The sequence below is a fragment of the Leptodactylus fuscus genome, chromosome 6 (assembly GCF_031893055.1).
Source record: "Leptodactylus fuscus isolate aLepFus1 chromosome 6, aLepFus1.hap2, whole genome shotgun sequence".
In the NCBI taxonomy this organism is placed as follows: domain Eukaryota; kingdom Metazoa; phylum Chordata; class Amphibia; order Anura; family Leptodactylidae; genus Leptodactylus; species Leptodactylus fuscus.
In genome coordinates this window covers 71961983-72034071 of record NC_134270.1, presented here as the reverse complement: position 1 = coordinate 72034071, position 72089 = coordinate 71961983, and the positions used below count along the sequence as shown (strand labels likewise).

At 44.1% G+C, this 72089-nt stretch overlaps 3 protein-coding genes across 3 annotated transcripts in view; 2 read left to right on the top strand and 1 right to left on the bottom strand.

Moving 5' to 3' along the window:
* Positions 1-13726: 13726 nt before the first annotated feature.
* Positions 13727-21201, bottom strand: LOC142209569 (ferritin, lower subunit). The gene is made up of 4 exons (XM_075278579.1): positions 21048-21201; positions 18561-18707; positions 17300-17425; positions 13727-14068 (listed from the first exon to the last, which is right to left on the bottom strand). Exons 1-4 carry the CDS (start codon positions 21147-21149, stop codon positions 13922-13924), a joined length of 522 nt encoding a protein of 173 aa, XP_075134680.1. The 5' UTR covers positions 21150-21201; the 3' UTR covers positions 13727-13921.
* Positions 21202-30301: 9100 nt separating this feature from the next.
* LOC142210815 (ferritin, middle subunit-like) lies at positions 30302-38444 on the top strand. Its single transcript, XM_075280254.1, has 4 exons — positions 30302-30555; positions 33567-33713; positions 36118-36243; positions 38167-38444. The coding sequence occupies exons 1-4, from the start codon at positions 30454-30456 to the stop codon at positions 38311-38313; spliced, it is 522 nt and encodes a 173-aa protein (XP_075136355.1). The 5' UTR covers positions 30302-30453; the 3' UTR covers positions 38314-38444.
* A 32311-nt stretch (positions 38445-70755) lies between these two features.
* LOC142210789 (uncharacterized) overlaps positions 70756-72089 on the top strand; it is a 4879-nt gene continuing 3545 nt past the window's right edge. The window contains exon 1 of the mRNA XM_075280211.1: positions 70756-71012. The gene's annotated coding sequence lies outside the window, so the exon portion shown is untranslated. The remainder of the gene's footprint in view (positions 71013-72089) is intronic.

The window sequence follows — 72089 nt, the reverse complement described above, 5'->3', positions numbered from 1 at the left end:
AGTGCGCATTCAGACATACGGCTGCCCATCTGGGCTTGTGGACCTTGCTGCAGTGTTCTGCAGTTTAGTGGTTCTGTTTGTGTTAATTATTATTTTTATATATATACACGGAACCGTAACACTAGTATAGATGCCGGCACAGGGCCTGGGGACAGCGGGCAGGAGATAGAAGTTTCTCCTGCCCACTGTCACTATGCAAGTGCTGGGAGGCAGCAGGGGCCCGGACAGCAGGCGGCCCCTGCTTGGGTGCATTAGTAAAGGCAGCTATTGCTGACTTTACTACTGTTAAAAGATGGACTGTGGAGGAGGCAGCTCCTCTCCATCTTCAGGCAGCCCCCGGCACTGCAGTAAATAGGGCCCGTTACGTGCTGGAGTTACACCAGCAGGTAACGGCCTATTTAAAAAAAAATAAATAAAAAATCTGCTGCGGTAGCAGCTGTCACCGGGCCCCCTAGTATCCCGGGCCCTGTGGCAGCTGCCTCTGCTGCTACCACGGTAGTTACGCCCCTGGGAGCAGTAGTGATGGTGGTGATGTAACAGAGAAGGCAGAGTACATTCAACCAAACTCCACGTCCCAGGCTGGACGAAGGGGGCCTACGTTATACCTGATGGTGAGGATAGTTGTTCCCCCCCGGGGTGCTTTGATTTGGAGAGCGGTCTTTTCTCTCCCTGAACCATGTGATGGTGTTCAAAAGGGCCCTGATGATGTGCAGGAACAACTCAGGAGGCAGTGGTGCAGTTTAAACAAAGTTGAACTTTACTGTGAGAAACAGGCAACTCTCAGCTGTAAACTTGTACAGCTTCCCAATAGAGGTAGTAGTCTCTAAGCTGTTGTGTACACTCAGGTTCGGGATGAGGGATGCCCAAACTATGATGGTGAGAAGGTGCTTTGTACTCCAGTAAGTAAAAAATAAACCTAGCTAAACACAGTGTATGATTCTGGAGGCCGGATGTGAGGAAGTCCCTCAAAGGTAAAGGGGTAACCAACAATAGGGACAAACCAAAGGGGAAAACACAATAGGGAAAAACACAAACATACAAAATACACATATTTACAACCAAAGGCACCAAATACAAAACAGACTGTGTCACACTGGGATGCGGTAAGTTCCCATCAAGTAAAATGCTGTGACTTCACTACTGTTTCTGTCAAGCATGCTACTGTGACATTACAAGTGTGTTTCTGTCTAGTGAGCTGTTCTGACATCACAAGTGAAATTTTGTGACTCTAGCTACTGCGAGAATTCAAGTGGGTTTCACTAAGGTTAGATATTTTGACATTACAGTGTGTTTTAGTCAGGTAAGCCTCAGCAACATCACAGTATGTTTGAGTCAGGGAAGTTGTAGTGACATCACAGTGTTTTAGTCAGGTAAGCTTATGTGACATCACAGTGTGTTTGAGTCGGGTAAGTTGTTATAACATCACTGTGTTTTAGGTAAGCTGCTGTGACATCACTATGGGGCAGATGTACTAAGCCCCTAGGCCACTTTTGTGGCTTAACAAATTAACAAAAATTGACAAAAATTCAGTTTTTACACCACCCGCACCATTCTCCAAAAAGGGTGCGAAAAAGGCATGTTGTGGGCATGGCACACCATATTCATCAACATTTACGCCAGTCTTTTAGCGTAAATGATGCATGAGAACTATGCCAGCTGGTGTACATGTTAGGTCCATGGACCAGTGGAGGATGCTCCTTATGTATATTGAAGCCTTTGCCTTGTTATAAATTAGGCTGATTTTTTTGGTACCAAAAGCTCATCAAGACCAATGCATTACACACTAGTCTGGGTGAATTCCCGCCAGCGTGTTTTAGTCAGGTAAGCTGCTGTGACATCATAGTGCATTTTGGCAAGGTGAGCCAATGTGACATCAGTCAGCCAGGTAAGCCCAGGAGCAGATATAACATACAGTATCTGCCATCAAATTAGCAGGAGAAGGAGATCATATACTGTTCTTTGTTTTTGGTATCTACTGTATGCAGAAATTACAGAACAGTTCAATAAAATATTTGCTATATCAGCATGCGGAAACAAGCTGACTCTGGAAAAAGTCACAGTGAAATAACCAGCTTTTGCTCTGGATTCTGCTAGTTGTGCAGTAATGTATGTCTATTTATCACTGAATGATAACACAGCATGAACCCTCACTTACTGGGTGTGGAGCAGGGCAGATAGAACAGCATTCATATCAATATGTTTTATCAGGTTTCTCAATATTCTACAGTTTCTGCACACAGCGTTGGGATCAGGAATTTTTTTTTTGAACTTTATTTTTATTTTCTAGTTTTTCAAAAACACGAAAAAAGGTTTGTAATACACTTAATGTCAAAGTTTATAGCTGGTCTCCGTTTCTCCAGGTTTTAGTGTTATTAGGCCAAAGAAATGATGTTTTTTTTTTTTTTTTAATGTAGATTGTGAGGCCCATATAGAGCTCACAATGTACATTTTTTCCTATCAGTATGTCTTTGGAGTATGGGAGGAAATCCACACAAACACAGGAAGAACATACAAACTCCTTGCAGATGTTTGTCCTTGGCAGGATCCGAAACCCAAGACTCCAGCGCTGCAAGGCTGCAGTGCTAACCACTGAGCCACCGTGTTGCCCCAGAAACACGTTTGTAAAGACCGAGTTTCGATCCAAATTTTTCAAAAGAAAAAAACAAAACTATTGTGATTCATTTTGGATGAATCAGCTAAATGCCTGCTGCACGTGTAAGGTTCACACCTCTGCATGGTCTATTTTCATGGCTTCCGACCCTGAATTAGCATTTTTCAGGCAGAAACCGGGCGGAAAAACCGACGCACCCCATTATAGTTTATAGGCTCTGTTGGTTTCTGTGGGAAACTGCTTTTTAAGCAAAAGCCAAATGCAGTTGTAAACCTATCGTAACATGAACAAGAAAATCATAGAGGAGGAGGATCACAAGATCTGCAGCATTTGTCATCGTCACCTGCCAGACTCTCAGACAATCATGAGTTGTCGGTGGAGAGATCACATTGATGCCCTATGAACTATAATACAGGATTATACACAGAAAAGGGAGTGATTTTTATCCTGTTTTTGAACGTTTACAGTATACTGTATACTGTATATGTCACAGCATTAGTAGCTGATCACTGAGACATGATCAGAACCTGATTGGTCCAGGTCCCGATCATGTATAATCACTGATTGAAAGATTATGAATGATAATCTGTTTTCCCTTAGCTCAAACAGCAGCACAACTGGGGTATTCCTGCCCCTATGAGCTGTTAGGACAGGTGGAATTTTTAATTACCTAACAGCTTTGACCCCTATAAGAGGCCGGAAGACCTGCTCCCCCTTGTGTTAGTAGCAAGTATAACATACAGAGCACAATTTATACAAATAATCCATAATAGTACTACAGCATAGGGAGGGAGCCTTGTGCTACTGTTTGGGCTAAGGGAAAACAGATTATCATTCATAACCTTTCATTCCCCCTACGCCCAACAGCAGCACAACTGGGGATCTAGCAAGTATAGCTATTGCCTAGGGTGGGTGATCTTGACAAGCTGACGCTAAGACAGAGTGTCCAAATGCTGTAGAGTCCGTCGTACGCCAATCCAACCTATAATGCTTGGCAAATGTCAGATGCGAACTCCAGGAAGCAGCGGGACATACCGTATTTTTCGGACTATAAGACGCACCGGACCATAAGACGCACTAAGGTTTTAGAGGAGGAAAATAGGGAAAAAAAAATTTTAAGGAAAAAAAAATTGGTGAAATATTTAATAACCTAATAATATAATATTTCACCAATGTAAATAGAACCGGGGGCTTTCGAACCCAGGGATACCAAATGTGTATGTGTTTCACAGTAATGTTTTTGTTTTACATGTATTCTAGGGATATGGGGGTGATTTGAACATATCTATCTAATCTATCTATCTATCTCTGTCTGTCTGTCTATCTATCTATCTATTCAATCTATCTATCTATTCAATCTATCTATTCAATCTATCTATCTATTCTATCTATCTATTCTATCTATCTATCTATTCTATCTATCTATCTATCTATCTATCTATCTATCTAATCTCATCCATGGATGGAAAGAGACAACGGTACTATTCCGTTATCGGGCCAGCAGCAGCGCAGTTCAGCAGCAGCTTTCGGGACAGCAGTTCAGCAGCGGGAATTACAATGACATCCGAGGACTGCTGGCCCGATGCTTGTGCCCAGTAACCAGTACATCGATGACCCCCCTCCCCCATCCTTCTCCTCCTGCCAGTGCTGCCCCCCAGCTCTCCTTACATCTTCCCCGTACCCTCTCCCCGCCACACGACTAGGCCTCACCTCAGCGCTAGTACCGAGACCGAAAGGAAAGACACCGGGGCTCAATCCAGGCCCTGACAAGAAACACGCCGACTATAGGAACGGTGAGCTACAGCGAGCCGGAGGGACAAACTTTCTGCAGCGTCCGGCGGCTATCTAGTAGCATTCATTGCTCAAGATTTACGGTGAGGCCTATTACAGGGAGAGGGTACGGGGTAGATGTAAGAAGAGCTGGGGGGCAGCACTGGAAGGAAGAGGAGGAGGAGGGCATCGATCGATGTACTGCCTACTACACACAAGCACGGCCTCTATCATCGGGCCAGCATCGGCTTAGTCATGTGGCGGGGAGAGGGTACGGGGTAGATGTAAGGAGAGCTGGGGGGCAGCACTGGAAGGAGGAGGAGATGGAGGGGGGGTCATTGATGTACTGGCTACTGGGCACAAGCATCGGGCCAGCAGTCCTCGGATGTCATTGTAATTCCCGCTGCTGAACTGAACTGCTGTCCCGAAAGCTGGTGCTGAAATGCGCTGCTGCTGGCCCGATAACGGAATAGTACCGAGACAACCTGCAGTGGTGTGAAGGAGGTGTGGTTTTCTAAGCAAACTTGAAACCACGCCTCTTTCACCCGTCTGGCTCGTCCCTCCTTCACTGCCTCTCAGATCTGGCTCCTGCAATGATGCCACACAGGCAGGGAAGTAGGGGCGGGCCAGACGGGTGAAGGAGGCGTGGTTTCAAGCTTGCCGAGAAAACCACGCCTCCTCCTCCCGTTTGGCCCGCCCCTCCTTCCCTGTCTGTGTGGCATCATTGCAGGAGCCAGATCTGAGAGGCAGTGAAGGAGGGGCGGGCCAGACGGGAGAAGGAGGCGTGGTTTTCTCGGCAAGCTTGAAACCACGCTTCCTTCACCTGTCTGGCCCGCCCTTACTTCCCTGCCTCTCATATCTCGCTCCTGCAAACACGCGACACAGACAGGGAAGGAGGGGCAGAGCAGGCAGGCACAGCACCGCTCTCCTTTTGATTCTCATAGACAGGACACAGACGCTGCACACGCTGCATTCGGACTATAAGACGCACACACATTTTCCTCCCATATTGGGAGGAAAAAAAGTGCGTCTTATAGTCCGAAAAATACGGTATCTGCTCTAAAGAAAGGGAACGCCTTTCAGCCCAAGATGTTGCCACTGCTCGAGTGGCATGGGCACGGACAAAGTCTGGTACCGGGAGGTCCTGAGCACATAGGGAGCAGATGATGGCCTCCTTCATCCATCTTGACAAGGTTGGCTTTGATGCTTAGCCAAACACGTTGACTAGTAGATTTTCTGACTTCTGGAAGGGTGCAGTGCGCTCCAAGTAAATACGTAATGCTCTCACCAAGTCCAACTTGTGCATCCTCTCTTCCCACTCAGAGGTGGGAGAGGGAAAAAAGGCCGGTAAGACAATTACCTGGTTGATATTCTGAAGAGTTGGGTACCTTTGGCAAGAATCCTGGGACGAACCTCAGCTGTACTCTGTCTGGAAAGAAGGTTATAAAAGGTTCAGAGGCCACTAGGGCCTGTAGCTCGCCAACCCTCTTGGCGGAGGTTATTGCCAACAGGAAGGTCACCTTGTATGACAGGTACTTCCAATCCACCTCAGATAAGGGTTCGAAGGGAGGAGCGCAGAGCCCCTGTAGAACCGCAGGTAGGGACAGGAGGCTGCACCTGGGGGCGGAGTCTAGTAGCCCCTCTTAGAAATTGTTTGATTAGAGGATCTTGTGATAACCTGATCTCCAGGAGAGCTGACAGAGCTGAAACTTGGACTTTCAGGGTAGCGGGTGCTAGCCCCCTTTCCAAGCCATCTTGTAGGAATTCTAAGACTGAATCTCTGTTAAGGTCGGGCTGATTACTTGTACCCCAATCCTGGAATATCCGGGCGATCCTTTGGTAGCTCTGGTTGGTTGACTCTGCTCTTGAGTGTGCTAAGGTCCTTAGCACTGCCTGGGACAATCCTCTATCTCCACATACGGCATGGTTAACCTCCAGGCAGTGAGGTTGAACCTGTCCAGGCCCTGGCATGGCCGGCTGTTTAGAGTTACCAGGTTTTTAACTGATGGAAGCCTCCAGTATTTCCTACGACTCATAAGGATGAGGTCGGTGAACCATGCCCTTTTTGGCCAGAACGGCATGATCACTATTGCCGAAGTCTGGTCCTGCCTGAGTTTCGCCAATACCTTCGGAATCATCGGAATGGGAGGAAAAACGTATGCCAGTTTGAACCTCCAAAGTATTAACAGGGCATCCACCGCCAAAGGGTTGTCTTCCCGGTACAGGGAGCAAAACTTTTCTACTTTGGCGTTGTATTGGGTGGCCATCAGATCCACCTCGGGGAGACCCCACATCTCGGTGAGATGGTGAAAGATGTCTTGATGTAGAGACCATTCGCCTGAGGCTGTCAGACCTCTGCTGAGTTGATCTGCCAGGACATTCAGACAACCTCCTGATAACTGGGAGAGATTCTGTTCTGCTCAAGCGAAGATTAGGTTGGTGAGAGGGGGAGCCTGGTTCTCCCCTGCTTGTTGATGTGGTGGACTGCCGTCAAGTTGTCCATCCGTATCTTGACTGCTTTCCCCCGCAGAACAGGCGCAATCGTCTGAAGTGCTCGGTGAACTGCCGTAAGCTCGCGCCAATTGGTTGAGCGTGTTCTCTCCAGACGGTTCCATGTACCTTGCGCCGGGGTCTCCCCCAGATGAGCTCCCCATCCTGTAAGGGAGGCATCTGTCGTCAACAGGGTCCAGGTGAACCTGACCAAGGACTTCCCATCACGAAGATGGGACCACCAGACTAGTGATTGCCGGGTGCTGATGGTTAACTGGATAGGCTTCTGTAGTCCCGAAGGACTGATTCCAGACTCTCAAGATCTCGTTCTGTAGAAGGCGCATGTGCCACAGGGCCCAGGGGACTGCTTCTATGGAGGTGGACATCAAGCCTAGGACCTTCATGGCCGTCCTGATAGTGACTTTCCTGGCAACGGAGAGATGATGAACCGCTCGAGCAATCTTTCTCTTGCGAGGAGAGGGCAGAGAGATCATCATATTGAGAGAGTCTAAAATGAAACCCAGGAACTGGATTCGTGTTGATGGAATCACGACTGACTTTTGCCAGTTTATTAGCCAGCCCAGCTGGCTTAGCAAAGCTACTACGCTCTGCACCTGCGTGGTGAGGACCTCCTTTGATTACGCTTTGAGAAGCCAGTCATCCAGATATGGGACTATGAAGAACCCTTGGAGGCGCAGGGCGGCAGCGACCGGAGCTATTACCTTTGTGAAGGTATGGGGAGCTGAGGATATGCCGAATGGGAGGGCGGTGAACTGGAGGTGCAGCAATCTTCCGTCCAGGTATACTGCAATTCTTAGAAATTTTCTGTGTGCAGGAAATATGGGTACATGAAGATATGCATCCCTTAGGTCCAGGGTGACAAAATGATCTCCGGGCTGCAGAAAGGGTAGCACAGACTTGATGGTTTCCAGGCGGAACCGTACCTTGCGGATGAACTGATTCAGATATCTGAGATCGATAATCATACGCCATCCTCCTGACGTCTTGGGTACCAAGAAAACTGGAGAGTAGACCCCTTGGCCTTGTTCTACCTGAGGAACAGGTTCTAGGGCGGCTTTGTCCACGTACTCCTGGACGGACCTTTCTAGATTAAGCTGTCTGGTGCCCTGAAAAGGGCGAGTTGTTACAAACTTGTCTACATGATGGGAGGTGAAGCTTATCCTGTAGCCTTCCTGGATCGTTTGGATGACCCAGGGTTCTTGAGTATGCAGGCGCCAGGCAGCCACATGGTGGGAAAGACGACCGCCTACTTCGGAGGGAACTGCGGAGCGGGTGGGTAAGCAGTCAGAGGGTCCGTTTATGCTCCCGGGAGGTGCCTCGACCTCTACCTCTGGTCTGTGGTCCAGAGCGCCTCTGACCTCTGGAGCCTCTTCTGGAAGACCTGCGCCCCCGAAAGGACGATCTTCTATTTTAGGCGGGTTGAGGGAGATTTTTACCCTTAGAGTCTGCGAGGCCCTCCATAATTCGGTCCAGCTCTCTGCCGAAAAGCCTACCAGGCTCGAAGGGGAGCGAACAGAGGCTGAATTTTGAAGTATTGTCGACCCTCCAGGGCTTCAGCCATAAGGGCTGTCTGGCCGCGGTGGAGAGAGCCATGGCCCTGGAGGCCAGCCTCGCTTGAAATCTCGTGGCCTCCGACAGGTGATCCACCAACAAATCGGACATAGCCGCCAGAAGATCGTCCCGGTGGACCCCTGTATCAATATCCCTGGATAGGGCTGCCAATTCAGACCGCAGGCCTGATCCTTAGACTTGATAGTTTTGAACAGCCTGGGTATTTTTCCCAGCGGAAAGATTTCTTTCTCTGCTTCCTCCGACTCCTCAGAGGACTCCACGTCCCTGATGTGAAGCTTTTCTAGGGGCGGTAGAGAGGGTTCAGATGATTCTAAACAGGGCCTCTTCGCCAGGTGCAAGACTCCTCCACTCTCTTCATAGAATGGGACACAAAATCCTTCACCCAAGAGACCACCTCCCTAATAGGGGTAGCCTCTGAGAGGGGGCTCTGCATCCCTGGCAGAACCTGTATTCACAACCGTCAGATAGTGGAATTCTGCACTTGGCACAGGCCAGATGTTTCCTTTTCGAGGTAGTCTTCCTTCGGGGTGGAAGGACCGAAGAGGATGAAGACGACATTCTAGGGAGAAGAAAAACACAAAATAAATTTCCTTAAGCTAGAAGGGCGAACCACCCTTCTCCCTCCCCCTCCAGCCAGACCTATCCACGGAAATGGAAACACTTGGCGGTGGAGGGGGTTATATATAGGCCCTACAGGAAGGGGAGGGGCGGAGCTTGGGAATCCCCTCCCCTCCCCCGAGACATGCGTCCAAGGCGTTCAGCGGGACCCCCTTCGGCTTATAGGAGACAGGGGGGGACAAAGGAGTATGGTACTCTGCTCCAGGAGGAGCGGGGATTAAAATCCCTAGTAAAAATCGTGACCGCGGCCCAGAAGTTCTATATACTGCTGGAAAGCTGACAGTGCGCTGAATTCAGCGCACTGTCGGCTTTCTCGATCTGTGCCCTGGGTAAAGCGCTATTGGTCCCGGTACCGTAGCGCTTTACAGTCAGAAGGGCGTTTCTGACAGTTAGCCAGGGACACCCTTCTGCCCAGCAGCGCCTATCGCGCTGTGCTGTGTGAGCGGGGAGGGTGTCCCTGGCTAACTGTCAGAAACGCCCTTCTGACTATAAAGCGCTACGGTACCGGGACCGATAGCGCTTTACCCGGGGCACAGATCGGGAAAGCCGACAGTGCGCTGAATTCAGCGCACTGTCAGCTTTCCAGCAGTATATAGAACTGCCTGTGCACAATCTGATGAAAGGTCCTCTTTAAATTGTTGATATCCAACATGGTTTCAGTTGTTCTCTATTTGCAGAACCTTTTATTCCTAAAACTGGGTTTATCATTGGTGATGGGGAGCTGTTGTGGTTAATCTTCAGTGGTCCAAGACAGTAGTGAAATGTGTTAGTGCTCGGGGATCTCTTCTGACAGTTCTAGTTCTGGCTGAATTTTCTCCCGCGCTGTAAAAAGTAACAGAAGCGAACTTCCTCCTGCAGTCTTGGCGGCGACTTTAGTTCCCTTAGCTTGCTAGGTGGCATAGGCAATATGTTCTCCAAAACAATTTTGCAGAGTAACAACAACAATTGCAGGGTAGTGACAGTAAGTTCAGGAAATCATTTTCATAATGCTCTTGGTGCTAGCAAAGTGCCGTTGCAACTGTTTTACAATTGTATTTCAGCCACAACAACATGCACCTGTATTTCTTATTCATAGCTTTATATTTTGCACATTTACGCTAGGTTCACACTAGCATTTAGCATACTGTTCTTCTGGGCTTGGGGACATGAAACCTAATCCGTTTAAAAAAAGGTTACCCACTGAAACTCACGTACCCCATAGACTATAATGGTGCACAGAGACCGAGTGCTTGTGTGAACCTAGTCTTATTCCACAGGGGCTTGTGCTAATGTGATGAGGGGGCCTGCAATGTGGATGTGGTAGCAGATTTATCAAGTCCAAGGCATTCCCTATAGTACATCTTCTGCTTGATGGTGGTTGGAGTGCCTTTGATGTTAGTGCAGGACAGAGAACTTATCTCCCATAAGATAAAGGCACAAGCTTTGATACCGTTTTGCTGGATTTTAGAGTTGAAGATGATGCTCCTTGGGGTCAGTCTGTGTCTCTCTCATTCAGGTTCATCTCCTTTCACAAGTGTGCTCTTTTCTTACATTAGTACACGAATACCTGTAATTGTCCAAGCTGTGGGGTTCACATTCCTAAAAGTGCTAGGCCCGGCCTGAGTCTTTTATGTGTCATAGCTATGAGGTCTGTCCAACATTTCCCCTCACAGTCTTTGTCACAAATACTACTTCCAAAAAGTGAGTAGAGAAAAATGGTTCATCTCCCTCCTGGTTGCAGTAGTGACACTCATCTTGACATAACTACAGGCAAGATCAGTCTAAGGGCCCCTTCACACGGCGTAAGCGCTCGGCTCATTCCGAGCCGTACACGCGAGCGCTTCTAAACACTTCCCATTCACTTCAATGGGAGCGCGAGTAAAGCCGGCTTTACTCGCGCTCCCATTGAAGTGAATGGGAAGTGTTTAGAAGCGCTCGCGTGTACGGCTCGGAATGAGCCGAGCGCTTACGCCGTGTGAAGGGGCCCTAACCAAAACTCTCCAAGCTAACACACTATTGCCTTCTCCCTTGCTCCAGTCAATTGCTTCAGTCCAGTTAAAGTTACATCAAGCAAAAAAAAACACATGACACAGTACATGACCCTTTGATCTACAGACACACAGCATTACTATATGCTCACCCCTTCCCGCTCAGCGCCGCACTATTATGTCATGCCAAGTGTATAGTTAATGTGGGCGCAGGAGCACTTGGCTGTGTTACTAGCTGCTGAAGTCAGAAAATAATCCAGTGAATTCACCCCCTAGATGCCATGAAAAATATCGATCACAACATCCAGAGGCAAGATGCCCCCCACCCCCAAATCCCCTGCAATAAGACTGCGGGGTCCGAGGAGTAGCCATGGCAGCCAGGATGCCGAGCAACTGTCTCCTGTCTATTCACAGTTTCCATAGGGAACCTATGTGCAGTGTGCTGAACTACATAGTATTGCAGCACGTCACTGAGGATCAGAGATCCTAGGTTCAAGACCTCTTGTGGAACAGTAAAAAGTATATTATAAAAGTACAAAAAATAAAAGGCTCTAAAAACCCACCTATACATTTAAAACCACATAACTTAACCAAAAAAATAAACAAGCATGTAAGGTATCTCCAAGTGTGTATAGGTCCCTACTATCCAAAAATAGCGTTATTTATCCCCTATGGTAAATGCTGGTGTAAAAAAACATACAAACTACCCTGCGTAGGGGTTTCAGTGCAAGTACACAGTAAAATACTTGTCTCTCAATGCTGATCCCACTGGGACATTATACCTGCAGCAGCTCGGAGCAGAACGCTTCATGTTGTGACATCACTATGTCACGCCTGCCTACATCCAAGACACTGGCAGTAGTGATAGGAGACAAATAGTGAAAATCATCACTATTCCAGGTATACCTGGCAGAGGTGCAGTGTCACCCAAGGACACCGCTCGTATTTCATTGTTGCATTAATGTCTAACATGTTTTACAATGTTTAAATTATTTACAGCTTTATCCAGGTTCCTGGACTATTAAACAGTCATTCATCTTCTTCTGTGTATACAGGAGTGGCACTTGCTCTTTGGTCTCTAGAAGGTGGGAGGATGTAGCTGTTATTTAGCAAGAAACCCCATTGGTCAGTTTGGACCTGTCACAGTTAGACAGTTCTATGGTAACCTCATGGCATTGCAGACATGTTTGACAGAGCACTTCAGTTCTTTAGGTTAGTAGTTATGTAGTTAGGTGAAGACTGTCAGACACCACTTCCATCTGTGTCTTCAGATTGCCCAATAGTGTGAATGCTGTTTGCTGGAAGTGGATTGTGCCTCCAGGTTATCTGTGACTGGAAGAACCTGTAAACTGTGCTTCGAGCTCTGCCAGATCAACTGCTACTATGTCTCCTTTGTCTTGTATGCACTCAACTCCAAGGCACCCCAGAGCACAAACACACAGGAGACTCACAGCAGAGAATGTCCCACCATCTCTGAAGTGTAGCCCTTCAACACAGTGCAACCCTTAGATTTAGAGCTAAAGCCACCATGACACAAGAAGGAGTGAGGAGCTGCTCTCTCGGGCATCTTCCCTGGTGTCATCTCCATATAAGCGCCGAAGATTTGTGACTGAAGATGTATTCAGAGATTCTCCCAGTATTTGATTCTATGACATAACTTACAAGAAATGATTAAAACCTGATCCTCATCAATTCTAAAATTAAAGTGTAAGTGCTGCCATGCCCTTTAGCAGAACCAAGCTGGATATAAAATATTCTCCTAATATCTTAAAGAGACATTGCATATCAATCACATCTTAGATACAGAGTATATATCACGCACTCATCTGGAGCAATCTGTGAGGATGCTGGATCTTTGACCAAACTTGTGTGTTTAAACATAAGCTCCAGTGTACACTCGGTAGGTAATGGCAGGGGTATAACCAGGATTTGTCAGGTTAACCCCTCTCAAGCAGAAAGCTAACTATACTTGTTGTATGTTCATATACAGTTCAGGCAGATGGGGCATGATAAAACATGGCTACTTAACCCCACTGCACCCCACCGCTCTATTCCAAAACTGACCAATCCCTGCTGCTTCCTGTTTCCTATGTGCAGTCCATACACACAGCAAATTAATAATCATCTTCCAATAATGGGCTGCAGAAATGTCCGACATCAACCAATGTTAGGCTAAGAATCCATTTCCTGCACGTCAGAACACAGGAAACAGACAAAAGTGAGGATTGGGCAATGTTGGAATAGAGTGGTTGGGGATCGGTGGAGGTGATGAGCGATGGTAATTATTTTATTATCCTCTTAATAGTCTCCCTACAAGCACAGTGTTCTCCACCACTTGGACTTCATTACTCAGAAGAGTGACAGCCATAGTCAGGCTTTGTCTCTTAACTTTCCGTTGGGGTTCCTCAGGGCTCGGTCCTAGGCCCTCTGCTTTTCTCTCTCTACACAGCCCCTATTGGACAAACACCACCAGATTTGGTTTCCGGTGCCATCTATCTGCTATGGGGGCTATTCACGAGGACATTTTACACCCATGGGTTGTGTAAATGTAGGCTTTATGCATGTATTGCTGGCTATTCTCTTCAAGCACACTGTATGTGTAACCAGTCACATTCACAAGAACTAAACATCAGTAAAATCTCAGTAGTTCTATAGATGTTAGCTGGGGAGATAAAGGATTTTGGGCTTTTATTATGTTGTCCTGCACCACCAGTCACGCAAGAACTTTGGCACCATTTTTGTTTTTTTTTATTGCCAATACTGTTCTGGAAAAGAGTGGGAATGTTTTTGTCTCTGATAAAAATTGATGTCCTTTTCACTGACTACATAGCAATGCTGGGGAAACAAGAGGTAGGTTATTGCAGAGCACGGTCTAGCCCAGTGTGTGCTGGTTGAACAAATATTCTGCCATGCCAGGGTGACTGCTCCACAGCTTCTTCAGGCTGGTTATGTAATCCCCAACCTTCTTTATAGTTTCTGTACTCTCAGACAAAAATGGAGACTCCAAGAAATCAGTCATCTGCAGAAAAAGAAGAAGAAATCTTCAACATACATTTCCAGTCTGTTTCAGAAGCACACATGACTGGGAGAAACTGACTTGTAGTTATGTGGGCACCCATTGTCCATGCTCTAGTTAGAGCTCGATCTGTCTGGAATGGTACAAAGGGCAGTTTGTTTTTTCTACAATCCGTCAATAACTGATTGGGTTGGTTGAAAGATTCTATAATAAAACCTTGAGTACACAAAATAAATGTCTGCTATGGGTATATGTTCATGTAGCAACTCTGTCCGGGGAAGAACGGAATTTGGAACCATGCTGCTGCATGGGAAAGCACTTCCCTAAAAAGAATCCTCTATGTTCTCTACTGCAGCCATTTCCATTTTTTTTTTTTTTTTTTTTTTTTTTAATGAGTAGGGGAAGAAATTTAAAGGGATTGTCCCATGAAAAGCATCCTATCTATACTGCTAGTTTATGTGGATTTGAAGGGGCTCTATCAGCAAAATTTTGCTGTATGAGCCCCACATATGCGTGAATAGCCTTTAAAAAGGCTATTCAGGCACCGCTAATCTTATTTTAAACCTCCAACCCGTTTTAAAATAAAACAATAAAAACACATATGTAAATTATACCTTTGCATGCACAGGGGGCGGTCATGCACGATACGACATCATCTTCTGGAACGCCTACCTCTTCTTTCGGCGACACCCTCCGTTCCTGGCTCTTCCCGGCTTCATCTTTATCTTCTTCTGGCGGGTCAAATCCGATTGGTTGAAATCTGGCGCGTGTGCAGTAGCGCTCCCTCTAGAGCTACTGCACATACTCCGGCGCCATTTTTCTCAATGGCAGTGCCGCCGGAGTGTGCGCAGTAGCACCAGAGGGAGCGCTACTGTGCATGCGCCGGATTTCAACCGCCAGAAGAAGATGAAGATGGAGCCGGGGAAGAGCCAGGACCGGAGGGTGTCGCCGAAAGAAGAAGTAGGCGTGCCAGAAGATGACGTCGGTGCACGTTCAGGTATGATTTACCTATATGTTTTTATAGTTTTATTTTAAAAACGGGACAGGGGTTTAAAATAAGATTAGTGGTGCCTGAATAGCCTTTTTAGAGGCTATTTACGCATATGTGGGGCTCATACGGCAAAATTTTGCCGATAGAGACCCTTTAAGACTCAAAACTGCTTTGTTTGGCCGCCATCTTAATTTATTCACTTCATTGTTGACACTGCGTTTCTATGGCCACTGGGCTTATCTGCTCATTTCCCAAGTGACATAGCTGCCTGCTCTCAGAGGGGAGGGAGGGGTTGACAAACAACGGAGCTCCTCAGATAGGGGAGGGGGGAGGTGAGAGCTCCGGGATTACTGTGCTGTCTATCTTCAGCTCTTCCACTTATCAGCCAGTTTAATTGAATTTGCCTGATAAGAGCTGAGATAAGGAGTCAGTTACCTCTGTATGTAATGCAAGCTGACTCAAATCCAGCTCTGCTACATCAGTTTCCACATCAGTTTCATACTGTGGTGATGCATAGCAGATAGCAGAGCAAGTGAAACCCCGCCCACCAATGTGCCGAGAAATCCAAGAAGTGAAGAGAGCACAGAGCCTTCAGGCTGCAGAACAAGAGTTATGGGAATACCCCTTTAAGTTTGTTGAATTAAGGAAGGTCAATTTTTATTTATTCATTTATATAAAATAAGCTCTGAAGTTTTTCCTTAAAGGGGTTTTCCGGGCAAATGTTTTTTGTTTTTTTTTGTTTTTTTTTAAAAAAAAAGGTCAGTTAGTGCTATTAATGGGTTAATAAGTGCACCCATATAACTTTAGCAGTGTTTTGAGTAATTTTGGGGTTTCTCTGGGAGCCTCTAGCATCTTCTGCATTTGTTTATAAGGTGTAGCTTCCTGCTGTCTTAGCTGATGCAATGGTAGTAGTACTTACCTCTCACTCCTCCCTAGCTATTCTGCCCACTGATAGTCCTTTCTAACTCACTTAGCCCACCCCATTATATAAGCAAAAGCACTGATGCCCAATATTAAAAACATTTATTTCTTCCTATATAAAATACATTGATCCCTTATAAAATATATCCTTATATAAGGACAACAGATAGTCAAGCATGTGGACTCAAACCATGAGTATTATTCTTTTCTCACCCATGTGGCAGAGCCCAACCGTCTATCAGATGTAATAAATAGAAACGGTCTTACCAGGTCTAGTCGCAGGCAGGAGTGCTATGGATAAAGGGTTAATTCAGGAATACTCCCTATACATAGTCTCACAATGACCCTCAATTCCCCGTAACTCTTGCCCTGACAAAGGGCAGTCCACAGCTGTCCCTTGCAGTTCCCTGGTGTAATATGTATATCCCCATTATACTTACCTGTCTTCTTCCTGTCCAGGATTCCATTTGCAGGGAATGGCTCCTCCTCTTTTGTGACTACCAGCGCACAGAAGTCCTGGCACTGTGCTGTAGCTTTCACTACATCTCTATTGCAGAGGCTCCCACGATTGCGCAATAGAAATAGATTGTCAGCTTCAGCGCCAAGCCAGGACTCCGTAAGAAATGTTAGAATTACAGTAAGTAATAAGACCAAGTATGTCATATACATGAATGTAGCCAGTGACCAGCTGAGAATCCTATCTCTGAATATTAACTGTCAGAAGTATTCAGCTTGTACAGTACATGCTGAAGATGCATTTTGCTTAGCAATGGAGCCTTTTACCTAACAATTTACAAAATTCCATTACAAAAATCATTTCCCCTACATATAAAAATTGAAGTTACAGTAACACTTAAAAACAATGCCACACTTGCATTTGGCACCTAGGAAAACTTCATTTTTTCAATGTGCCCCATTGCAGAGTGGAGTCAAGTACTCTACACTCTATCTCAAGTGATCATATAGCTATGTGGAATGCAAAACCTGCAGGTAAAAAAATGAATAATGTATTGTTAATAGAAGATTAACAATACATTAAAGCTTGGTAGCTTTACAGTATTTTATGGTAAGGGTCAATAAACTAGTAATATATAACATTTCAATATGCAGAAGAGAAACCTGAAGCTCCCAATCCACTGAATGGGAACACTGCCCACTTCCCCTTCTTCCACGTAGTATGATATGCCATTTAAATGCTGCTCAAGGCCCTCAGCCACCAGGAACACCGGGCAACTGAAGCCTCCCCATTTTACATAGTTGAGTCCAACAATGGGATATACTATTAGTGTTAGTGAGGTTAACACAGCGAGAGGGTCACTTACATGAGGGTCATTCTTCTCAGCAGATACACGGTGCAGATCCAACAGAGCTTGGTTTACACTCTTCTCTAGCTTCAGAGCTGTCTGTAGAGCTTCTAGACCATTTGTCCAGTCATCCTTTTCTGGTTTCTAATAAAGAAGTCATAGTCAGAGAGCCACCAATGTTATGGACAGTCATTTCCCATCCCTCCCCCCACCATGCTATTTTGCACGTAAACAAACAAAGAAATTTTATTTGAATATCTGAATGCTCATAGTTCACTTTCAGCTGCCATGTTGTTTGCAGAAATCACTTCTCTAAGAGCAGGTAAGTAATGGCAGGACATGTAACCAGTGGCTGTACAGCTGGATAATGGGTAATAGCATTTGCTGCGTGTATGGACTGTTGTCTTATGTGAAAAGAAACAAACAAGCAACATGACTTCAGGTCTCACAAGCAAAAGTTTCCTTTTAACATACAAGTGTAGACTCTTGTACGGAAGACTACACACTTATCTTTATGCGCAGAGCCTTGTACTGCTCCATGAAATATTCAATACTGCAGAGCTGTAAGCAATCAATCATAAAAATCTATGGGGCCCAACTGTAATTCTGGATGCCTTTAATGTCATGTGGAAATTAAAGTTTTGTGACACAGAAGTGCCTTCAGCTCTGTGCAGAGGAATAAGTAGAAGCTCCTGGGCCTGATGAAAAATCTGCCGGTCACTGCTCTATGGTAGGTAGCTGCAAAGACTCTGTATAGGTTCTGAAATATATAGATAGATATATATTTGATGAACAACGCCATGCCAACCCTTGTGGAGTTCTAGTATCAGTTAGAAACTGGACATATAGAAAGCCTCAAAAAGTCCACAATACTAAGTCCATGGAAGATCGAATCCACATGGGTCTAGCATGAAATACCAGTCTTTAGACTTATTATAATCTCCCTAGTACTAAAGTATTATATGTGAAAATTTGGAAAAGACTGTGCACAATGGAAGAAAGCGCACAAGAAAACAGTGCTCGGGCATGTGCAGTAGTGCTCAGAAGGGATTATTACTGTGCATGCCTGAGCTTTCAAAGCGCAAGATCGAGACTACAAACAATGGAGGTGGTTACACCTACGGAGGAGGAGGGCATCACAGGAGCACAAGCAAAGGAGGGGGCGATACAAAGTTATGACGCAGGGGGGTGCACGGAGAGGTTCATTTGCATATCTATTTTACAGAGATTGACTGGAAGGAAAAAAAAAAAGAAAGTAAGGTATGTGAAGACCACTCACCTCAATGCTCTGGAGGTAAACACGTCCTCCTCTCTGGTTCTGATACTTAATAAGCTTCTCTGCATGTTCCTTCTCCTCCTCAGAACGCTCACGGAAAAACTTGGAAAAATTAGGAAGTGCGACATCATCACGGTCAAAATAGGAGGCCTATAGGAGAATAGAGGGAAAGTCTTCATGATATAGGACTGTTAGTTGTAGTAGAAAAAGTGGTGTATAATGTACATACAAGTAGACGGGTACATACTCATCAAGTCTCACAATTTTGTTACCAATATTCAAATTAGTACAAAGCAAAATTTACAAAGTGGCCCTAAAGTGTCTCTACAGCAATCCACACCATATTACCTCTCTACAGCACTGTATTCCACCACAAGCATTAAATTCCAACAAGACATCTAATAATACAAGCCACAATTTTCCATATGTAAAAAAGACCTGAGTGTGCCTCTACACCAGGGGTCCTCAAACTGTGGCCCGAGGGCCACATGCGGCCCGCCAAGCACTTCTGTCTGGCCCCGCCAACAACGCTGGCAGGCGTGCATTTATAATGAAGTTTCTGGGGAGCTCAGGCCAGGCCATTGAGTGCACTTCACTTTACCTATTGGAGGGCACCGCTCCCGATGTCTGTGCGATTTGCTCTGCCTCCTGCTCACTATTTAAAAAGTTTGAGGACCCCTGCTCTACACACAGAGTACTCATACATAAGACTATGTACAGCAGTACATGAGTGCCATATTACTGGCCTGTAAAAACACACTTGTGCATTTGCCTTTAAGCCAACCATACACAAGATAAAAAGGCTACCAAACCCAACAAACTACAGTATGATGGACAGGCCAAACATCGGTCACAAAGGGCATGTTCCAGGTGACCCAGTCCTTTGTTCATGTGGAATATTCCCAGGAAAGTCTGGCAGCAACTTATCCACATTAAGATAATCAGGCATTAATTTGAGAGGGTGCATATATGATAGATGTCACCCAATTTATCACATAGATGCAATGTCTACTGGTAGACTTGTTACTGGAGAATGTTACAATACTAACCTCTTTTTACCAAGCGACTCAGCAGCTGGCATATAAATTGCCAACATGCAGAAAAGCAACCAAGAGCGCAAAGATCCCAGTATATGAACACTGCTCATATTCTCTCCTGCTAGCAAGTATGACGTGTCCTCTATAATATTGGAGCTTATTTATATGAATCAGGAGACTGCTGGAGAGTCCAGAGCCCCAGTGTAACGGCAGTCTTAGCATGCTAAACAGGGAGCTTCAGTGACTATTCAGACCAAACAGCTATACAGCATAGGTGTGTGTTACTGCAAAAGTGTAGATGTATAAGGGGGCGTTCACACTTGCGCCGCTGTCCGCCTGCCTTGATTCCGCCAAAAAGCCAGGAAAAATAGCTTGGTGACAGCTTGCTAGCAGTCAGTTTAAATACCCATTCAGTCTCCATATGAAGCCTCTCCGCCATAAAACGTTTTTTTGTTGTTATATTTTTTTTTGCAAGGACACAAAGTCGAACATGCAGGACTTTGTGTTGGCGCAAAAAAGAAAAAAAGAAAAAAACAAAAAAAAAAAAACACCACAACACGGTTTCATGGTGGACAGGCCACATACGGACACCAGTGGTTTGCTTTAAAAATTGAAATAAATGGGTTTCTAAACTGACCGCCGGCAAGCAGTCCCGAAGCTGTTATTTTGGCTTTTCGGAGTGCAGACAGTGGCGCAAGTATGAACGCCCCCTAAGAGGGGTGGGTTGATGCAACTGCAGCTTGAGAAAAGAAACTGGCCTCAATAAAGGATTCTAGCTACCATCATAAAGAAGCAAAATGTTGCCTATGAATACAGCCTTATAGGTGTGCTCCAGCAAAACGGAATATCTCAACATGTTATTCAAGTTTGTAACATGCCATTTACTCGGCAGCCTGATATCGAGCAGCTTAGCACCAGCAGGGCTTGTAAGGGTGTGAAGAATAAAGTAATGCACAAACCTGCTTATATAGGACCCCAAAATGTAGCAGATACAGGTTTGTTACTCAGCAAGTTTGAATTGGTAACAAAGCGGCACCCAGAGCAACAGCTCATAACTCCACACAAGACTTGTGATCTATAAAACAGTCTCATGTACAATGTATACCTCACTTATGGAGGGAGATTTCTAGACATATATGTTATATAGAAGAGACATACATGGAGTTAGAGGAGTTTTCCATAACCACCATTTATTAGTTATGTAAGCAAATGTTTCTAGATAAAGCCGTGGGAAGGATCAGGCAGCATATAATCTTACACGTGCATAAACAATGTCATACGTGACAATTTACACGATAAAGGTCACGGAAGGAGACATGACACAATGAACTATGCAGCAGAGAGGACGAGGGGTTAATAAAGGAAGACACAGGAAACACTGACATGGCGCTTTATTCAGACACAGCAAGGACACAATGTGCATGTGTATTAGTCAGGAGCAGACAGGGCTCACCATAGACTGGTAGATGTAGGAGCTGTGGTATTTCAGGTTCACAGTACGGTTGAGGCCTGCCTCACAATCCTGGTGGAAGTTGTGTCTGATCTGGGACTCCATGACTATCTCTTACAAGGCTGGCAGATGAATGAAAGGTATAAGCTGCCCCTCCCCCCTATATAGAGGCTGCAGGGGTAAGAAGTCCCTCCTAAAACACAGCACTCCCCTCCCACCCCCAGCAGCACAGCTCTGATAGTAAACACAGCCGAGGCCTAGTACATGTATTCTCCTGCCATGTCCAGGGGAAATAATGTTACGTGCAATCCTGCTATAACACTTTAGAATTGTACACACTTTAGTTTTGTAATGGTTTTCACGGATGGCGAATTTATAGTTTATTTTATTCCATAAGATTTCAAGGTAGGCGTCTGTGTCGCACCAAATTCCTAATGTTGCATGCATGCCTGCAGCCCGTGATATGTGAATAATTGCCATAGACCTGAACCAAGACAATACGGCAACGCCTCTTTATTTTAGGATTATATGATCACCATAAATCGCAAACGCATTTTGTATATGCCATTGACTTCTGATCGGTGAGGGTACAGCTGGCAGGGAACCTCAACAATCCTGAGAGCAGAATTGGGCTGCAGGTTTCTGAACAGCTAGTGCAGTGGTTCTTAACCGGGATTCGATCAAACCCTAGGACCTATGCACGATTCATTTTGTGTACCAGTAAAAAAACATATACCTATGTCTTGAATTTGGAAAAAAAACATACTTGATTTATCACTAAAGAAGGGTTCGGTGAATGTGCATATGAAACTGGTGGGTTCAGTACCTCAAATAAGCTTAAGAACCACTGAGTTAGTGTCGGGGAGTAAAAAATAAATAAATCAGCAATGTAGCGTCTTAAAGGGGTTGTCCAGATTAAAAACATTTTTATATTAGGCCGCGGAAGGTGAAAAAATAACAATACACACTCACGTGTCCCTAATGCTCTGGGGGAGTTCCCCATGGACTTCAGGTAAGACAAGACAGCAGGACCATACTGTGCTGGGAGACACCGGAGCATAGAGGAAATATCTTCTTTATGTAAATGAGTTTTCTCGCAGCACTGGGGGCGTCCCCTGTACTGTCTGAAAACTCTCCAGCGACGGCCTCTGTCTTCTTCTCCACCTCTGCGTTCTTCTCTCGCGCTCCTCTTCCCGTTCACTACACATGTCTGTCGGCCATTTTCCTGTGGCTGAATGGGAGAGTTATAATTGATACGCTGTGATTTCCAGTAATGCGATGGTTTTGGAAATCATGTTAGTTTGCAATGTGTGCATGGTATTTGCTAGAAGACAGTCCACTTTCAAAGAACTGTAAAACACCACAGTTTATGCCACAGCTTTTCTGCCTGGGGCCCCAAGGATGAGGCCCTTCACTGCAGAATAAGTGAGAGGTTTTTTGTGGGAGGGGTTTTTGGCCAAAGCCAGAAATGGAGTTAGCAGAAGGGAGACGTATAAGAGCTTCCTTTATATTTTTCATTCCCCTTGAAACCACTCTTGGCTTTGGCTCAAACAAATGCAGCAAAATCTGGCCTCTGGTCTGTTTACATGGACATCAGCTGAGTGATGGCTGCTTATATTTCCATTAATGAATCCCTGGGAGATTGATGAGGATAATGTTTCTTCCAGTCCACATACAATGTCACTGGTGTCTAACAACAGCACAATAGTCACATGCAATGTAACAAGGCCTAGTTAAAAGTAAATGTAACTACAAGTAGCATTACAATGTAACACAGTATGCCATACGGAATAGTATCATTTAATCGTTGGTGGCATTTTGTTCTTCCATGTACATTATTAATTGCTGTCATAGCTGAGATGTAGCTGACTCATAGTATGGGTGGTGTCTATGTCAGAGCATGTTCCTGTACCAAATGAAACCCGGCCTCAGAGGCGTAGCTAGTGCGTGTTACCATAGCATGTACCCTGGCCAAGATAATTAGATACCACACTAAGTTTGCAAACTTAAAGGCATTGTCCCAATATGAACACTTATCCCCTATCCTATGGTCTGATCACTGGGGGCCCAATCACCAGTGATTAGGAGGACAGGGGAAGGAAAGTTCCCCTAAGGTCTCCTTGTGAATAGAGCCCTAGTGTGCTCCACTCAATTCTATGGGGCTGTGGACGCATTATAGTCATGGCAGCCCCACAGAAGTTAATGGAGCATCGGTCACGCAAGCGCACTTACATTCCATTCACAAGGAGGCCTTATGAGAACTTTTGGTCCCCTGTCCTCCTGAACAACTGGGGAACTGGTGAGCTAACATTTATTCCCTACCCTGTGGATACTGGATAAGTGTCCATAACGGGACAACCCCTATGTTTGCTCCAGATGAAGGAAAGGTTAGTCAGGCCTGGTTCACATCTGTGTTCGGTATTCCGTTCGGGAAGTCCACTTGGGGACCCCCCGAACGCACTACCGAACACATTAAAAAGTGGTGAGCAATGAAAGTCCACGGACCACATAAACTAGAATGGAATCCGTGTGTTTTTTATACAGTGTCCACATGAAACATGCGGAGAGAAAAGTACTGCAAGAAGTACCACTTTTAGTGAGTTCAGTATTCTGTTTGGGGGGTCTCCAAGCGGATTGCCCAAATGAAATACCAAATGCAGATGTAAACCAGGCCTTAATGCTGTGCCCTAACCGAATGAAACTACAATTTAATGGTTTTTTTGTAGCTAGGATTTCTTTCTTTAGTTAGAAGTGCTATCTCTGTGTCTAAATAACATGACCAAAGCACAGTGGCTTATACATACTCTTGTCCGTGGCATCCAGCACCAGGGAAACAAGCTCATAGGTATCAGAAACACATGTTTAGTAACAAGAATGGGATTGGATGACTTGATGACAAAGAAGAGAAGTCTTTAGGTGGAATTGTACTCTTAAAGGGATTCTACCATTAAACTACCTTTTTTTCTAATGAACACGTCAGAATAGCCTTAAGAAAGGCTATTCGTCTAGTACCTTTAGACGTGGTCTCTGCCGTGCCGTTCCGTAGAAATACCGGTTTTAACCGGTATGCAAATGAGCTCTCCGCAGCAGTGAGGGCGGGCCCCAGCGCTGAAAGGCCGATGAGCGCATCCCCATTGCTGCCCGAGAGCTCTTTCCTGCGCCTCCTCCTTCTTCTGCAGCAACTCCGCCTCTTCTGGCTTCTCTTGCAGTTCAATACAGGAGCCAGCCGGCGGCCATTTTGGGGTAGCCGCTCTTGCAGTTCAATACAGGAGCTGGCCGGCGGCCATTTTGGGGTGGCCTCTCTATGCTCCTGTATAGAACTGCAAGAGAAGCCAGAAGAGGCGGAGTTGCTGTAGAAGAAGGAGGCGGCGCAGGAAAGAGCTCTGGGCAGCAATGGGGATGCGCTCATCGGCCTTTCAGCGCTGGGGCTCGCCCTCATTGCTGCGGAGAGCTCATTTGCATACCGGTTAAAACCGGTATTTCTACGGAACGGCGCGGCGGAGACCACGTCTAAAGGTAGGAGACGAATAGCCTTTCTTAAGGCTATTCTGACGTGTTCATTAGAAAAAAAGGTAGTTTAATGGTAGAATCCCTTTAAAGGTGCTGCACTGGTGAACATGTCCAACTGCTGAAACATCTGGAAATCAGATGATATCACCAACGCAGCCACACAGAAATGTGGTATTACATGGCTCCTCCAGAGCACAAGCTGCTCTAAATAGAGCTGGCCCCACAGCTGAAAATGTCATAAGTCTGCCATTACCCCTTGCAAGAGATTTGCCAGCTTAATAGAAAGAGGTCCCAAGTGGCAGGTCCCCCTACTACTTTAAAAGTTGCTCTGACTTCTGGGACAATGCTGTTCAGGTAAATGAAGAGGCACATGCCCACTTCTAGATGGGCAACCATGTTTGGTGCTGCAGCTCAGTTCTTTTAAGGCCTGTTACATGGCTGAGTTTGTTGGCTGAGCTCTTCCAATGGAGGAACCCCTCCCCACCCTACTTAAGTTAATGTGGGACGGAAGCCACTTGAATGAAATCCAAGTGTCATCCAAGTTCATTCTGCTATAAAATCATTCCCCCCTCATTCATGTGCATGTAGACTTAAAGATAGGCCATCAGTGATGTTTGGGTCCCAGAAAGCTGACTATATACATTATAATAACCCTCATGGTTCTAGTTCAGGTAATGGCAGCCACTCAACCATCCAGCTTGGGGAATACATTTGACTTATCTGAGTATATTTTTGGGGAGACTGTTACTTTGTTGTAATTACACAGAGAATACAACAGAATAGTTCTGTACATGCTTAGCATTTGTGGATCTTTTAGCACAGCCATTTTGTCTGAGGATCCTGCAGCTAAAATGTCTCCTAGAAAACCAATAATGCTGTTTACAGCTTTGACCACAGTAACCTGTACACTACTCCTGAATTTCCTGCAATAATATGCTGATCGTTCAGACTTATGGTGATATCCTGCCAAATAAAGATAAGACATTCTGCAGGGGAAGGCAAATTACTTTTGACAGATAAGAGGCAGAAGCTGAACAGAGTTAACCAGGCTGGACAGTCAGAAGACACACGTGTGAGCTTATAGAAGGCTTTATGGACCGTGTCAGTCTTATTAATATTACAGTTACATATCATGAAGGCTACATGACCTCACAATTCTGGAAAAATATAATATTTAGCATGTCAACAGCAGAGGTAGTTCTCTTGTAAAAAGACATGTATTTGTGTCTGTGGGCCTAGGGCCCACCACTGAAATTCGTTCTGTTGGTCCACTATTCAGCTACATGCAAATATTACCTACCACATTCCTAAAATGTCACTACCATATAAATATATAGCAACTTACTGCCTAGCTCTTGCCTGTAATTGTTTATGTCTTCTGGGGTCCTGTCAGTAACCAGGTGGCAGCAGACTTCAAGCAGCATCAAGATGACTGGTGATTGGGGCCCCTGCAGTGTAATTGACAAGATGGTGCCCAGGGAAGGAGAATACTGGCTGGCCTGACTCAGCACCTAGGTAAGCTCAGCTGCCTAGTATACAGTATATGAAAATAAAGTGGGTTTTCATTACTCTATCAACTATATTATACTGACTGAGATGCTGTACAATGAGTATGAAGCAAAGTGAGTGCATTGCAACATGCCAGGGTGACCTGGGGGCCCACCAAAGATTCACCTATGGGCCAGTCCAAGTCTGTCTTGAGTATATTTGCAAAATATTTCAGTATGCAATGTTTGAGATCATGAGGTTGGATTGTAGTGGAGAGGATGTAGATATGATGTAAATATTAGGACACTTGAAGAGGATGAGACACATTCCATCCGAATGGAATACCGAACACATTAAAAAGCAGTTAGCAATGAAACCACACGGACCTCATAGACTATAATTGGGTCCGTGTGTTTGCCACGCAGTGTTCACATGAGTCATGCGGAGAGAAAAGTACTTCAAGCAGCACTTTTCTCTAGGCACGAATCGAGCGGAAAACACACAGACCCCATTATAGTCTATGGGGTCCGTTTGGTTTCGTTGCTAACTGGTTTTTAATGAGTTTGGGGGTCCCAACAGCGCCGCGCCTCCCATGAGGCAACCTGAAGCGAGGGCTTCAGGCGGCGCTATGTCAGGGCCCCAGGGAGGGCGGCATTTTTCCTTTCCTAAGCCAGTCCAGGACAAGATGTCCTGGACTGGCTTAGCACCGAGCGGTGGATTGGGGAGGCCACTGGAGCAGCGCTGCTCCAGCAGCCTCCCCTCACGCTCAGGCAGAGAGCAGGTCATCTCCGTGCCTGCTCTCTGCCTTCGAACTGCGCTAAGCCCCGCCCCTCATTTTGTCCCGCCCCCTTTGCGCAGCCACGCCCCCTCTGCTCCGCCCCCTCCTCCGGGGGGGGGGCGTCTTTCTGTCGTTCGCCTCGGGCGGCGAAAGGGGTAGGTTCACCCCTGGGTCCCAAAGCAAACTCCCCGAACGGAATACCGAACACAGATGTGAACCGGGCCTTACACTAGTGCTAGCTGTCAGTAATATGGTTTTAACTCTAGTTCAAAGTTTCATTAATATTATTACACCCCTGGTGCTACTGGTGCACAAAAGAGGTGTATTGCAGTTCAGTCTCATTCAGTTTGATAGGACTGAGCTGCAGTACCAGACACATCCATTATTAAGAGCACAGTGCTGTGTCTGGTACCTTCAGTTAGTTGGCAAATCTGGTATTGAAGGTTTATATCAGCTATTGATTACCTATATAATATTAGAGACCCAGAAAACCCCCCTTACCTCTTTGGGCGACCTGTTTTAGTTAAAGAACAGAGATATATTGACCTTAAAAGGAGTTATTGATCATCGCTCATCATTCTGGAAAGCTACTAAACCATGTCTACAGAGTTTGGACTATACCAATGCACAGTAATACAGATTGTGGAGAAATGGAATACCATTATTACTCTCCCCAGGACCAGCAAAGATAATGGTCTGTAAGGTCACAAAAGGAACTTTCTCTCTTTACCTAATGTTAATTTTAACATTGAAAAGAGCAAAAAACATGGGGGCACTCACCAAGTCATTGAATAAATACAGTTTTTAGGACATGCCTTGATGAGTGCCCTTTTTTTTTTCTCTTTTCAATGTGGTATATTTAATATGTGTTTAGAGTGTGAGCAGCACTTGTATAGCAGTCCAATACAGCCATCCTCCTAGTTCAAATCTAACTCACTAGTGTCTGACCTGAAAAATTGGAGCAGTGCCACCTGGTGTTTGTCTTCAGTTATTTCTAATGTTAATGGTCTTATTCCACCATCAGTAGGACACTGAACAGCAATATTGTGCAAGGAGAAAGCCACTGATTGTCCAAAAGAACATTGCAGCCTGTCTGTAGTTTGCTAACAATTACCTGGACAAGCCAGAAGGCTATTGGAACGATATTTTGTGGACAGATAAGACCAAAATAGAGTTTTTTTGGTTTCAATACTATTTTTGGAGAAAGGAAAACACTGCAATCCTGTATAAAACCTCATACCATATGTTAAACACTGAGGTGATAGTGTCATGGTTTGATGTATCTGAACAAGCATGGCTTGCCATCATTGGTGGAACAATGAAATCTGAATTATACCAACAAAATCTAAGAAAATGTCAGGACATCTGTGAGCTATATCTCAATAGAATGTAGGTTATGCAGCAAGACAATGATCCAATGTGCACATGTCAGTCTACCAAAGAATGGTTAAAGGAGAATAACGTTTATGAATGGCCAAGTCAGGCTGTTCTCCGTTCAGGTTTCCATCCCCAAATCCGCTTAAAAAATGTGGAGAGAAAGCTCTTTGCATTTTTCGAATGGAAACCTGGCAGACCCCATTATAGTATGAGGTCCACGGATTTCCACAAGTAACCACTTTTTAAGTGAATTAGGTTTCCGTTCTTCCAGGTTGTGCCAAACAGCTTAGGCCCAAAACAAATTGGGTGGGTGAACCTCACAAATGTTCAGCGAAAATAATCCTGTGGGGGGCCACACGGTGGCTCAGTGGTTAGCACTGGCAGCCTTGCAGCGCTGGAGTCCTGGTGTTCAAATTCCACCAAGGGCATAAAACCATCTGCAAGGAGTTTGTATGTTCTCCCTGTGTTTGCATAGGCCTCTATCCCATATTCCAAAGTCATACTGATAGGGAAAAATGTACATTGTGATCTCTATGTGGGGCTCACAATCTACATTATAAATAAATAAATAATAATCCTGTGAGGTTTGTCCATCTCTAGCAAGGACCTGAAGGGAGCAATTAATGGGAAGGTACCCACAAACATAATAAAGTTAAACCTGTTTTATATGGGGTATGGACTAAAAACCTAAGAACCTTTCAAGCACCTCTGCAAATTATAATAAATCTGCCAAGCTCCTTCTGGCCAAGATCTGACAAATTTTTGTTGCGAGATGTAAGGGGGCATTCACATGGAGTAAAGTGACACTGATTCTGCTACGATAACTCACGGCAGAATCAGCGCTGATCAAAACACATTGAAATCAATGGGAGGCTTTTTAACCCATTGATTTCAATGTGTTCCACATGGAAAACGGAGCTGCTGGCAGAATCAGCACCTCTTTACTCCGTGTGAATGCCCCCTAAAAAGCCAAAAAGTTACAACTTTTTTTAATATCCATTTTTGGTGAAGAGGCTTTAATACATTCCCCAGTGAGCTGTGAGAGTCGCATATCTTTGCAACTTCCATGTCATTTTAATAAAACTGTTGTATAACACAGTATAAATAAGAGGCTGATCACAAGTTGCATGCAAATCTTACATACATTGTGCAACTCTTGCCAACAAAGCTTGAGGCTATAGTCAGAAGAACAGGTTGAAAAGCTGAAAGGTATCTGAACAAAAATAGAACATGCTTTATTTGTTCATGCAGCCATGATGGTTAATAGACATTGTATGGTGGTATTCCATCACTAAATAGTGGTAAGATTTGGTCCTAATATAACGCTATAACTCAGTTATTATATGATTGTATTATTGATCATGAAATGGTGATATTATTTAGTAGACACAGTATGTTGGAATTAAGCATTCACTAAACGGTGGTAATATTATGGATGTGATGTTATTTAATTGTCAGTGTATATTGGTATTATTCGGTCACTATACAATAGTTTTTATATTGTGTAAGGCTGCCTTCACACGGAGTAACGGTGGGCTCAATTTGAGCTTATTTTTACAGGCGTAGAAGTCCGAGGGTCGCGTTAACGTTCCACCAACACCTCTGTAAATCCAGGAAACCGCTAACCTCCAATGCTAAATTACCCCCAATTGTCACAATTGTTATTCTATTCTAGTATTTTTCTTATTTATATAGTATTATTAGATAGAGACTAATGCAGGGCACATATTTATGGATGCAGATTACTAAATACAGAACATGACTGGAGGAAAACAACTCTGTTGATCTCCAAGACACACTTGGCTTTAGCACGTATCTGAAATGACTTGCATACAGCTCAAGATGTATGGCTGATGTAACCGGTAGGTTATTCTTATCCACTGGGACTGAAATAATTAATGGAAAGAGAATACGTAGGTGTAGAAATTGATCCCTAATACATCCTTTTACCTGGATAACAGCATGACTCTGCAATAATGCTACGTAATGAGATACATTGTAACAATAAACGTTTATTTGCTCAGATGTCAATGTGACTCAGCAGAAATTGAATGTACGATGTTCGAAGAGTGAGGTGTGACTTTAGCCAATGAGCCTGATCAAACTATAAAAACCCTCACACGCTTTGGAAACTCTCAGTCAGATAGTGTTCTTGCTTCAACAGTGATTGAACGGAACCCTGTCTGGTACCACCAGCTGAAGATATATATTATTCCTGTATTCTTCAGTACCAAGATCCAATAACCAACTGGGAAGATGCTTTCTCAAGTGCGCCAGAACTACAGCCATGACAGCGAGGCTGCAATGAACCGTGTTATCAACCTCAAAATGTACTCATCTTATACCTACCTGTCCATGGTAAGTTCTAAGGAGTTTCGACTTGTCTCTAAAGCAAATGTCTAGATATATTTATGCAAAACGAATGGTCACTGAGGAAGAGCTGTATCGTTCAACTTTCCATATAAGTCAGTGCTGATGCAGCGACATGGACCTTTTGTTGCCCATATGAGTACTCCATATTCTTTGTTTACATTGTGTATGCTTTGTGTGCCTTTTATTCTAAAACATGATATGAGGTCCCATGGATAGGAAAGAGTCTTGTTCACGTTAATTTAGCTTTCCTGGCGTGATATTACAGATTTATCTTATAACTAAGATATTTCATATTTTGAATTCTCCTCGGGAACTTCTTTTCATTAATATTTTTGACCAAACATAAACCTCTCTGCAGAATTGCGATGGTGTCTTGTGCTTTATAGGATTGGGTGGGGTCAGAGTTGGCACCTTATGAAATACAGTTTAACCACTTCAGTACCGGGCCAATTTGTGGTCCAGGACCAGACACATTTTAGGTTTATTATGTATGTGCGGTTTTGAGGTCTGTAAAATTTTTCTCGTATGTCTTAGTCAACTAATTTTTGCGTCTTTTTTCGGGGACACATAGGGCTTTATTTTTATGTTATTTTTATTTTCAAATGTGTTTTAATTTTTTTATATCCAGGAAAATATAAACAAAATAGGATGGAAATTGTGTCTGGTTTTCAATTTATAATTTTTTTTTTTATTTAATAACACAAAGTGTCACTGAAAAACTTTATAATATAGTTTTTCCTCTCCGTTACGGTAATTTTTATTTTGTATGGTGTCGTCGGGTGTGGGGCTATAACCTTTAATAACGGCGTTTTATTAGCGTATTATTTATTTATTTTTTTATTATTATTTTATTTACATTTTTTTAAAACTTTTTTATTATATTTTTATTTTATTTTTTTCCCAGATTGTGTCCCCATAAGGTGATAAGAGACCTTTGGGGACATCTGATCACTTTTTTCTTTGTACTGGAGGCTGATTTCTTCTATAACTGAGGCTGCTACATTTAATCTCAGTTACAGGAGAAATCCAACCTCTTGCACACTGCTACATGGTATACAGAGCTGATCTGAGTCCTGTAGGACCCAGAAGCTCTGGCAGGACACTGCTCCCGGCAGATCACGTGTCTGCCGGGTCAGAGGGCAGCTGATTTATGGCTGCGTCCATAGCTGTGTATACAGCGCTCATTGAGCACTGTATACACAGCGATCGAGATAGCAGAGCAGGTAATAAATCTGCCCTGCTATCTCTCTGGGAGCTCCGGCTGAAGTTACAGCCGGCTCCTAGTGAAAGCAGCTGAACGATCTTGTGCAGCTGCTGTGTTCTGGCTTGGACGTACAGGTACGTCCTGGCAGAACTAGACAACCACTATCCGGACGTATATAGTCTGTGGGCGGTCCGGAAGTGGTTAAATGGTCTACAACTACCAATATGGCTTGTAAACCACTGATTTGCTGTTGTAGGGGTGGTTGGTGGCATAGTTAAAGGTGAGTCTGTCAGCAGTAAATTGGTTATGAACCTATTCCCAGTACCTTGCAAAGGTGATTCTGCAATTTCCAAATATTCCTCTGTTATTCAGTTTTGGAGGCTCATTTTCATGTAAATAGCTGTTTTAATCATATGCAAATGAGGGGAAGGTGCCTTCCGGGGAATGTAGAGCTGAGTGAATCTGGGAAAAGCCAAGGCAGGCCCCTAAGGCACGGAACAGCAACTTTCGGCACTCCAGCTGCTTTGAAACTACAACTCCCAATATGCTTCACTCACTTCCATGGGAATTCCAAGAACAGAAAAGCAAGTATGCATGCTGGGAGTTGTAGTTTTACAACAGCTAGAGTGCCGAAGGTTGCCTACCCCTGCCCCAAGGCAATATTTCCCCTAATCTGGATATGGGACTGATGGGATGAAAATGGGACTCCAAAGCTGAGTAACAGAGGCATATCTGGAAACACTGGACACAACGTTACAAGGCACAGGGATTAGGTTTACAGCAACCTTACTACTGACAGACTTCTTTTAAAGGGAGTCTACCACCCCTCTCAAGCATATGTGCTACCACCACATTACAGTAATAAACAACATATTTATTTTATGTAGATTTAAAAAAAAAAGAAAAAAAAAAACAAAAACGCTTTAAAGTCTTATGCAAATGAGGCAGATTGTGACTCCCTTTAAAGGGATCCTATCTTTTAAACACATTTTTTTTTCTCCCTAACAAGTCAGACTATCCTTAAGAAAGGCTATTCTTCTCCTACCTTTCCTTTTCTTCTCTGCACCGCCGTTCGCCTGCAATCCCGGTTTTTCTCGGTATGTATATTAGCTCTCTCGCAGCACTGGTAGCGGTCCCCAGCGCTCATACAGTACTGGGGGCGTTCCCAAAGCTGCCAGAGAGCTCTCCAGCGCCGCCTCCATCTTCTTCTGTGATGAGGTCTTCACCACATCTTCTTCCAGCCTAGGGCAAGCCGACTGCACATGCCCACGGCCACAAGAAAAATGGCCGCTTCCACAGTATTGTAAGCGGCCATTTTCTCGTGGCTGGCGGGCATGCACAGTCAGCTTGCCCTAGGCCCAAGACCACTGGAAGAAGACGCGGTGAAGACCTCGTCGCAGAAGAAGATGGAGGCGGTGGTGGAGAGCTCTCTGGCAGCTTTGGGAACGCCCCCAGTGCTGCGAGAGAGCTAATATACATACCGAGAAAATCGGGATTGCAGGCGAACGGCGACGCAGGGAAGAAAAGGAAAGGAAAGGTAGGAGATGAATAGTCTTTCTTAAGGGAGAAAAAATTGTGTTTAAATTGTGTTTAAAAGATAGGATCCCTTTAATGTTAAATTTCGTTAAGATTATTAGTCTCTCCTCAGGATAGGCCATCAATGTTTACTTAGTCTCGGTGTAACCTTTGGGCCTTGGTTGGTCAGCACAATGTAGGGGCTCCTTCTTTAGGTCTACTTGGAAGGTATATGTGACCTGTCTCTGTGCTTTTTTTTTTTTTTTTTTTTTTCAAGTTCTCCTATTTTGACCGTGATGATGTAGCTCTTCATCATGTGGCTGAGTTCTTCAAGGAGAAGAGCCACGAGGAAAAAGAACATGCTGAGAAATTCATGCAATGTCAGAACAAACGTGGTGGACGTATTATTCTACAAGATATCAAGGTGAGATGGAGGAAATTGTAATAACTAGGAATGAAATAATGCAGACACAAATTAATGTAAATGTCCATCCATAGAGCAGAGCTCTACCATCTGACAGGTGTTCTCCTAGAAACAATGAATGCATTGGATGGAGTCTCATGGGCAATGTTGTGGTTTTTGCAGCATGACATTTTTTTGCCTAGTTTAGATTATTGGGGCAGGTTTGCCAGTACTGAGTGTGTTTAGATATCATTTGGCAGGGCTCTTACATAGCTGACAACCCTCACAAAGTTGCTGAGCAGTTACTTGGTAACAATCCCAGCAAATTTAAAGCAGCAGTGTGTACAAAAAAGGAACGTTCCTTGTGGATCAAGGATTGCGCATGGTAAAGGGATTCAATGCCCATATTTTTACCAACCATAAGTTATAAAGGTGGTAGTCAGTCGCGTAACTAGGAACGGCGGGGCCCTGTGGTGAACTTTTGACATGCCCCCCCCCCCCCCCCCGACCGACGCCCGCTGAAGACCCCAACTGACCCCCCCTCCCCCGCAGTCCTGCGCTCTCTATTATGCCCCATAGTGGCCCCTGCACACAGTATTATGCCCCATAGTGGCCCCTGCACACAGTATTATGCCCATAGTGGCCCATGTACATAGTATTATGCCCCATAGTGGCCCCTGCACACAGTATTATGCCCCATAGTGATCCCTTCGCACAGTATTATGTTCCATAGTGGCCCCTGCACACAGTATTATGCCCCATAGTGGCCCCTGCACATAGTATTATGCCTAGAGATGAGCGAGTACTGTTCGGATCAGCCGATCCAAACAGCACGCTCACATAGAAATGAATGGACGTAGCCGGCATGCGGGGGGTTAAGCGGCCGGCCGCCGTCAAAGCGGAGGTACCAGGTGCATCCATTCATTTCTATGTAGCGTGCTGTTCGGATCGGCTGAACAGTACTCGCTCATCTCTAATTATGCCCCATAGTGGCCCCTGCACCCAGTATTATGCCCCATAGTGGCCCTTGCACACAATATTATGCCCCATAGTGGCCCCTGCACACAGTATTATGCCCCATAGTGGCCCCTACACACAGTATTATGCCCCAGAGTGGCTCCAGCTCACACTATTATGCCCCATTGTGGACACCCAAAAACAATTATTATACTCTGGGGTCTTTTCAGACCCCAGAATATAATAATCGGAGACCAAGAGGGGATACAAACATAAAAAACAACGTTACTTACCTATCTCCCGCTCCACTGCAGTCCTCGGTGGTGTCAGCCTTCTTCCATGATGTCCGGGACGTCACATGACCTGTACTTGTGTCCCGGGTCATGTGACATCAGGGAGCATCCAGAAGTAGGCCCGAAACTCACTGGAGCGTGGAAAGGTAAGTAACATGGTTTTTTATGTTCTCTTACCTTTCCTGGACCTCCGATCATTATACTCAGAGGTCTGAAATGACCCCCGAGTATAATAATGATGTTTGTGGGGCCCGTGGCGACAGTAAGTAAATGGGGCCTGTTACCGGCTGGAGTAACCCCAGCTGGTAACAGGGGGAAAAAACCACAGCGGTAGCGGCTGTTGCTGGACCCCTAATGTCCCGGGCCCTGTGGCAGCCGCTACCCCTGCTAACCCGGTAGTTACGCCACTGGTGGTAGTGTACTATATAGTCAATTACTGTGCAGCAAACCACATGGATTTTACTACAATTTGTTGTGCATTTTTCCAGGTGAAACTATTAAAAATTGTGTTTCTTCTATGACAATTGCATTGCCAACAAGCACATTGCATTAGGTTGTTTTCATGACCCATAGTTACTAGTTTTTCACACTGATCAACCTGCCTATTGCTTGATGTTAATTTAGAATTTCATTTATTTAGGATTCAATGTAGCCATCTAGAGGATGTAAATGGTACTGTAGGATCTGTTCAACAGATAGAGTGATGGCAAACCTTTTAGAGACCGAGTGCCCAAACTGCAACCGAAAACCCACTAAACCATCGCAAAGTGCCAACACTGCAATTTAACTTGCAGATCCACAATTGCGGACAGTTACAGACCCACAATATACAGTTGTGTAAATGGGGCTTTACAGGGCTTTCAATAACACGAATAACTTTGTACTGAAAAGTAGAAGTTTGCATTTGGTACTTTTGAACAATTAATGTTCACTATTTACATTGCGCAGGATCTGTTTTATAGTGATCATGCAATGTTATTATATCCTGGAAGATCTTGTCGCACAATAATGAAACCTGTTGGACCCATTTTAAGCTATTAGGCTCCATTTGTGTCCCTCATGTGACAGATCCCTCACTGCCATCATGTTTCTATTATTACAGAAACCATGTTTGTTATTATCGAACAAGCCTTAGCCTTTATATAATTTATGTCCTGTGCTGTAATATTGTCCAGAGACCCGAGCGAGATGAATGGGGAAGCTCCTTGGATGTCATGCAAGCAGCTTTGTCCTTGGAGAAGACTGTTAACCAGGCTCTACTAGATCTGCATAATGTGGCAACAAATCGAAATGATCCCCATGTAAGTACACAATGCATACAGTAATATGACTACACATACATTTAATATTATTCAATAATATGACTACACATACATTTAATATTATGCAGTAATATGACTACACATACATTTAATATTATGCAGTAATATGACTACACATACATTTAATATTATGCAGTAATATGACTACACATACATTTAATATCATGCGGTAATATGACTACACATACATTTAATATTATTCAGTAAGATGACTACACATACATTTAATATCATGCAGTAATATGACTATATATTTATCCAAAGTGGTTCATGGTTTATTTACTGGGGATTTAAAGCTCTTACTAAGAAATAAGCTTATTAGTCTAGGTTGTTAAATGGGTTTTCTGAGATTTCTTTTTTCACAAGTAGACTATTTTTTTTTTCTAGGTACGTTGCAATGAAGAGAAGAATCGGTTTGCAACACTCTTTCAAGTATTAAAAGTCCATGTTTAATTCAGATCCATTAAAACGAAGATACACACTTTTTCTCTATGTGTGTATCTTTGTTTTAATGGATCTGAATTAAACATGGACTTTCAATATTTGAAAGAGTGTTGCAAACCGATTCTTCTCTTCATTGCAACGTAGCTATGATTTGTCCTCTTTTAGTCTGGAGGCTAGGTTTGGCACCTCGAAGAATTTTTCTGCTTCATGCGGTAAGGAAACAGACTATTTTTTCTATAATTTTTTTTTCTAAATGACACCAAATAAAATTTTCCCACCCTTTTGCAGATATGTGTGAACAACACAGTCTGTGTTTATGAGCACAACTGCACCATGTGAACACAGTCTTACTGAGAAATGTTATCTCATAGGACTAAATTGTGTGACTGTGCTTTATGGACATTCTCAGTCAAGATATGTATTTACACATACATAAGAATATGTATAATGGGCATGATAGCAAAACTGCTAGGTGTTGCAGTGAGAACAGCTCCCTGGAAAGCCACTAACACTCCCACAACCAGGAAGTAGAAACTAAGAAGTATTGCATGAACCTGGAAATATGAGGAGTAATAAAAATGCTCCAAACACACATAAAGGTACTCAGATATGTATATTCGCTCATATGATATGAATTTGCCTTTAGTCTCAGTTTCTTATTCCTGGAAAACCCATGTAACGGCAGTCTCTAAGCAGAAGCCATTAGATGAACCCAGTCTGACAGATAGGTTAGTGTTTACCACATGTAAATAGTTGCCTCCATTGTCAAGGTATCATCATTTGTGTCAACATGCAAATTAGCTCTTTGGAGGGCATTGCCAATTATCACTTTGAATCAACGACATTGCTCGGTAACAGAGACACTGATTCACAAGGGGAAACACTGCTTGATTTAGGGGATCCAACCTCTCTTTCTGCAGTGGGCTGAGCTTATATCCTGGGTTTTATTGACTCTAGGGTACTAAAAGGTGTAACGTCAGCATTACTGTGATTTATGACAGTGAAGGTGTTATCCATACCTGGTGCAAAGTCAGTTACTTGTTGAGGTTCCAGAGTAGCCCCTGTTGCCTGTTACAGGAATCTGAACATAAAAGGCTCATGGGGTACAACGTTTTCTTGATACTTGGCACTGACCATTTTTAAGACCCATTGATATTGGTATCATTGACAGTGGTCTCCAAGGGCCTCTTGGTCCATCTTCTTGGTGGACATACAGACTGAAGATGTGTATGAAACATTGTCCATTTATAGCAGATGTAACTTGGACACTTTTTTATAAAGCTGTCTGAATAAAGCCTCAGGGACAGAATCTCTTTGTGGATGGGATCAGTGGGTAGATGGCCTTCTAGAAGCTTGTAGATGTTGGAGGTAAAACAATCTAGCAATGAATCCATCATGTCTAATTGCATATATTTTATTGATAACTCATTGTAATTTACTCTTTACTTGTAACTTCAGCTTTGTGACTTTCTGGAGAGCGAGTGTCTGAAAGAACATGTGGAACGGATTAAGATGATAGGACACCACATTACCAATTTGAGGCGCCTGGGGGTCCCCAATAATGGCATGGGTGAATACCTATTTGACAAGCACAGTATGGATTGAAGCAGCTAAAACCAACACTTCAGGGTGCGCCCAGTCAGTTCACTAACATCATGCTGACTGATCTAATATAAGCATGTGACTGAAGTAAGATATTACAGATGTGATGTGTCAATAAAGGAATGACATCAGTATGTATTAGTGTGGTTTTTCAATCTATTTCTCATGTTAGTTTTATACTACGAATTCACTTCATCAAATTAGAATCACTGCAGAGAAGGTTCTTATCTGCTGCCAGCATTTACAGGGCTGCCCCCATGTGGGTCAAACATAGAAAGCTTTCTGAATTTACATGAAATACCCCTTCATGGAAGTAGACAGATTCACTTTTATTTTTATCCCATGTACTACTGTCATATAGTGCAGAGTCAACACTGCAATATACAATCTACATAATATTACCACACAAAAGCCAATATATGACATAAATTGAATTCCCAAATAATATGGTCATACACTGTTAAGTAATACCGGTTGACTTTAAGGTATGTTCACATGGAAGAATTGCCATGGTTCTGGGTGCAGATTTCACACCCTAATCTGAGGCAGATTGCGCCCAGAATCTTCCTCCTATTGTTTTTACAGGAGACAGAGGTTGCAGCAGGACACAGAAGGAAGAAGACTCCCTGCTGATTAGGCCCATTCATCCATGTGAAGATAGCTTCAGTGTGCTTCTAGGGCAGGGGTAGGGAACGTACGGCTCTCCAGCTGTTGCAAAACTACAACTCCCAGCATGCATACTTGCTCAGCTGTTCTTGGAACTCCAATGGAAGTGAATGGAGCATGTTGGGAGTTGTAGTTTCACAGCAGCTGGAGAGCCGAAGGTTCCCTACCCCTGTTCTAGGGTTACAGTTTTTGGATTTCCTTATGAAACAGCCACAGCTCAATATACTGGATCACAGAACACATACATTCCCCCTACGCCCAACAGCAGCACAAGATGGGGTATTCCTGCCCCTGTGTGCTGTTAGGACAGGTGGAACTTTTAATTAAACGAACCAATTTCCCCTATAAGAGGCCAGAGAGACCTCCCCGCCCCCCCGTGTTTTTTTCTGTCTTGTGTGAATGGACAGGTGGATCTGATGGCCACCCAATATAACGCCAAAGTAAGGAAGTTTTGCTCCCTCTATCGGGAAGACAATCCTTTGGCGGTAGATGCTCTGTCGATACCTTGGAGGTTCAACTGGCGTATGTTTTCCCTCCGATTCCCATGATATGAAGGTATTGGCAAAACTCAGGCAGGACCAGACTTCGGCAATCGTGATCTTGCCGTTCTGGTCGAAAAGGATATGGTTTACCCACCTCATTATAATGAGTCGAGGGACCTACTGGAGGCTTCCACAAGTTTAGAAACTGGTTACACTAAACAGACAGCTCTGCCAGGACCTGGACAGGTTCAACCTCACTGCCTGGAGGTTGACCGCGCCGTATGTGGAGATTGTCCCAAGCTGTCCTAAGGACGTTAGCCCGTTCAAGAGCGGAATCCACCAACCGGAGTTACCTGAGGATCTCCCGGATTTTCCAGGATTGGTGTACTGATAGGCAGATCGACAACTCTGCTATGGAATTGGTCCTGGAGTTTTTACAAAGTGGCCTGGATAAGGGGTTAACCCCAGCAACCCTGAAGGTTCATGTTTTGGCACTTTCCGCTCTTGTGGGGACCCGGTTATCTCAGAATCCTCTAGTAAAGCAATTCCTTAAAGGGGACTTTAGGCTCCGCCCTCAGGTACAGTCCCCTGTTCCTCAGTGCGACCTGGTCTTGGTCCTACAGGGGCTATGTTCTCCTCCCTTTGAACCCTTAGTAGAGGCAGATTTGAAATATCTTTCCTACAAGGTAACCTTCTTGCTGGCAATTACTTCAGCCAAGAGGATTGGAGAACTACATGCGTTGGCTGCCTCTAAGCCATACATTGCCTTTTGTCCCTGACAGGGGTCAACTCAGGTTTGTCCAAGGGTTTTTGCCAAAGGTTCCTTTGGCAGTAAATATTCGATTCCCCTCCCACCTTCCCTTTTTTTTTTTTTTTTTTTTTTTTTTTTTACACCAATAACTGTGCAGGGGAAGTGGGACAGGAAATAGGAAAACGTAGGTATTGGAAAAAATTAGCAAGGAAGGGGTTGAAGTCATACTGAAAATTGAGTAATAAAAAGTGTTCCAGAGGAGCCACGTATGCTGATGGGCCCTATCGTCCTACTTCAATTCAACAAGCAGATTTTTGTGAGCTTAAAATTTTGATATGTGTGCAGATTGTTTAACGCCTTCCCGACATCTGCCGTAATAGTACGGCGCTGCGGGGAAGGACTTCCTGCAAACCGCTGTACTAGTACGGAGGCTGCATGGTGCGCACACAGAAACTGTGTGCGCACCATGCGCTGCGGGTGTCAGCCGTATGTTACGGCTGACAATGCCCCGTAACACCCGCGGTCGGAACCGGGTCTGATTGCGGGTGTTAGCCCCTGAGATGCCAGTGGTCAACATGGCCGCCGGCATCTCCGGGGTTTTTCAAAATGGTGCCGCACCGCTTTCGGGGGGTGCCGGTGTTCGTAGGGGGCACACGTGGTCTAATCAGCGACCCTGGGTCTGCCCCATCACTTACCCCCTTGACGCACCTGGTTGATCCTGCCCAAAAGTAAGCTGTCAGCCTGTGCGTCCACACAGGCTGACAGCTTCCTGTGCTCTGCAATACACGTGTAACACGTATATTGCAGCGTATATATAGTGAAGCGGTGATCAGCAGATCACTGCTTCAATCCCCCATGGGGACAGAAAAAAAAAAGTTATAAAAAAGTAAAAATAAAAAAGTTAAAATAAGTTTAAAATAAATTAGAAATAAATAAAGCCCCTAAAATCCCTTTTTCCCCATATAAAATTTTTATTATGTAAAATAAAGAAAAAGAGAAAAAAACATTACATATTTGGTATTGCCACGTCCGTACTAACCTGAACAATAAAATTAAAACATTATTTAACCCGAACGGCGAACGGCGTAAAAAAAAAAACTTAGAAAACCGCACAAAATAATGATTATTCACCACCTTTCCCTTACAAAATGTTCAATAAAAAGTAATCAAATGGTGAAATGAAAACCAAAATGGTACCAATAAAAAGCAGAGGTCTTCCCGCAAAAAATAAGCCCTCAACCAGCTCTGTCTACCGAAAAATAAAAATGTTATGCCTTTCAGAAGATGGCGATGCAAAAATAATTGATTTTTTTTCCCTAAATTGAATTTTATTCTGCACAAATAGCAACGCATTAAAAAATCATATAAATGAGGTATCGCCGTAACCGTACAAACCTGCAGAATAAAGGTAACATGTTACTTATGCTGTACGCTGCGCGGGGGAAAAAATAAATGCTAAAAAGCAATGCCAGAATTTTTGTTTCCTTTTACATCAAACCCAGAAAGAGTTAATAAAATGTAGTCAATAAGTTACGGGCCCCAAAATGGTGGCATTGAAAAGTACATCTAATACCGCAAACACCAAGCCCTCATATGGCCACATTGCCAGAAAATAAAAATCTAACTTGTACAATGTGAAGACAAAAACCCCAAAAGTCGCCAAATCATTAGGACATAAGTGGCTGCGACTAGAAGGAAATGTGTAAGCGGTGCGAGCGTTTTCAGGGGACACCCCATATTTAGAGCTTATGAGAGAGCATACACCAGCGCTGACCCCCCAGAATGCCCCTCTTCCCCGTCCGCGTCATAGGAGCTGGTGGGAAAATAGAATGTGATTTGGTGTACCCAATTTACTCCGCACAGCTTACACATTCGCTTCGGGGTTACTAATGCTCACTACATCACTTGATAAATTCTTTGAGGGGTGCGGTTTTCAAAATGGGGTCACTTTCTAGAGGTTTCCACTGTTTTGACACCTCAAGGGCTTTGTAAATTCGACATGGTTCCTGAAACTGATCACAGCCAGATCTGCCTTCTAAAAGCTCCTTGGTGCGCCTTCCCTTCTGCGTCTTGCTGTGTGTCCATATATTAGTTTACACCCACAAGTGGGGTACTACTATGGTAGTCGGGAGAACTTGCATAACAAATTGTGGGGTGCGTTTTCTCCTTTAACCCCTTGTGAATGTGCAAATTCTAGGGCTAAACGAAAATATCAGTAAAATAAAATCAAATGTGTAAATTTCACCTCCATTTTGTATTAATTCCTGTTAAGCACTTATAGGGTTGAAACACTAGGTATATACATACCTCCCAACTTTTGAAGAACTGAAAGAGGGAGAAAATGTGCGGCGCGCGTAATTTAGCCCCACCCACTTTTGTGTTGACTCCGCCCACTCGTTAATTTTTCATGTGCCCGCACACAGTATAATCCTCCTACAGTCACCCGTAAATTATATGTCCCCCCTCTATCTCTCCCCCAGTTTCATATACACCCTTCATCTGCCCCCAGTTTCATGTCCCTCTTCCTTCTCTACCCCCAGATTCATGTCCCCCATCTCTGCCCCCAGATTCATGTCCCCACATCTCTGCCCCCAGTTTCATGTCCTCTCCATCTCTGCCCCCAGATTCATGTCCCCCACCTCTTCCCCCAGATTCATGTCCCCCCATCTCTGCCCCTAGATTCATGTCCCCACATCTCTGCCCCCAGTTTCATGTCCACTCCATCTCTGCCCCCAGATTCATGTCCCTCCATCTCTGCCCCCAGATTCATGTCCCCACATCTCTGCCCCCAGTTTCATGTCCACTCCATCTCTGCCCCCAGATTCATGTCCCTCCATATCTGCCCCCAGATTCATGTCCCCACATCTCTGCCCCCAGATTCCTGTCCCTCCATCTCTGCCCCCAGTTTCATGCCCCTCCATTTCTGCCCCCAGATTCATGTCCTCTCCATCTCTGCCCCCAGATTCATGTCCCCACATCTCTGCCCCCAGTTTCATGCCGTCCTCTCCTTCATCTGCCCCCAGATTCACGTTCCACCTCCACATTAAACTTACCTTCTCCTCCGCTCCCTCGCCGCTCTCTGCACGCCTCTCTCGCTGACACATCCGGCTGAAGGAAGGAGCTGACACAGGTCAGCTCCTCGCTTCGCCGCTGCCCGCCTCTCTCCCTGACACATGCGGCTGAAGCTGCTCGCGTGCTCGCTTCGCCGCTGCATCTCTCTCTCGCTGACACATGCGGCTGAAGCGAGGAGCTGACCTGTGTCAGCTCCTCGCTTCGCTGCTGCCGCCGGCTCCTGGCTTGTAGACGCGATGTACAAGCCAGGAGCCGGCGGCAGCAGCGAAGCGAGGAGCTGACACAGGTCAGCTCCTCGCTTCAGCCGCATGTGTCAGCGAGAGAGAGACGCAGCGGCGAAGCGAGCACGCGAGCAGCTTCAGCCGCATGTGTCAGGGAGAGAGGCGGCAGCGGTGAAGCGAGGAGCTGACACAGGTCAGCTCCTTGCTTCAGCCGCATATGTGTTCAACTCAGATCTGCGTCCTCTGGACGCAGATCTGAGTTGAAATCGGGACATACCTCCCTCCAACCGGGACCGCGGGACATGTCACCCAAATCGTGACTGTCCCGCGGAAATCGGGACGGTTGGGAGGTATGGGTATATGTTGTTTTGGCTTATTTAAGGGGTGCAGTTTTGAAAATGGGGTGATTTATGGGGGGTTTAATACAAGGGTCTTTCAAAACCCCTTCATAACTGGATTAGTCCCTTAAAACATGGGTTTTGGAAATTTCTTGAAAATTTTAAATATTGTTGTTTCACTTGTAAACCTTATAATGTCCGTAAAAAATAAAAGGGTGACTAAACTTTGATGCCGACATAAAGCAGAGATCTGGGACATGAGATTTAGGATATAATTTTGGTGGTCTGACTATCTGTATGCAATGCACATCATTTCAAACTTTATAAAATGCATATTTTTCAAAATTTCCACCAAATTTCCTATTTTTTCATAATTAAACACAAAACATATCAACCAAAATTTACTACTAATATGAAGTACAATGTGTTACGAGAAAACAATCTCAAAATCACTTTGGTAAGTTAAAGCGTTCCAAAGTTATCGCCACATAAAGTGACACGTAAGTTTTGAAAAATCGAGCTTGGTCAGGAAGTCAAGAAGTGCCATCGGCGGGAAGGGGTTAAAGAGGTCATCTATAAATTGTAGCAGCCAAGGAAGTGTAAATTTTTTTTTTTTTTTTTTAAAAAAGCATACACCCCATTGTCTCCAGGCAGTGTCTGCTCAGTCTCATGGCAGCGCCTCATTTCTGGAAATCCTGTACCTAATTGCTGTCAGCGGTGACATCAGGCTCAGGACTCCCAGCAAGAAGGCGCCAGTATGAGACTGAATGGACAGTTGCAGTAAAAATACTGTGGGCAAATATGCAGTTAAGTATGTATACTTTTTAATTAATATAATATTCTAAATTATATATGAGGGACAATTCTGCAGCACAGGTATACAGATTTGGGTCTAAAACAGGAAAAACAAAACGACTTTTACAAGTGAGTAAATCTATTGCCACTAGGTGGTGCTATTTCTTAACTATCTCAAGTCTGCATTATGCTGCATTTTGCTGTGCTTGGAACCTTTAAAATGTGTGGTGGTAAGGTGTATATAACACTTCACTCTCACTCTATATATATATCTATATGTTATTGTGTATAGATAGATCAGCTTCAAAGCAGCAATAGAAACCCTGAAAGGAAAAGTCTGCAGAACCTTCTACGCCATCAGAAGACAACCGTACCACCTCAAACCACTGGTGAGGGTCTGGCTGAAGATATTTGACGCAGTCATCGCTCCAATCCTTCTCTATGGCAGTGAGGTTTGGGGCCCAGCCACCTACCCAGACCAGTCAAAGTGGGATTCCAGCCCAACAGAGACCTTCCACCTGGAGTTCTGCAAGTACCTCCTCCATGTCCACCGCTGCACCTCCAACATGGGATGCCGTGCAGAGCTAGGCAGGCTCCCCCTATGGCTCACCATGCAGAAGAGGGCGCAATCATTCTGGACTCACATACAGGGCAGCAGTCCTGGCTCTTACCACCACCAAGCCTGGCTGAGCCACAGAGCCCCGAGAAAAACTGATACCCCCAACCAAGCATCAGCCATCTGCCAAGCCAAAACCCCCAACATGCCCTGAACAAGGCTCAAATAAAAGGAGTAATTGAGAGAAAAAGAGCGGTACATCGAGGAATGGAGAAGCACAATAAATAACTCCAAGAAACTCATCGTGTACCAGTCATTGCAAAGAGACCACACCATGGCCACCTACCTGGAGAGAATACGCCACACGAAACACAGACAGACCGTGCCAGCACTGTGACCAGGGGGCCCTAGAAGACGAGACCCACTTCCTGCTACACTGCACCAAATACTCAGCTGTGAGGGCCGTCTACTTCCAAAGACTCTCTGCCCACATCCCAGACTTCATATCTGCAGACGAGAAGAGGAAACCCCCCCAAACCACCCACCCCATATAGCGGCCACCAAGAGGAAGATGAGACTCCACAGACTGTTATACCCCAAACCCCCCCATACCCACCACTCCACACCCCCCCTCCCCCCCGATTCCTACTCCCCCCCACACTTTACTAGCTTTGGCAATGCCAAATATCTATTCGGACGTGCCAATAAAGCCTGTTTGATTTGATCATCTGGTACTGTACAGTCATGGCCAAATGTTTTGAAAATGACACAAATCTTATATTTTCACATGATCTGCTGCCCTCTGGTTTTTATGTGTGTTTGTCAGATGGTTTTATCACATACAGAAATATAATTGCAATCATATTATGAGTAACAAAAGCTTATATTGACAGTTAGAATGAGTTAATGCAGCAAGTCAATATTTGCAGTGTTGACCCTTCTTCTTCAGGACCTCTGCAATTCTCCCAGGCATGCTCTCAATCAACTTCTGGACCAAATCCTGACTGATAGCAGTCCATTCTTGCACAATCAATGCTTGCATTTTGTCAGAATTTGTAGGTTTTTGTTTGTCCACCCGTCTCTTGATGATTGACCACAAGTTCTCAATGGGATTAAGATCTGGGGAGTTTCCAGGCCATGGACCCAAAATCTCTATGTTTTGTTCCCTGAGCCATTTAGTTATCACCTTTGCTTTATGGCAAGGTGCTCCATCATGCTGGAAAAGGCATTGTTGATCGCCAAACTGCTCTTGGACGGTTGGGAGAAGATGATCTTGAAGGACATTCTGGTACCATTCTTTATTCATGGCTGTGTTTTTTGGCAAGACTGTGAGAGAGCAGATTCCCTTGGCTAAGAAGCAACCCCATACATGAGTGGTTTCAGGATGCTTTACAGTTGGCATGAGACAAGACTGGTGGTAGCGCTCACCTCGTCTTCTCTGAATAAGCTGTTTTCCAGATGTCCCAAACAATCGAAAAGGGGATTCATCAAAGAAAATGACTTTACCCCAGTCCTCAGCAGTCCACTCCCTGTACCTTTTGCAGAATATCAGTCTGTCCCTTATGTTTTTTCTGGAGAGAAGTGGCTTCTTTGCTGCCCTCCTTGAGACCAGGCCTTGCTCCAAGAGTCTCCGCCTCACAGTGCGTGTAGATGCACTCACACCTGCCTGCTGCCATTCCTGAGCAAGCTCTGCACTGCTGGTAGCCGATCCCGCAGCTGAAACACTTTTAAGAGACGGTCCTGGCGCTTGCTGGTCTTTCTTGGGCGCCCTGGAGCCTTTTTGCCAACAATGGAACCTCTCTCCTTGAAGTTCTTGATGATGCGATAGATTGTTGACTGAGGTGCAATCTTTCTAGCTGCGATACTCTTCCCTGTTAGGCCATTTTTGTGCAGTGCAATGATGACTGCACGTGTTTCTTTAGAGATAACCATGGTTAACAGAAGAGAAACAATGATGCCAAGCACCAGCCTCCTTTTAAAGTGTCCAGTGGTGTCATTCTTACTTAATCATGACAGATTGATCGCCAGCCCTGTCCTCATCAACACCCACACCTGTGTTAATGCAGCAATCACTGAAACGATGTTAGCTGGTCCTTTTAAGGCAGGGCTGCAATGATGTTGAAATGTGTTTTGGGGGATAAAGTTAATTTTCTAGGCAAATATTGACTTTGCAAGTAATTGCTGTTAAGCTGATCACTCTTTATAACATTCTGGAGAATATGCAAATTGCCATTAGAAAAACTGAAGCAGTAGACATTGTAAAAATTAATATTTGTATCATTCTCAAAACTTTTGGCCATGACTATATTGTACTCTAGAGAAGTGATGCTACATAGCGACTTCAGTAATACAGATGAATATTGCTGAGACCAGCTGGCACTTTGGCACAGAAATTTCTACTGACAATTGGACACAACATTTCTAGCGCACAAGTTTTATCAGACTCAAGGGCAAAATGATGTTTCAGCTCTCTCGCAGCACTGGGGACAGGCCCCAGCGCTCAAACAGCACGGGGGGCGTCCCAAATGCTGCCAGAGAGCTATCCAGCGCCACCTCCATCTTCTTCTGCGACGAGGTCTTCACCGCATCTTCTTCCGGCGGCGTCTTACAATACTGTGGAAGTGGCCATTTTTCTTGTGGCCGTGGGCATGCGCAGTTGGCATGCCCTAGGCCCGAGGCCTAAAAGTAAGAAGATGCCGCCGGAAGAAGACGTGGTGAAGACCTCTTCGTAGAAGAAGATGGAGAACTCTCTCGCAGCATTGGGGACGCCCCCAGTGCTGCGAGAGAGCTCATTTGCATAGCGCGAAAAACTGGGATTGCAGGCGAACAGCGGCGTGGAGAAAACAAGTAAAGGTAGGAGATGAATAGCCGTTCTTAAGGCTATTCCGACATGTTAGGGAGAAAAAAAATGTGTTTAAAAGATAGGATCCCTTTAAAACAGTAGTCATGTGAATAGAACCATAAAAGTCTATGGGGCTTTATGCTGGCCATTAATACAATGGCTAGCACACAGCTGTTGAGTCCTGTCGTCTGTGTCTTATACAGTGCTGTGGATGAGCCTAAAATAAAATAAACATGTTCGGAGGTATTTATATAGTGCTGACATACCCACAAGAGATCTCTGCAGCATCAGTGAAATACTGACATGTCCACACACAAAACCATATTTGACCATCACACTGACATGCAAACCAAAAATATCGAAGACTAATTCATGACCTACTATTTCTGTTTCCCCTACATAGCTGGGAGCCCAAGTCATGAGGTTACATGTATTTACTCTGTACTGCAGCTACTTGGGTAGATTACTAATCTGACTGTTACCATGGTTTTTGACCATTATAAGATAACAAGAGCTACTCAAAAGGTCAAAGAACAGCTCAAATTGTAAACGGCCTATAGTCATATATCTGAAGCCCCCCTCCCCCCAGCACCCGTATACATGATAGCAAAATGAACTGAACCCTACCCATTTCAGCAGGACTGACTGAGTGTCATCCAAGTTCCTTCTGTTACAAATTGGAATACCCTTGGACTGTACACTTGGTCTGCAGACACCAATCTAGTTAAAACACATCCTGCCACTTCAGGCTTGCAGTTTGCACCAAGACTAGACAGAACACAACTAGACAGAACACGTCTGCTCTTGGCACAGACGGGTGCAATGATGTCATAGCATCGCACCTCCTGTGCAGAGACACAGATATCCTATGTGTGGACCCTGCACATAGAGCAGAGGAGAAGAGAAAAGGAGACAACACTCCATTCATCAAAGCATTGCAGGAAGGGGAGTATAACTTTTTTTCAGCTCAGTTGTTGGTATTTTAATAGTATAAGGGGGTCATTAGGAGAGGGAAATATAACTATAAGGGAGGTATGGGGAAGGTAGCTGAGTAAAAGCAGTGGTGCGGACCCAAACAATCAAGTCAGGGACACAAAATATCCAGCAAACTGGTTTATTTAGAAACACAGGAAAATAAACAAACCCTCACTTTAGGCAGAAATGAGCAAAACAAAATACAACCTTAACTTCAGGCAAAAAGAAAACAAAATCCTGCTGGTCTGAGTGACTAAATAGAAATGATAACCTAACTATACATGTGTCTTGCTATCAGCCACATGAACAAAACAAGCGCAATATTGTCTCACCAGACTCAGGGTGACAGGACAGACCCAGCCTCTCACTCCTTGGATCTGCACTGGAATGCAGTATCTGAAGCCTTTTTCTGGCCCAGTGTTACGGTTCTGTATATATATATATATATATATATCATTATTTTGACAGAACCTCTTGACTGCGGTAGTGGCTGCAGTCGAGGTCCACAAGCCCCAGAGGGGTGGCCGTTTGCCTGAGCGAAGCAGCAGTATGTTCGTGCGGCTCAAGTGTGAACAGGGTCCAAGGCACGTTCACCAGTTAACTTCACTGAGTGAAGGCGTTTGCACAGCTCTACTGTGAACCGGCTGCAAAGGAGGATTACACCAGTTGACCTCACTGGGTAATTGTGTTTGTGCAGCTTCAATTTGAACTGGCTGCAACCAAGGCTGCCAGGGGTTAAATGTCACCCCTGGTCAGAAACACAAAGGGCTCCACGACAGCTTTGGAGCTACAATAGTAATGGACAGAACAAACAGGCTCTACAGTTTCCCACCAGCAGTACCCAGGAATCCTATCCTAAAATACCTGCACTGGCAACCTGGCATTGACAGGAATCTATCCCTGAACCTCTCTGTCTAAACATAATAGTCAAAGTGTGAGCACCCTGCGGGCGTCGGCTCACACCATATAAAGGCAAGTCCCCAGTGGCCATAACCTCACTGGGAATGCCCAGTATGGGGGGTGGAATGGGACTTAGCCTCAGAACGTCTCCAAAAGGTCTGAGCATGCTCAGTAGAGTGAGAATGAGACAGCCTCAGAGCGTCTCCAAAAAGTCTGAGCATGCTCAGTAGGCCAAATGCTGGACTTCGGCTCCACAAACCTCACCGTCCGACACCGAGGGTGAGAACTGGATTGACCCGAAGGTGGCGCTGTGCGCCGGAAGGAAATCCTGCGGGACCCCATCCTAACACCCAGTAATGAGCCAAGGACTCACACCTGGAGCTGAGGCCTACTCAACACCTGCACTGGACCACACATAAGTGAAAATCCTGGGGGAGATATAGCGAGATTCCAGCACTCTTCCTGTCACATACTCACAGAGGATTCATCAGAGGGCATTAAGACAATAGGGGGGACATTTATATCAGGAGGCATTGTGTACATGGGGTGGTCATTTATATAAGGGCCATTAGGGGGCATTATGAATATAAGGGGGAAGGTTATTTATATAAGGGGTCATAATTTATATAAGGGGCCATTAGGGGCGCAGTATGTATGTTAGGGGGAATCAAGGGCACAATATAAGGGAGAAACTCATTTAATTAGGGTGGCACTTGGGCTTTATTAAGGCTGACCCCACATAGCGATCTGCAGCAAAAAAGTACTGCAGGAAAACTGTGGCAGTAACACATCACGTTTTTTGCCGCAGCGCTTTTCACAGAAAGTCCACAGAGGTTTCCTCTGCAGGCTCTCTGCTTTCATTATACCTATAGGGTAACCACCAGTAGTTATAATTGACATACTGTGGTTTTGGAAATCGCAACATGTTCACTGCGTATATTTTTCCACAATGTGTGGATGGGATTCACTAGAACTGAAAGAACTGTAAAACGCTACATTTTTTCCCACAGTGTTTACACTATGGCCACACTACGGCACTTGCTCCACGTGCGACTCCAACTTTACAGAGTTTTCCACCTCATTTTGTTGATGATTCTAATAGATAATTAATAAGGAAATCAGTGAATCTTTATGATCAACTGTATGAAGGAGCCTGGCGCCTGTTTATATCACACACTATCTGTTTACAGCAACCGTGTTGTAATTCCAGTCTTGTCACATAGACGTGTATAGGATGAGGCTGTAGTTACATTACATGGCCACTATGAGATGTGTGATGCTATATAAATGGAGAAGGGGGTCACACAGGTACCACGGTTCATTCAAACAGCTGATCCTGGGGGTTCAAGGTATTGGAACCCCACCGTTTTTTGTTTTTTTTTTGCCTTTTAATTAGGAAACACCTGGAGCATTATTAATAAGGGGCACAATGTAAAGGGAGAACATAGGGAAGTTATTAATTTAAAAGATGCCCCTGGGGGGTATTATATATTTTATAATTGGGGTAGCAGCAGGAGGACAATGTGTGTCAGGTGAGAAGCCAAAGATGTCTGTGCTGCAAACTTTACATAGATTGAAAGACGTGGCGATGGCAGTTCAGATGGAAGAGAAATGGAATGTAAATGTGAACGATTAGTCAGAGACGTCACCTGTAAATGTTAGTGTATTGTATTCGCCAAAATTGTCTGCAGAACTCTGTGTACAGCCACTATTTATCACTCACTAGGCATCGGTATACCTAAGTTGGGGGAACACTTGGACATGTGCTCAACCCCTTGCAACGCCTATGTATATATATCTATCCATAATAAGATCTGCTGACATCAACTGGCCTGCTTGCTAATAGTTCCAGATCATTACCTCTATAACTAGATTTGTCATATTGAACAGAAGAAAAAAAACACAGTGGCAAGCACTAAGCAGTATAAAACAGTATCAGACAGAGGTTAATAACTAAGCGAACAGGTATATTCTCACCTTGGGAAGTTATGGTAAACCAACAAGAACTAAGAAGGCTCTCTCTCTCTGATGGACACATAGCAGCTGGGAGCAGACAGATATAGCAGGAGGATACACATGTCAAGACCATACCAGATAGACATGTAAAGCTCAGAAGAAATGGCATCCAGCACTGGTCCACTTAGGATGAAGTTTATTTTGTAGTCCAATGAAAAAACACAAACACATTTTGGGGTGCATCCCCTTTATCAAGTATACAGATGATTGGCAATGGGGTAGCGCATGTATAGTCTTCCTTCACTTTCTCGACCATTATTTGCCTCCATGATGACCCCGGAGCCCTCTGAGTATCGTATGAGTATCCTTTTCATATTATCAGCTGTGTAATACTTTTTATTTATGGGTCCTATCTGACAATTTTTAATATTATTTCTCAATGAACTTGTATTATTTGTCTGTGTGGCATTTGACCTTCATCCCCTCCACGCAGTACTATATCTTGTAATAACAGGAAGGTCTGTTCAGTCATTCACTCATACTCTATATATAATCATCATTCTTTTTGTATCCCTTTTACATTCCTTGAATGCTATGGACAATGCCTGCCACAAATACTGCCCTCATAAGCCGTTCAAAATTACAGAAAAAACATAACCCAGCGACCAGCAGAAATCAGTACTAGGAAACATTTTTTTAGTAGTTGGAGACTAAACTTAGGTCTATACTAGCATAAATTATTCTGCTCTGTTGGAAGGCAAGAACAATGGACAGGTGGACCACTGTAATAGGTCCATGTAATATGAAGCCCAGTGGACTCCATTGACAATAATTGCTGTTATTTTACAATGACTAGTTATTTTTTTTCCACTGAATGCTGTATCCCCACCTATAGCATGTCTATATACCAATGTGACTCAATGTGATCTTTTGTTAAATGTGATGTATATAAAATGTGAATGTGCTTTCACAGAAAAGATGATTTGTTTCCTTTTTCGCTGTGCGATAAATCTGGAAAGTGACTGCTTGAGTGGTCTGAGAAAAGCTCAGCCAAGTATTCAGTGACTCTTCTTTGTTTAGTTAGTGCTTGGTGTACAAGGATAGACTCATTGGCTGCAGCAGCAGACCCAGACAGTCAGAGACAGGCACATACAGGTTCTACCCTGTATGTTTATTTATCAAAAACTGGCAGAAAATAAACAAGCCCTAACTTTCAGGCCAAACCAGCAACAACAAAAAAACAAAAACCTGCTCGTCTGAGCTACTAACTAACACAGGTGGCACGAGCTACTAACTTTATGGGTGGCTTGCTTCAACCACATGGTCAACACAGAGCAACACAGTGGCAGCGGTTCACACTGGAGTCTCAGGGCTCGTTCACATCTGCGCCCAGGTGTCCGTACGTGAGGTTTCCGTTTCCTGCCTAAAACAGAGGCAGGAGACAGAAACCTGCAGGAGTCTTTCTCCTCCCATTCATTTGAATGGGTGAGAGAGATGTCCGGCCGTGCGCGGCGGTGTTTTGCACTCTCCGCCGCGAAACCAGGTTTTATAATCCGGACACAGAGTCGGACATGCAGTACTCTGTGTCCGGATAAAAAAATCCGGTTTCGCGGTGGAGAGCCTAAAACGCTCACCGCCGCGCACGGCCGGACCCGGTCTGAGGTTTCCGTCTTCTGGCATGCAGAAGACGGAAACCATAGAACGGAGACCGTGAACGCGGGTGTGAACCTAGCGTCAGCAGTCTTGACAAGGTTGGGACAGAACACGACTCCTCCTCTCTATCCAGGAGCTGTTCAGGAATGAGAATTTGCCAAAATTTTATAGAGCTTTAATGGCATGGAATGGTTATAGACCTATAGTGGAACAAGAAGTGGTTAACAGAAGAAGCCTTCTCACAGCTAAGATTTTGTTAGTTACCTGAATTGTAACCTCACTTACCACACATAAGTGAAGAATCTGGGGGAGACATAGCGATCTTCCAGAACCTTACCTGTCACCTTCTCACATTGGATAAGGCTAGAATTTAGAATTTATGCTTTGTTTTCTGTTTGCAACCTATGGAATATAAAAACGGAAAGTGAGAGAGAAAGTGAGCTGTAGTGAGTGGGGAGGGAAAAGCAGGCGGAAAAGAGTGAGGAAGAAGGGAACAAGGGGAAGAAGAGATGGGGAGTAGGAACAGTGGAGAGTAGGGGAAACGCACCAGAGAGACACCCAGGACCAGAATTCAATAATTACTGAATAACGGAAAAGATTGGGGGGGGGAGGGGAAGGTCAGGTGGGATGGTCCAGCCAAGGTGACCAGATTTGAGAGAACTTGTCATGTGACCTATTGGCCCAACTAAGGAGTTCCTCGAACCGTGCAATGAGGTCCACTTTATGAATCCAATGTTGGACTGTCGGGGGGACGGTCTGTAGCCAGTGAAGGGGGATAAGCATCTTCACAGCAGCCAAAAGGTGAGAAATGAGGATGTGTTTAGAGGGGTGATACTCAGGTGACGAGGCGGATAGATCCTGTTCAAATTTTCACCATGTCCCCATTTTTTCCCACTTCCTGACACAGAAAATATGCCAGTAATTACGGCACCAAGGTGGCTCAGTGGCTAGCACTTGCATCACTGGAGTCCTGGGTTCGAATCCTGCCTAGGGCAACATTTGCACGGAGTTTATATGTTCTCTCTGTGTTTGCTTGGGTTTCCTCCCACACTCCAAAGACATACTGGGAGGGGGAGGGGAACATGCCAGTAATTGGCGGAGTGGGCATTTACTCTGTGCTCAGATGAGACCAGCAGGCGAGCATCGCTACTCTTATGTTTTTAACTCACCGTGAACCTTTTCCCTAAAATTGTTCTCTGCTGTATAGCCCCTACAGTCTGTGGGTGTCGAGTAATTTCCCCCATGGTGCTCATTCGCGCTAAACTAAATCATACATATATTTTTAATTTAACTGGCATTAAACGTACGCTAAAGATTTCTTTTTTTTTTATGGGTATAACGTGACTATGTATGGATTTATTTACTAGTAGGCTATTGATACCTTTATGTATTGTGTATGGCAGTGGGTTATCTCTTTGGGAAACAAAGGTTTAGCCAATCCACTTCTAATGTTTAGTTTCCTACACATTATTCATCATGACTAAGTAATTGCATTACACTATTTAGCTGGGAATTGATATCTTGTGAGGATAGCTGTCTCTGTACACAAGGGAGCCTCACCTAGACAATGCAATTCTTTTCATTACAATGCAATACCTACAAATGATGCAAACCCTTAGAAACAGTTGTTCAAAACAGGGAAATAAAAGCCATTCTCATCCCCCGGCCCTGGTGACTATAAGACGCACCCAGGTTTTAGAGGAGAAAAATAGGGAAAAAAAATTTTCAGGCAAAAAATGGTAAAATATTTAATGTATGGGAGTTGTAGTTTTAGAACAGCTGCAAGGCCACATTGACAGGTGACTCTGCAGCTGTACGGGGATGTATAGGGCGTTTTTTTTTGTGGGGCCAGGTGTACTTTTTAGTTATACCATTTTGGGAAATGTTTAATGCGGTTTAGCACTTTTGATTTTGACGTTCACTGTACATAAAAATATTAGTAGACAGGGCATTTTCAGACACAGGGATACCTAATGTATATGTTTCACAGTAATGTTATACTTTTATATGTATTCTAGGGAAAGGAGGTGAACTTTTATTTTATTTTTTATTATTTTTTTTTTAAGTTGTTTTTTTTTTTTTTTTTTACTATTTTATTATCCCCCGCCTAGGGGGCTTGAACCTGCAATCATTTGATTGCAAGTCCCATAGACGGCAATACAAGTGTATTGCCGTCTATGGGAGATTCTATACATTACTATCGCGGAGGGTCATAGACCAGCCGCGATAGTAATATATATCTATGACAGGCCTGGGAGCCTTCATTAGGCTCCCGGCTGTCATCGGAACAGGTCGGCTCCTGCGGCCTCGCCGTGCAGGAGCCGGCCTGCATCACTAAAGGTATGGGGCCGGTGGGGACCGGCCCCGGGGCTAACTGACTGCCGGGACCTGCGGAGGAGGAGCGGATTTGCAGCATGGCCGCGCTACTGCCACCGCTGGTTTTCTTCAGCGGCAGGAACGTGGCAATCTGCAGGCCCCGGCAGCTAAGACAGTCCCCGGCATCTGCTGTAATAGACCGGCGGATGCCGGGGAGTGTCTTAGCTGCCGGGGCCTGCAGATTGTCACGCTCCTGACGCTGAAGAAAACCAGCGGTGGCTGTAGCGCGGCCATGCTGCAAGCATTCGGACTATAAGACGCACCCTCATTTTCCTCCAAAATTTTGCGTCTTATAGTCCGAAAAATACGGTAGATGCTTATGACAGTCCATCAGCAGATGTCTCTCTTTTTCTCACATTTGGCTGGATTCACATAGTGCCCTCATTAAAGAGTACTAGCAAAGTGCCCCTTTTATATATAGTACCAGCAGAGTGCGGCCAGATATTAATTTACTAAGACCAAAAATCTGTGCTTTTATATATACGTTGATGCTCCTTGCTGCCAAGGTCTTTGCATACATATTTATAAAGGTTATATTAAAATACATTAGTGCAATATAAATACATATACAGAAAACTAACACTGAAAGGTTTCTGTCAGCAGCCTGGCTTGCCTATTATTCAATATGAAAAGGACTATGGCATAAGATTCCAATCCAAGACTTCAATGCAAAATAAAATTTTGTTGTTTTATTAGGTTGTTTAGAATGGGTAGCCATGGTTCATAGAGATAGCACAATGAGATTAAAAAATAGAATAATTATTGTCACAGACACATAAGGTATTGCTTATATGAATTTCTTTTAAATGAAATTACATTTGATCAATTACTAGTATACACATTGTGAGGAAGGTAGCTTGGTGGGAGCAGGGGTGCAGACCCAAACAGTCAGAGACAGGGACACAAATCTTGCAGCAAAAAAACAGTTTATTTTTTTTAAAAAAGAGCATAGTAAACAAACCTTTACGTCAGGCACAGGATAAGCAAAATAAAATACAGCCTTAACTTCTGGCAAAACAAAACCTGCTTGTCTGAGCGCTAACTAAACAAAAAATACTAACTGTACGTGTGGCTTACTACCAGCCACATGAATCAACCAAAACAACACTGTACCGTAACACCAGGCTCTCAGTGTCAGGGCAGACCTAGCCACTTCCTCTCCTCCCAGGACCTGCCCTGAAGTGCAGGCTCTGCAGCCTTTTATGGCCCAGTAGCGAGCCTAGGACCCACACCTGGTCTGTAGCTTATTCAAGATCCGCTCTGGACCATACATATGTCAGGAATCTGGGGAGATATACCGGGACTCCAGTACTCTGCCTGTCACATTCTCACAACATACATTTAAAGAGGTTATTCAGGTAAAAATGGACAACCCTTTTAATATTTGGGGCAGTAAAAAAGTAAAAATGTATACTCACTTGTCCCCATTGCTCCAGTGTCCTCCTGCGCGTCCCTGTTCTTCTGCTCCAGTGGCATCTTCTGGTTCTCTTCCAGAGTTGCGCTGAAGCCGCTAATTAGCAATTACCAATCAGTGGCTTCAGGAAGAGAATCCGTGATGTCACAGGTAGTGACATTGCAGGTCTTACACTGATTGGTCTCGGCAGTCACACGATCACTGAGGCCAATCAACTGGTTCAGCGTACCTCCGGAAGAGACTTGGGAGATTCCGCCAGATTTTTTCACAGCCCACAGCTGATTTAAATGTTAAAAGGGGTGTCCATTTTTTTCTTGGACAACCGCATTTTTTTCTTGGACAACCCCTTTAAGTTTAGTTTAAATGTATTGTTTTTACAATAAATTATTTATAGGCTATTTTCAGTGTTTGCATTTGAGTTTTCTTTCATGAATTTTTGTTGGGGACACACATAATGAAGAGGGTATTTATTGTTTGCAATTGCTTATTTTTGAATTGTTTTGTTATTGAATAGGTATATATTATATTTATTTATACATTGGATGAACTATATATTATTTTATAGGCGGTTCATGTATGGATTTTGGTTATGCTTTATACTCACATGACCACAAACATGACTTCTGGTGCATTATGAGGCTCTTGAAACGCACTCTGTTACACAGGTATGTGGTGCGGCAGGCTTCCGAATGACTATGACGCTAGGCTGTAAGGCCCCCTTTTCTGACAGTGGAGAGATATCGGTGCTGATAGTACCTCTAGCCCATGGTGCATACCAGGGAATCTGACTGTCAGTTTTCTAGAGGTATACAATACCAAACATATATCAGGACATGAAAGGTCCTTTTTAATCTCTGTAATGTCAAAATGGCAGTGTCAGGCAAGGGGAGTGATTCAGAGCTCTCACAAAAGCCAGCCAGTGTTAGAGCTTAGACTTACACTCCTTGTCTGCTCCTACCTGACACCGCCCTCCTGACACTACAGAGCCTAAAGAGCATACAAGGCATCAAAACTAACAGCAATGATTGCTCAAGGAATGGTGGGGGCTAGAGAAAAACTACACCTGTTCTAAAATCATTGCAGTAGAAGCTACTACTTGAAGTAAAGAGCTGGTTTTGGAGGAGGTGAAAGATCTTCTTCAATCAACACTGTCCCAACACCTCCTGAAGAAGCTTGGGGCGAAACGTGCATCAGGGTGTAGGACAGTGTACGAGCACTTGCTATGGCTGCTGGTTGGTAATCATTGTCTTATATTTTGGTAGGTAGCTGACTCTGCTGTGGTCTTATGTGTGTACTACTGTGACTATTTATTATTAGCCTTGCCTTGTGTCACAATATTTGTAAAATGGGATTATGCTTTTAATGGGGATTATTTGAATCTGCAATACTTCCATGTCCATTTTTGATGGTCAAATATCCTCTATTTTGCAAACGTTTTTGGAGGGGTTGCTCAGGACTATGATATTGATTGCTGTATTTTCGTTACTGCTTGCCAAGCACAACGCTGCATATCGTATAGTGGCTGTGCTTGTTATTGCAGCTCAGGTTCATTTAAATGGGAAGGATCTGCAGTATGGCCATGTGACCTCCTGGGGGTGAGATTTCAATATCATGTGTTGTAAAACCCAGTTAATAGGCCTTAAAAAAAATACAGTAGATGAATTTCATTGGTCTGTTTTTGGACCCAAACTGATTCACTTTTAAGGGACGCAACTCAGAAGTCAATCCGTTTTTGTGTCCATTAAAAAGGGACCCATTGATTTTTATTGGGTCAGTGTGTTCGCTAAAATGGATATTTTTCTCTGCCTGGAAGTGAATGGGTGTAATTAACAGGGAGTCTCAAGCCTTGGATTCCACAAGGCATCTGCAGAAAGATCAAGCAGGACACTTATTGTTTCAGCGTCCTGCTGTGATCTCTGCCTCCCATTGAAAACAATGGGAAGCAGAATCTGGGAGGAATCTACCCCCTAATCAGTGTCAAATTCCTACATGTGAATGGCCCCTTAGGACAAGATATGTTACAGTAGAATAATATAAGTGATTCAAAACTGGAAGTTATGCTATGTACATTGTTATGCATACCTAGACTATAGAAGGTTGCTGAGAAGGTGTGTAATGCAGACACAGCTCATACAGGTTATCAGATGACTGACGTTTCTGAACTTTGCTGCATTGTTCAAGGGGCAACGTGACATTCTGCACAGCACAGCTTTATAGAGGTGAGAAGTAAGCAGTAATCCACGAACAATGAGCTGCCTGAGCTACTTCTGCATACTGACAAGGGGGCTGGTTTACATTTCTGTACCGTTCTAAAGCTGCACATACACATTTATGGCTGTTTACACTGTTCACACATTTTCATTGTCTTTCTGATTTTCTTTTCTGATTTGGCCTTTTGTACATTTCAGTAAGCAAATCCAGAATCGTCTAGATGTCTGCTTGTCATACTTTAATATTTGCACATGTACATTGATTTTGAGACATTTATTGGTCATATCAAACAGTTAAGTGATTTGTAAAGAACTGCAGAATAGGGATTGTGTTATATAACTAAGAATTCTTACTATTAGACTAGGGCTACATGGCAACATTATTTGCGTGATTAAAAATCGCATTAAAATCTTTAATGCAACACAAAGTAGCACAATGTGATTTTAGCATGATGTTGCTTCATCTCGATGGCTTAATTTTTTTTAATACTTTAAAATTTGAAATTAAAGGTGTTGTCCACTTTCAGACCAATATTGAGAGACAAATGTTATGGTTTGTAAATTAAAAAGTTGTACAATTTTCCAATATACTTTCTGTATCAGTTCCTCAGTTTTCTAGATCTCTGCTTGCTGTCATTCATTCTGCTTACCTCTAGTGGATAAAACTCTGACCATGGTCATGTGATTTACGGTCCATGGTCATGTGATGTCACACAGGTGCTGCAGTCACAGCACATTAATCAGACATCTGCCTGGTAATCAGCTGTGCACCTGTGTGCTCATCACATGACCATGGTCAGACATTATCCACTAGAAGTAACAGAATGAATGACAGCAAGCAGAGATCTAGAAAACTGTGAGGAATTGATACAGAAAGTATATTGGAAAATTGTATATTCCTTTATTGTATAAACAATAACATTTGTTTCTGAAGCATATTGGTCTGAAAGTGGCCGACCCCTTTAACTGTCTACAGCACAAATACACATGAATATACAAAAAAATTATAATCTGGATAGTATGCAAAATTACAGCAAAGATTTTACAGCAATTAAGGGTGAGGTCACATACAACACAATTGCTGTCTATGGGTGCAGTGTCGCTTGCGGCATAAAGTTGTATAAGGTTGGATTGTTGCGTCGCAGCATGTTGCATGCGACACCAGTAGATGATTGACTTTTTTTGTCGCTTAATTGTAAATAATTAAAAGGTAAACATTTTTGCAAATAAATAGCATGAGAAAAAGATAGTAGACTGCATTGCCAGCTCCAAAAGTGCAAACGTAATAGCAGCCTACTTGAAAAAATCCTATAGATCGGAAACACTGATAGTGGAAGGTAGTGCTCACAACCCCCGGAACAACAGCATGGAGTATGAAAAGATAAAGAAAAATGTGGGTGGGCACTCACCAATCAGTAGACGACATTTTCTTCTTTATATAAAAATGAATACTTTATTGAAATATAAAACAAGTCCTCAGGGAGGGAGAGATAGCATCGTTGGCAGAAAACAGGCAACAGCCGTTTCATGTTAAGTCAAACGCTTTTTCAAGCCTAGTATGCAGTCTGTACTAGTACTAGTACTGCATACTAGGCTTGAAAAAGCGTTTGACTTAACGCAAAACGGCTGTTGCCTGTTTTCTGCCAACGATGCTATCTCTCCCTCCCTGAGGACTTGTTTTATATTTCAATAAAGTATTCATTTTTATATAAAGAAGAAAATGCCGGCTACTGATTGGTGAGTGCCCACCCACATTTTTCTTTATCTTTTCATTTTTGCAAATAAGTAACCATGTTATGGATGACCTATCCTATGGATACAACCATGAATTCACAAACTTTCTGTGGGTTGGTACTTCTCAGTTTCCACCACCATTTTACCTGTAGTCCTTTTTTGCTGCGGCCCGCTACGTGAGGCCTTAGCCTAAATATGGTTATATTCTTGGAAAACCCCACCTTGGATTGAATCTCAAAATGACTACATCATATGTGAGTGGTTGCTTGGGTTGCCTAAACAGTTGCTCATTTTGTTATGAGAAAGAGGTTGGTGAGTATTGAGAGGCAATAAAGGTGCATTCACATGGAGGAAAATGGCGCTGAATTTGGTGTGGAATCTGCGTCAGATTCAGTGCTGAAAAAAAGCTTCCTATTGACTTCAATGGTTTCCTTTTTCAGCGCCATTTTCCTCCATGTGAATGCACCCTAAGGTGTCCTAGGGTGACAATCTCTGGCACGCCAACATAAGTGAGTGGACGGGTGAAGGACTGTGAAAGAGTAGCATGCTTTTTGTGTGTGTAAAAAACAAACTGGTTTTTCCTGTGCAAATTAGCCAAATGGAATGAGGCAATTCCTTGTGAGATCCGCAGCTCATTCATTTGCATATCCAAATCAGAAATCCCAATTTAAGCCTTGAATTGGTGCCAAGAATCCTCAGGTAAATACTCAATAGAAATGTTGTAAGCAAAACAATACGTGTGAACATACCATCACGTTGTGCGACATTACGTCAATGCATTAATACTGGATATTAGTGTAGCATGTCTCCACATTAGACGCGTCTCCACATTCTCCACATCGCGAAAGCGCGCGAAAATGATTAGACGCGTCTCCACATAATGTGTACCGTAGTGCAGTATGTCTTCACATTTTCCACATCTTCCAGAAGAAACAGTGAAATCTGCCTGGTGATGACCTCTGACCCTGAACCACACATCAGCTGAGGTAAGTGAAAAAAGGCGGGAAATTTGAATTACAGTACACAGCTTACACGGTCTTTACTTCCCTGAGTGAACCTGAGGAGAAAAAGTATATTTTATTAATTTACCACATATTTTGGGGTACATTCTCGTTTGTTACATGGTAATTTTGTGCCACCAGAGCGTCAAAATTATGGAAATAAAATTGCTGGGACTTGGATCTTTGGCATTGCTTGGAAGCGACCGGATGGAGTGCAAGAATTGAGGATGTTTCACATCCTACGCTGAAATGAGCCGACGCTTCGGGCCATTATTCAGCGTCACATCGCTCCTGGATCGGAAATTTGGTCGGACGAGTGGGCAGCTTATGCAAATATTCCAAGTTGGCCTGGTTTTCAGTACACTAATCGTACTGTAATTCATCAACAAAATTTTGTAAACCCTTTCACCAGCGTCAACACCCAGAGAATCGAGGCAAATTGGGGTCATGTCAAAAACAGAAATTCTTCGGAAGATGTGTGGTACTTCGCCAAATTTGTTGCCAGGACAATTGGCTGAATACTGGTGAAGACTGCAGCATCGAAAGACTCCGTTTCGCAACATCATTGCTGAAATTGCTCGTCAGTTCCCTTTACTATGATTTTTTTTGAGCAAAATCATCTGGTATTTTTTAAGTAAAACGCGTTTTTCGAATGTGGAGACATGCTACACTAGAGCAAAAATGTGTGGAGACATGCTACACTAATACGTTAATACTGTGTGAGGCACAATGGGGCACTATTACTATGTGGTTCCTAAAAGTGGCATGTGTTACTGTTTTTAAATAATTAAACCATTTGCTTTGTGTTACTATGTTCTAACACCCATACCTAATAAGATTTTTAGATTTACCTTTTTTTTTTTTTTTTTTTTTTTGTATAATTTAAAAAAAATATATTTTTGAAAACTTTAAACAACTTTCCACTTTTTTAGCTTCCCTAAAGGACTTGAACATGCATCAGCTATACAATATACCCCCATTGGACTAGGACTAAGACCCGAGCTGCCTTGATAACCATTCAGCACCCCATGATTGACACCACGTAGACAATTTCTTGGCTTAGCGTAACTGTGACGGTGGTCGCTATTGACCATGGCATGTTTGAGAAGAACTAGTTTCAATACCACAAGCAGAGAGTAGGTATACTGAGCCTGCTCCATGCTCACACCCCGACATTATCACATACTCTTATGTCAAATGTTGAAATGTGGTTAAAGGGGTTGTCCAGTTGGGTAATAAATGACAAAGTGCTCAATAAAAGTTACACAAAATGGGTTACAAAAAAGTAATGCTAAAGAATTGGTAAGTACCAATTATTTTATTTGTTTAGCCCACTCTGAGCCCTTGCCAGACAACATTAAAGTGCCCATTCACACGGAGGAAAATGGTGAGGAATTTGGTGTGGAATTTCACCCTCACCATTTTCCTCCGTGTGAACGCAGCCTTAAATGTTTCTGTTACGTTTGGCAGAGCTGTGTCACAATTTCTCAGATAATATGGTGCACAACCCACTAGTGATGTGTTCCTGGAAACCTCCATTATGTGTGTTTTGCAGATACATATTTGCATAACCTAAGTATACAGAACCCATAGAAGTTTATGGAAACTGTGTACCATGGAAACTGCAGCAAGGTGGAAAATGTATCCGTGTCATGTTCTGGCATCCAAATCTCCTTCATAATACAAAGGTTACATGTGTCGATCAAAACATACCCCTTAACAAGTCATGCCAGGGGTAAGACTGAAACGCACCGCATTTATCATTGTGACTGATGCTGGATAATAGATCTGGCATATCTACACTGTCTAGTCTATATTTATACCCCCTTTTGGTTGGCTTACTTGGAGCCAGAATTTTACAACACAATCTTGGGGCATCTGTGGCATATTCAAACTGCGATCTTTTTTCTGGGAATCTACACCCACATATATAACAAGTGGAAAAATGTTATCCCAAACTAGATGCACCACAAAGAACCATGTTCATGCCATTGTATAGTTATATAGGAAATAGTTGTATAGGAAATCTGGCCCTATGAATATGGCTGACCATTGCATGCAGAGGAAGGCTTATCAATCTGCCTCTCCTCTTCCTGGCCCTGTCTATGTACATGGAGCTTTAGAAAGTCTAGTCCAATTATCCAAGAAATGGAAAAAAAACTGGAAAAACCTGTGGCACTCATGAATTCATCAAATGCCTCTTTAGATTCTACAGCAATGGAGACTTTTGCGAGTTTCCAATCACATTAGCAACTCTATACCACATGCTATTGTGTCAGTACACTGACCTCAAGCACAGAACAATGCCTGACTCTCTTACATATGTTTATTACTTGCAAGTGTAAGTGAATATGTAAATGTACATACAAGCCACAACCAAGCAGCACATTATGGTTGCCTCAACAGTAATTGTAGTGATGATAAGAGAATAGTTATGTATGTTTCTTTGATATTAGTTGTTCTATATACAAATTTGCTAATCCTATAAGACCTATGTTGTGTTTATACTGTGATGTCAACCTGCCTCAGTGCTTTGTGTGTATACAAAGGGGGTCAGAAGGGAAATTTCTCTTCCTGGCTGACTATATGTTGTTTTATTGGACAATTTTGGTTTAGTGACCCTGAGAGAGGAAGGAGGATACCCTGGGCTGACCTCCAGAGCCAGCAGAGACACACAGATTTCTCCTTTTCTCAGGATCCTGCAGTGGGGGGTAAGAGGAGGGGGCTTACCTAGCAGAGAGGTGTGGCTAGACACTGACCCTTTGTCACATCAGCTAAGAGAGTTGGAAGTGTCCATTCTCACTACAGAAGATCTCCAAGCTCCTGGAACCAAAGCCTTTTAAGTAAGACTCTGTTTTATTCCTTTTTATTTTATAGCTGTTTGTATTGTGTGTCATTTGTTATCTCTCTATATCTGTACAACTCAACCAACTTGGTATTAAAGAGGCCCTTTCAGGTCCTCATGCACATGTGGTTTTATACATTGGCTTTCTTGCAAGATAGAAAACCACATGTGCTCTATGAACCCATTGTCTTTTTGAACTGCATATGTGAGTGATGTCTCCTCTGAACCGAAAAAATTGGTGCTGGTGGCAACATGTATTTGGGGTGCATGGACTGTGGTAGGGTGCAACTTAGGCTCAATTTGCAGCCTGAGTGAAGGGTGAATATAAGATTGAATGAGCGGAGTTGAGTCAACTGCTGCTACATGATAATTGTCATTTTACCTTTGTCCGTACCACTCTCAATTACAACCATACTAAAGAAATATATATTGCAACTGCTATAATCATCTATATTCTCCAATAAAATACAACTAATAATATACAAATAAAACTAAAAAATCACCATCTCATTCCTATCATTAGGGGGGGAGGGGGACTTAGGCCAATTACCCCCCCCCCCACTGGACTGTTTGAACAATCTCTATGCTTGCAAACCTTAACGCCTCTGGAATGTTAGAGGCATCTTAAACATGCTGAAGTAGGTGTGGGGAATCATCGCCTGTAGGATCAAGTTAAAATGCTTTAAAAAATGCACACACAGATTGGGCACCAATTACATCTTATCTGTAACAAGGCTCCATCTACCATGTGACTTTTATAATACTGGGGTATGTGTACGGGCCCTTTCCAGTTCCACTGCCTCCCTATAAAGTTGTATCTGTGGCTGTCTCTGTTCTGAAGGAACCATTGGCTTTCAATGGGCAGCACTGTGTCTGTCTTATATAATGGGAACACAGTGGGGCTGTGGAATGAAGTACTGAATCTGTGGGGTACTTTGGCTAACTCTGGTAAGGAGGATTGTATCTGTTATAGTGTTACTTTGGCTGTCTATACATTGATATATTGTATCTGCCTTTATTATATGGGCATTACAGATACCTCCATTAAGAATAATTATGACATATCAGTATAAAAGGAGAACTGGGACTATCTGTATTCTGTCAGGTATTGGGGCACTGTGGCTTTCTGCTTTATGGGGGTACTGTGTTTATTTTTGTGGCCATCTTTTATATTGGCATATGATATGTGTATTATTGGAGCACTTGGGCTATCACTTTAGCAGGGCTACCATATCTGTGACTATTATGGGACCACTGTAGTACATATATTACTGGTATTATGGTTTTGTATCTATATCTATTAGAGGGGAATCTATGGAGGACTCCATTGCGAGGGCTTATATTTGGCATTATTATTAAGTCATTCTGATTTCACTTTTCAGGAACTATATTTATTATTGATGCACAGTGGATTTCACTTTTTTGGGGAAAGCTGATCTGCAGGGGCCTCAGCTGTCAGAACCACACAGATGTAATACTGATGGCCTATGATAAGGATAGGCCATCAATATTACAAAGGTGGATAAACTCTTCAGGAACTGGAGCAAGCCATGTAATGCGCGGGGAGGTGTAAAATAAAATGCCCATAGCTTGAAGGGGTTAAAGAGGGTGTCCATAAATTGGAGCGAATCCTGTAGGAGCTGGGGAAATGTAAAAAAAAAAGTATAATCACCTGTAACTGGTGTTCTGTCCATGCCAATGTCCATTCAGCTCATGCCGCTATCTCATTGCTGAAAATCCTGCACCCTTGTAACCGCTGACAGCAATCCACGGCCTCAAGTACCTCTTCTTTTTAAATTTTTTTTTTTTTTTTTTTTTCCTTTTTTAAATTTATGCATTTATTAGACCCCCTATGGGTTCTTGAACACCAGGAGGTCTGACCACTACTGTAATGCATTACAATGCTAATGCATCACAATTAGACTTTGCCAGCGGCCGGCTTAACCCCCTGAGTGCCGGCTGCATCCATTCATTCCTATGGGTGCGTGCTATTCGAAACGGCAGTTTCGAATAGTACTCGCTCATCTCTAATCACAATGCATTGCAAAAAAATGTTTTGTAGTAGTCATTACAGACAGGCCTGGAAGCCTTCATAAGGCTCCCGGATGTCATGCCAGCGAACCCTGGCAAAATAGCGGCGCCTATGCACCGCCGGTAATGCCCACAATTGGTGCGGGGATTAGTGCCGGGTGTACATTTTAGTTATACCATTTTGGGGAATTGTTATTGTTTTGATCACTTTTTTTCAAATTCTTATCAGAGGCAAAACGGTGAATAAACGGCGGTTTGGCACTTTTGATTTTTTTTTCCTGCTACGGTGTTTACCTTACAGGAAAAATATTTTTATGGATTTGGACATAGCGATAGCTAATGTGTAGGTGTTTCACAGTATTTAAGTACTTTTATATGTGTTCTAGGGAACGGGGAGTGATTTGAACTTTTTTAAATATTTTTTTTCAACTTTAAATTTTTTTTTTTTTTTTTTAGACATTTATTAGATCTCCTAGGGGTCTTAAACAATGCTAATGCATTGTATTGCATTGCAAAAAAACATAATTTCTATTGCAGGCTACATGGAGTAGCCTGCAATAGAAAATCATCACAGATAGACCTAGGAGCCTTCACAAAGGCTCCTGGTTGTCATGCCAATGGGACACCAATCTCGGAGCTTGCTCCGGGTGCAAGAGATCCATGGCAAAATGGCGGCGCCGTTGGTAAAATGGCACCTCAGTCAGCTTAATGAAACCCATCTGGCCTGTTGACTACTCTTCCATTTCATCCCTCTGTACTGCACTACCCCCTGTTGCTGACTGGACTGTACAAATACACAAATATTGACCTTCTGCCCCCACCTGGAGCCTGTTTGCTACTGCATCCTCTTCTGTTTCTGATCCTCCTGCAACCTCTGCACGTGCTCAAGTGAGTGGGTTCAGATTTCTGGGCCTGCTGTGACTTGTGGTGCCCTGTACGTCCTGTGCTGCTGCTACTTTGGTTAAAGGAAGCAGCTAAGTCCATCTCCACCATCAAGGGCTCTGGTGAGAACCTCTGGAGGCTGGTTTCGGCTCAGTTCGGGGGGTGGGATGTCAGCACTGTTTACCACGGTGTGCAGGGATGTCTGGTTTCTGGAACTAATTTCCTGACCATACTGCATTTGGTTTGTAATAGCCAGAAGCAAAAATCTCTATTTGCTGTAAAGCAGTCAGGTGTCTTCACTGCAGCTCAGCTTCCACTGACTTCAATGAATGCAGAGATGTAATGATATTGCCTGGCTACTATACAGCAGACGGAGCTTTCTGCTTCTGGTCCCTTTTTGTGTACAACATGGGAGCTGGGAGTGGCTCCGAATAGCTGATCAGGCCGGAGACCAGGTGTTGGCTCCCTAACAATCAGGTATTTATGTCCATAGGATAGACCATAAAAAATTAAGCTCTTTAATATTTCTCCCATCACTGCCCCTACACAATATAATGGCCTCATCACTGGTCCCCATACAGTATGGAAGACCAGTAGAAGGGCCTCTTTATGGTGGGAGCAAGTGAAGTGGCTCCTTCACTGGCCCACCATACTGCAGTATTAGGGAGCATTCACACGGCGTAACGTCCCGCGTGATGTGGCACGTGTACGCCGCGTGACCCTTTGCGTGCCGTACACACTCCCATTGAGTTCAATGGGAGCGGGCAGCGTATGCGCCGCGCTAGTTTGCGGCCGTGAATAAATGCACGGCCGCAAACTAGCGCGGCACATACGCTCCCCGCTCCCATTGAAATGAATGGGAGCGTGTACGGCACGCAAAGGGTCACGCGGCGTACACGTGCCAAATCTCGCGGGACGTTACGCCGTGTGAATGCTCCCTTAGCTCACTATTTACCTGGAGGCTCCTGGGTCCCGTTTTGTATCTAGGCACACTTTTGTGATGTCATGTGCGCCTGGACCAGGAAGTAGTGGAAGGGGCCTGGAACACAATCAGGTAATGGTACTTGTAGGCCATAGGCTTAAAGGGGCGCTATCAGCAAAATTATGCTGTATGAGCCCCACATATTCGTGAATAGCCTTTAAAAAGGCTATTCAGGCACCGGTAATCTTATTTTAAACCCTCCTCCCGTTTTAAAATAAAACTGTAAAACATATATGTAAATCATACCTTTGCATGCATGGGGGCGGCGGTGCATGATCTGACGTCATCTTCTGGCACGCCTACCTCTTCTTTCTTCTTGCAGCAACGCCCTCTGGTCCTGGCTCTTCCACGGCTTCAGTCTCATCTTCTTCCGGCTGGATTGCTTGAAATCCCGCACCTGCGTAGTAGCCTCCGGAGCACTACTGCGCAGGCATCGGCACCATTTTTATCAATGGCAGTTCCGAGCGTACTACGCATGCGCATGCTCAGTTCCCTTAGAAGCCTGCGCAGTCGCAGTAGCGTTTCGGAGGAAAGCGCTACTACGCAGGCTCAGGATTTCAAGCAATCCAGCCGAAAGAAGACTAGAATGAAGCCACGGAAGAGCCGGGACCAGAGGGCTGGTTGCTGCAAGAAGAAAGAAGAGGTAGGCGTGCCAGAAGATGACGTCGTATCGTGCACGTCTGCCCCCCTGTGTATGCAAAGGTATGATTTACATATATGTTTTTATAGTTTTATTTTAAAACGGGAGAGGGATTTAAAATAAGATTACCGGTGCCTGAATAGCCTTTTTAAAGGCTATTCACGCATATGTGGGGCTCATACAGCATAATTTTGCTGATAGAGCCCCTTTAATGCGGTCTGTGGGCTAGAAGTTGGACAGTAGTAGAGCAGGAACCCGCGAGCAGCAGAACCAGGCCGAGGCTCCACTTCTCACCAATTCTGCAATCTGGTTGTATTTTGAATAACTGGATTGGCAAAATCAGGGAAAACTGGCTGCATTCGTTTACCGATCCCCAACTGATCAATCCTGTCCATTGTCTCCACCACTTCCAATTTTAGCCTTCAATGGGCCATGTGCGCCACACATGTAGGAAAGTGATGATGTAATGTGTGGTGCAGGGTGCTAACTGGAGAGCTAAGGCTGAGTTCACACTGAGTTTTTTGGTCAGGAATCCGCTTCGAAATCAGCCTCAAAAAAAAAAAAAAAAAAACCCTGCCAATTTGGGGTCCCTCTTTAAGCAGCGGGCCCACCGGAGGATTCACCAGTACCTTGGTGGTCCAGTCTTTGCCTGCCTTTATGACCTTATAAAGATACCAAACAAGCCCCCTTACCCCTCGTGTCCCCCTACTCCCTCATACACTGTAATCTCCAGTGTTTGTGTAGTTTCTTGCCCCGGTAGTGTATACTCAGTAACGGGACATGTCCTCTGGTTACCTCCGGAATCTCCTCCATCACTTCCACATTCCCAGCATCTTCCCCTTTAATCGGAAAGCACAAGACGTCGCCGAGTAATTTCCCGAGAAATCTAGCCGGACTTTCCTGACGTCACCGATACTATTTTCGGCATGTGATCTGTATTTGCCCCGCCCTCCCCGTCTCTATAGTAACCCGTGATCTCCGCAGTTACTACAAGCAAAACGTCACGTATTTTCCTTTAGTAGATAAGCCACGCCTTCTCCGCGCCCATTGGTACGTACGGTTACGTCAGATACTATATAAGCTTTGCTCAAACACTCTTTCGCCATTTCACACCTTACCACAGAAAGACAAAAGTTATCAATCTAGCGCCCTGATGACCAGGTATGGCCTGTACCGATAGCTGTGTACTGGAGAGTAGTCGCCGCTTCTCACCAATGTGTTGTGTGCTGAGCAAGAGACAAGTCAGAAGAGCTGAAGTGCGACCTGCTATTTCCTTCCTCGGGTTTCATCGGAATATTCAGGAACCCCCTGCCCAGGAGACCGCTGGTAACTTCTGCTGGAGCGCCGTGGTGACAGGCTGACCCTGCCGGAGACTCACTGGTATGTAGGCCAAGCCTTTGCTGTCTTATCCCGGCTCACTGTGGCTTGTAATACCGGCTGAGACCTGAGCTGGCTGACCGGAAGTGGCTATATTGTGACGGGTGGGGTGGAGGTATATGTGTAGCTTATGGGGTGTGGCTGTGTAGATGTAGCTTATAGTGTCTGACAGTGTGTATATATGGAGTCTAACAGTGTATATATGGAGATCATGGGGTCTGGCAGTGTATATATGGAGATCATGGGATCTGGCAGTATATATATGGAGATCATGGGGTCTGACATTGTGTATATATGGAGCTTATGGAGTCTGACATTGTGTATATATGGAGATCATGGGGTCTGGCAGTATATATGTAGCTTATGGAGCCTGACTGTGTATGTGTAGTTTATGGGTTGTGTATATGTAGCTCATGGGGTCTGACATTATGTATATATGGAGCTCATGGGGTCTGGCAGTATATATGCTCCCTTTCATAGGCGACTAGTGACATCGGCCAGTGATGTGTATGGCCAGCAGATCGCCTTGGTTGCTACATATGACGGCTTTGGTACATATATTACCTTTAGGAGGCTTCTGGAGGTTGAGTACACTTCCCATGCTGTATCCCATCTGAGTCTGGTATTTCCTCTGGTCGATCTAGTATCATACTACTTGTGTTAGTCATAGATGCCATCACATGGAGGAGGCTGTGAAGTCATGGCAACTTCTGCTCTAGTCTTGTTATATGTAATAAATTCTTATGGGTTTACTGTTATGGTTGGGACCCCTGATAGGGTAGGCTGATGTATCCCCCCAAAAAATTTGATACATTATCATGTATCAATATCTTCTGTGGGCTCCGACTTTTGGCGTCTGTACAGATGAGCTCCTCTTAATTGGTATAGCTTTAAGGAAAGATGGGTAAGGGGGATGTGATTGAAACCCTTAGAGATGAAAGGTATAAATGAGGTTCAGTAGGTATTATATAAAAAGAACTAAATATAAGAACAAGGGGGCACAATCTGAAATAAATGGGGGAGGAAGGTGCGATCACAAGCAATGTCAGGAAGACTATTATAGTGGTGTTGAGGCTTGAA

What these genes read in the sequence shown, in the direction of transcription:
- LOC142210815 (XM_075280254.1), top strand. Translation starts at nt 30,454, where the DNA reads ATGCTTTCTCAAGTGCGCCAGAACTACAGCCATGACAGCGAGGCTGCA. An exon ending in CTTATACCTACCTGTCCATG is followed by an intron (nt 30,556 to 33,566) that starts GTAAGTTCTAAG and finishes TTTTTTTTCAAG; the next exon opens with TTCTCCTATTTTGACCGTGA. An exon ending in TTATTCTACAAGATATCAAG is followed by an intron (nt 33,714 to 36,117) that starts GTGAGATGGAGG and finishes AATATTGTCCAG; the next exon opens with AGACCCGAGCGAGATGAATG.
- LOC142209569 (XM_075278579.1), bottom strand. Translation starts at nt 21,149, where the DNA reads ATGGAGTCCCAGATCAGACACAACTTCCACCAGGATTGTGAGGCAGGC. An exon ending in CCTACATCTACCAGTCTATG is followed by an intron (nt 18,708 to 21,047) that starts GTGAGCCCTGTC and finishes ATTCTCCTATAG; the next exon opens with GCCTCCTATTTTGACCGTGA. An exon ending in CTGAGAAGAATGACCCTCAT is followed by an intron (nt 14,069 to 17,299) that starts GTAAGTGACCCT and finishes CTTTTTCTGCAG; the next exon opens with ATGACTGATTTCTTGGAGTC.